This window comes from Heloderma suspectum, chromosome 3 (assembly GCF_057233095.1).
Source record: "Heloderma suspectum isolate Gila_16-S chromosome 3, 16-S_ref, whole genome shotgun sequence".
Taxonomy (NCBI): Eukaryota; Metazoa; Chordata; class Lepidosauria; order Squamata; family Helodermatidae; genus Heloderma; species Heloderma suspectum.
The window spans coordinates 143,724,677-143,796,765 of record NC_139460.1 but is presented as its reverse complement, the minus strand read 5'-3'; the positions used below and the strand labels follow the sequence as shown (position 1 = coordinate 143,796,765).

The 72,089-nt window shown below is 43.5% G+C and overlaps 1 long non-coding RNA gene across 1 annotated transcript; it reads right to left on the bottom strand.

Moving 5' to 3' along the window:
• Positions 1-21,138: 21,138 nt before the first annotated feature.
• On the bottom strand, positions 21,139-48,941 carry LOC146350314 (uncharacterized). Its single transcript, XR_014788832.1, has 3 exons — positions 48,862-48,941; positions 27,755-27,911; positions 21,139-23,309 (listed from the first exon to the last, which is right to left on the bottom strand). It is a non-coding gene; the product is annotated as an uncharacterized LOC146350314 (long non-coding RNA).
• Positions 48,942-72,089: the final 23,148 nt, after the last annotated feature.

The following is a 72,089-nucleotide window of genomic DNA, read 5'->3' as shown; positions in this document are numbered from 1 at the left end:
ATACTAAAACTACTACAAAAACACACACGACTTGAAAAATCATTCCGTGAATACTCTGAATATTGTGGAGGGTGAATTGGTTTCTCATCATAGTGTCACTCAAAGAGCTTGTTCCACTTCCCAGAGTGATGAGATGTTCGAGGCCTGGCCAGTTACTAGCTCTGTTTCCTTGTGCACTGGAGGAGACTTATGGTGTATTCGACTATTTGTAATATCTTACTTACAAATAAAAGCACAAACCATATTGGATTGGAAGCAAACAGACTCTTAGTCTTAGGGCACAATCCTATGCATGTTTCGATGGAAAAAGTCCTACAACTCCCAACATTCCCCAGGCAACCATGGTGGCTGAAGAATACTGGAAAGTGAAGAACTTCTTCCCATCATGCATAGGATTGTGCCTTAAAGCAGTTCTCCCAGCTGCTAATCCCTCATCAGATCTCTAAAGAACAAGAGCTTGGGGCCTGCACAGCTTCCCAAAGTTGCTTTCAGTTTAACTAGCTCTCTGCCTGCCTCTGGCCCCTAACAATTTATCTGCCTCTCCAGCTAAGACAACCGTGTGGCTGGCATTCCAAAGGCTGGAGAGAAGTTTCTGGGATTAAGGATCCTTGTTGTTTTGTCTACCATTATCAGGTTGGTTATGCAAAACTACAGTGATAGGCCCATTAAAAATAACGAAGGGATCCAAATTAAGAACAGTGGGAAAAGAAAACATGGTTGTACATGCAGGTTAAATGAGGGATTATTTCCAGGAATTATACCGCTGTCATACAATATTACTCAAAGTATAATAGTGCAATTACTAGTGCTAGGTTTTATCTGAGGTGTTTAAAAAACCAAAACCAAAATAATGCTGCATCTTTCAAACATTACAGCTTTTACTGTAAGTTAGTGTAATTAAATCAAAGTGCAATCAACTGTTGGGAAAAGCTGCTGATAGTCATCTGCATAGGGAGGGTTTATCAAAAGATCCATTCTGAAAATGATCAGCAAAGCTCAGATTGTCATGTCGAAAGTATTTGTGGAGTGCACTTTCATGTACCCCACAAAACTAAGAGAGAGTGACCTTGCACTACCCTCTTTCCTCTCAACCTCTCCAACTTCGCAGGGTTGTTATGAAGATAAAATGAGGGGACCATATATGCTGCCCAGAGCTGTTCTGGGAAATGGTGGGATAAAAAAATGTAGATAATAAATACCAGTTATATGCAGCATAGCCAAAAAGAAGTAGATGTGTATGTTTCTTTTAATAATGAATAACTATTCATTGCCCTATATAACTCTAACTGATGATTTAACCACATATTTTCCCACAGCTAAAACTTAGCTATCTAATATACCACAGCTCTTCATTTTATCATGCGTTCTTTACAAGGGGCACTGTATCTGTTAAGTGCTTTTAACAGATGAGATGTAAAATCTTTAATACAAGCTGTTAACATTTATTGGTCTGACTACAAAATTGCAGAAGTGGCTATGAAAATGTGATGAGGAAAACCACATTCGGAAAATGGAACAAGGGTAGCTTCACAGACAGTACAAAAGGAGAAACAAAACAATCAAGCAAAATGCGACTACAGGCACTAAGGGTATATGTAGCAGAGATGGGGATGCTATAAAGGCATCTGTAAAAGGACATTTTGGAACACACCTCTTAATTGTCCCTTTTTGAAAGGCCATTACTGTGATGGTTACTACAAAGAGTGTGTAATCTTATACATATCTACTAAAACAAACTGCTTTAAATTTGTATATTATAGCAGCGATGTAATTTTTTTTTTTTTTTTACTCTAAGGGCTCCAATCTGGATCTTAAAAGTAGGGATGGGGAAGAAATCAATCCACTTTGCATTTTAATGTAAGCTTACCTAATTTTGCATGTTCAAACCCAATACCCTTCAAAAGTCACACTGACTTCTTTGAATTTTGCAATGGAATTCACAAATCAAAAATTGTGCATAAAAATGTGTCTATTAGGGAAAATAATGTTCAAAAATACATTATGTTAGGAAGGATTATTGCAAAAAAAGTGTATATTAGGCGAAAGTACACAGAACAGTGCAATTATTAGGAAAATGTGGGAAAAATGATTATGGATTTTCATGTGAACTTCACAAATTTTGCAAACTGTGGGACAAAACAGACTTAAAACTGAAGAAATTTTTGAAATTTGAGACAAACTGAAGACTGAAATAACTGAGAAACTAAGGGCACAACCCTATGCGTGTTTAGACAGGGAAAAGTCCTAAAACTCCCAGCATGCCCAAGCCAGCAATGCTGGCTGGGGCATGCTGGGAGTTGCAGGCCTTTTCTCTGTCTAAACACGCATAGGATTGCACCCTAACAAAAGCAAAATTGATAGATCTACCCAACCCTACTTAACATTTATTTTATTTTATTTATTTCATTTCATTTCTATACCGCCCAATAGCCGAAGCTCTCTGGGTGGTTCACATTTCCCTTACCCACTCCCTCATTCTAGTGTCCTACATGCTAGGATCCCAATCCTGAAATTATTCATGGTCTCCCGAATCTTGTGAAGATGGTGGGGACGAAGCTAAATGATCTCCAGTGCTAGAAAACCCTGAACCTTACATGATGCTCATTTAAGATAAAGGGAAACCTGAGAACTCATTTGGCAAAGCTGGGTATCTATATGGTGCTCATGTTTGAAACAACAACACATGATTCTCACACTCATGAATTTATAATATTTTTTCCTCCTTTTTTCATGAACCGACCCTTAGCTATTGTGGCTAATAGCTGCTGATGAACCAGGCTTCTGTGTGTTTGTCTTATCCGTTTTGTAAAGCCATCTAAGTTGCTGGGCATCACTGCCTTGCGTAGTAATGAGTTCCCTAAGTTAATTGCACCTTGGCTGAAGAAGCACTAGGACTAATTTCCTCCCCTGTTGGCATTTGACATGAAACTGTGAACACTCAGGCCCTTTCATTAACCAGATTCATCCAATTCCCATGTATTAGACACTGCATTGGAAGCAAACTTTTGTACATTTTATGTTCTCCTCTGGACTTTTCACTTTTAGACTTCTAATTTCCTCTCCTAGAGATGATTACCCGCTGGAACACTTCCACAACAAATCTCTTTTTCCACATCCCCTATAATTTTATATGCATCAATCATAGCCCCCCTTTTTTAATTTCCCCCCTCCTGCTGCCATGATGAATATAAACCTATTTTTATCCATGTCTTCTCATCGTAATAGTTTCAGAGGCCCATTAGCTTTCCACTTTGCCCTATCTTGTATGTTTTCAATATTCCTTGTATAGCAGGATGTGCAAAATTACATGTAATTCACCTGTTGAGGCCTTGTTAGTCCTTGATACATATGCCTAGCAATGTGTCCCAATTTTCATCTTTTTCCAGTAACATACTGACAGCCTACGTGATACTGCTGATTAAAGTACACTTCATATGAGAGATGTACCCAATGATTCACGTTAACAAGCATCACTGCATCACCTGAAGTGTTCCTTTGCTATTTATTAGAAGAATGATAAAGAGTTATCACTTGGGGTTCTTTTTAAGAGACAAGGTTATTATTATTATTATTATTATTATTATTAAAGCTGCATTTTAAAAAGAACATTCACGTAGAACGCTAGTTATATTCCTGAGAAAATCTACTGAGATGTTAAAGGAGTAAATGTCAGATGTGTCAGATGTAAAAGTTTAACAGCACTTACATTTAATTTGTTTTTAATAACTCTACTCATCAAGTTTTTAATTAGTGAAGAAGTGTATTTGAGAAAAGGGTCCTCTTCAAGTGCATCCTGTCCTCCCACACAGTGCTACCCATTAAGTATTAATGTTTGCTGAAATGTGTGCTAACATCTTTACTTGTATGGTAGGCAGTGATGATGTCAGAAAGCAAGTGTTCAAAAAGTGGGTGATTTACTTCCCCTTCATAGGTCTTTGGACAATTTGTATGAAAATGGCATTTGTCCCAAGGCAAGAAAGAAACCTGCATGATTTCAGAAGGGTAGGTGAGTTATGATGAATGTAAAACAATTAAGACACCTTTGTTTTCTGCTGAATTGGCACCCAAATTACAGAAAGTGCAACAGGACAAGGCCGGGTGGATGATGGATGTGGAGCATACAGTGGCACAGCCAGAAAGACTTGAACATCCAGCATTTTCCAAGCAAGCAGCCAATGCTACATCCTACCAGGTTCCACAGATTCCACCAAACCTCTTTAGACATTCCTGTTCCAGGGAGAGAAAATGAGCAAAAACTAGCACTGAACACTGGATCAGTCCTGCGACATATTACTTCAACATCCCTCCCACAAAGAACTGGGATTGGAGAGTCTTGGTAAAACCATTTAAAGTGATTAAAAGCTTGAGCTGCCAGTCACAAAACTATGCACCCTCTTCTTCCTCCCCACCTTCTCCCCTTATATGGAGAGCTTGGGGAGAAATGTATCCATTTTGGGAGACACGCTGCCTGCATCTCTATGTTTCCAAATCTCAAATCTTCAGGAATGTTCAGATTCAGTCCACTTTGGAGGAGACCTCTTTTGATTTGAATATCTCCCCAAATATTTCCAAATTAGCCTGATTCAGTTCAGGAATTGTCCAAATCTGAATCAACCCCCTATTACACATTATGTCCTAATGAAGGAAAAAGAGAAAAAGCTGCAAGGGACAGTACAATTTTTTTCCCCTAGATGCCATTCATCTTCTTCAACATCCCCACTCCCCCGCCTTCACAAAGTGGATCTCAAAATGGGGTAAGATCTTCTTGATGGGGTAAGATCTCATCCACTTCAGCGATCTGAAGTGGATGAGAAAACAATTAAAGCATTTCTCTCCTGCTAATACTTCTCTGTTCCAGACTCCCCCCTCCCAAGGTGCTTTGCTTGTTATAAAAACATTCGGGCTCTAATAAGATGAATTTGCCCCCAAGTATGAATTTCAGCCCTAAAGTTTTCTGTTCAACACTCAATCACTGCACCAGATTGAATGTTTAGTAGTATCCTATGCAAGGCTGGGTACTTTATAGCCTCTTAGGACATGCCCCCCTCATCCATGATTTGATTGTGGATGAGGGGGCTGACCTGGCATGTATTACTGAGATCTGGGTGGGGGAACTGGGAGGGGTCACTCTCTCCCAGCTGTGCCCTCCTGGGTACTCGGTGCAGCACCAACACCGACTTGAGGGTCGGGGAGGGGGGGTTGCCGTGGTCTATAGGAATTCAATCTCCCTCTCCAGGCTTCCTGCTCATTCGAGTGCAGATCTTGAGTGTTTGTACCTTGTGTTGGGTACCCGGGACAGATTAGGGATTCTGTTGGTGTACCACCCACCCTGCTGCCCATCAGACTCCCTGCCTGAGCTGACGGAGGTGGTCTCGGACTTGGTGTTGAGGACCCCCAGGATGATGGTCCTGGGGGATCTCAACTTCCATGCCAAGGCTGCTGTATCCGGGGCGGCTCAGGACTTCATGGCCGCCATGACAACCATGGGGCTGTCCCAACATGTCATCGGCCCAACGCATACAAAAGGACACATGCTTGATCTGGTTTTCTCGACTGGGCAGGAGGATGGTGATCTGAAAGTGGAGGAATTAACATCTGTCCCTTTGTCATGGTCAGATCACTTCCTGCTGAGGTTTAGACTCCTGGCAGCCTTTCCCCTCTGCAAGGGTGGGGTACCTATTAAAATGGTCCGCCCCCGGAGATTAATAGATTCCGATGGATTCCAGAGGGCTCTGGGGGATTTTCCTGCTAGTATGGCTGGTGCTCCTGTCGAAGCCCAGATCACTCTGTGGAATGCAGAGATGACTCGGGCGGTTGACACAATCGTGCCCAAGCGCCCTCTCCCTCTGAGCAGAGCCCGGCCAGCTCCTTGGTATACACCTGAGCTGAGGGCAATGAAGCAAGAGGGGAGACGGCTAGAACGCAGGTGGAGGAAAACTCGTGCTGAGTCTGACCAAACACAGGTAAGAGCCCACTATCGAGCCTACTCTGTGGCGGTGAGGGTGGCAAAGAGACAGTTCTTTTCCACCAGCATTGCATCTTCTCAGTGTCGTCCAGCGGCGCTTTTCCGAGTGGTTCACGGCCTGTTACATTCTGGGCCAGGGAGAGAGATGGTGGAACCCTCGGTAGCACGCTGTGACAAGTTTGCACGGCACTTTGAGGATAAAATCGCTCAGATTTGTCATGAATTGGACACCACCATTAATGCAGTTCCATTGGTAGAGGCGTTCAGAGCACCGTCTGGTCCAGTTTTATTGGATGAGTTTCAGTTACTGAGGCCTGAGGATGCGGACAAGGTGCTTGGCCAAGTCCGATCGACCACTTGTGTGCTTGACTCTTGCCCTTCATGGCTTATTAAATCAAACAAGGAGGGGTTGTCCGGCTGGGTCCAGGAGGTTGTAAATTCCTCCTTGAGAGAGAGAGTGGTGCCTACCGCTTTAAAAGAGGCAGTAATTAGACCACTCTTGAAAAAGCCTAACCTGGACCCAGAGGATGTTAACAATTATAGGCCAGTGGCCAACATCCCCTTCCTGGGCAAGGTGCTTGAGCGGGTGGTTGTAGGACAGCTCCAGGCACTCTTGAATGAAACGGATTATCTAGATCCATTTCAATCGGGCTTCAGGCCTGGTTTTGAAACGGAAACTGCCTTGGTCTCCCTGTGGGATGACCTCTGCCGGGAGAGGGACAGGGGGAGTGCGACCCTGTTGATTCTCCTGGACCTCTCAGCGGCTTTCGATACCATCGACCATGGTATCCTTCTGGATAGGTTGTCTGGGTTAGGAGTTGGGGGCACTGCACTACAGTGGTTCCGCTCCTACTTGGATGGCTGATTCCAGAAGGTGGTGCTGGGGGATTATTGCTCTGTGCCATGGCAATGATGCCATGGGGTTCCACAGGGCTCTATTTTATCCCCCATGCTGTTTAACATCTACATGAAACCGCTGGGTAAGGTTATCCGGAGGTGTTGGCTGAGGTGCCATCAATATGCAGATGACACCCAGCTCTACCTCTCTTTCTCATCAAAACCAGGTGAGGCAGTGGCTGTTCTGAACCAGTGCCTGGGCACGGTAATGGACTGGATGAGGGCTAATAAACTGAAACTCAGTCCAGACAAGACAGAGGTACTGTTAGTGGGTGGTTCGTCTGCCCGGCTAGGTGATATTCAACCTGTTCTGGAGGGGGTTGCACTCCCCCTAAAGGATCAGGTTCGTAGTTTGGGGGTGCTCTTGGATCCAGAACTGTCACTTGAGGCATAGGTGAACTCAGTGGCATGGAGCACTTTTTATCAGCTTAGGCTGGTATACCAACTACACCCTTATCTGGACACAGATAGCCTAGCTACAGTTATCCATGCTCTGATAACTTCTCGTCTGGATTACTGCAATTCGTTATACGTGGGGCTGCCTTTGAAAACGGTCCGGAAACTTCAGCTGGTCCAAAATAGGGCAGCAAGATTGTTAACAGGGACTGGCCTGCGAGCTCATATTACGCCAGTACTTTTCCAGCTGCACTGGCTGCCAGTCCATTTCCGGGCCCGATTCAAAGTGCTGGTGTTAACATTCAAAGCCCTTAATGGCTTGGGGCCAGGTTACCTGAAGGATCGCCTCCTCCCATATGTGCCTGCCCAGACCTTAAGATCATCATCAGCGGCCCTTCTCTGTGAGCCCCTGCCAAAGGAAGTGAGGCGGGTGGCTACTAGGAGGAGGGCTTTTTCTGCTGTGGCACCCCGGCTCTGGAATGAGCTCCCTAGTGAGGTTCGCCTGGCACCTACATTGTATTCCTTTCGTCGCCAGGTGAAGACCTTTTTATTTTCCCAGGCATTTTAGCATTTTAGCTTTCTAAATTTTTAGCTTTGCTGTTTTAAATCTGTATTTTAAACTCTTGCACTTGCTGCTAGGTTTTATTGTGGTTGTATTGTTATATTGTGGTTTTAATGTTCTATATATTTTAAATTGTTTTATTGTGTGTTGTTTGGTTTTAATTTTTGTGAACCGCCCAGAGAGCTTCGGCTATTGGGCGGTATAGAAATGAAATAAATAAATAAATAAATACATGCCAAGGAAACGGCAATGAACATAAGAAGAGCTGTGCTGGATCAGACCAAAGGCCTCCCTCGTCCAGCATTCCATTCCCAGAGTGGCTAACCAGATGCCTAGGGGAAGGCTAGGAGCAGGGCATGAATGCAATAGCTCCCTCCTGCTCATGCTTTACTGATATATAGAGGCATGTCATAGCCATCATGCCTTTTGCCCATTGATGGTCTTATCTTTCAAGAATCCTTCCATTGCATCCCTGGATAACTTCCTTGGTACCAACACAGGGGCCCTACCTCTCCTGACTTTAAAGAAATGAACACATTTTCTCATGGGCAGTTGGGATCACTTCAAAGTGAGGTGAGAGCCTCCAGGCACCACCATCTTCATTTCCCATGAATGCCTCAGAACCACTGGGAGACATTCTTAGGAACTTAAGATGGAGGGCAGCTGCAGTACATCTTGTCACTTTGAGCTTCAGATATTGGGTGGTATAGAAGTGTTATTAACAACAACAACAACAACAACAACAACAAATGAAGTGTAAATTATTTACACTTCCTCTCTCACGACCTCCTTGGAATTTCTAGAGTGGCTCTTTGAAAAAACCTCAAGTTAACAGCAGTGTATTGGTCCTCATAATAATCTTTCTGTTAATGGTACCTTCAGGTCAGTCGTCTCTCTCCCCCCTGCCACACCCCAAGTTGGGTTAATAGTACGTTTGGAAGAAATTACGAGGAAATGGTATGGACAGCCCCCCCCAATCCCTCCCCTCCTGTATAACTGATTTTAATTTTACAAATTTTGTGGGGACATATCCAGTCCTGATTAGTGGCTGTTCCCTCAATATGAGTTACTGTGATGACAAGTTCCCACACAACACACACAGATGATCATCTTGTTTCTGCATTCACAGGAGCAACAGCAAGGGTGAGCTGGCAGGTTGCAGATATTCACCTGTAACAAGTTTCATGATCAGCAGTTGCTCAAACATGTATATCTGAGATCACAATGTTGGGGCAGCCAACATTCATAATCTCACATATTACATTGGAAAGATGGGGACAATTCCTATTTTTTTCAAAAGCAAATCCCAGCATAAGAAGAAGCAACATAAAATTCTAATACAATTCAGAAGGGTGTAGGGGCATCCTATAAAGGCACCAGTGTGTGTGTGTGGGGGGGGGAGAGGGGGGGTCTGATGGCAGCTTGCTTTGATTTATATAACATCTCACCTGCAGAACAATTAACCACATGATCGTAAGCATTTTTAATCAGAAGCTGAAAGTTAATGTGCTATAATGGCCAGAGAGTTGGACAGACTGGAGACACCCATGTTCAATCCCTGCTCACAAAGTTCAAATGTTGACCTTGGTCTATTTATTCTGTCTTAGCCTAAGCTGCCTCAGAGAGTTGTTGGAGTGAGGATAACATGGGGGGAGGGGGGAGAGAGAGAGCAATATACACAGTTCTAAACTCCTTACTGGAAGTATGAGATAAAAATAACACTATTAAACTATTTACTTGTGTTTAGAATTGCAACCTAAAATGATACGCAGGGCATTAGATTACAAGCCGCCCTTCCTTCCCCAACTTGGCACTCTCCAGATGTGTTGGACTGCAACTCCCATAATTGCCAGACAGTATTAGCCATGCTGGTTGGGAAGTATGGCAGTTGCAGTCCAACACATCTGGAGGACACCAGGTTGGGGAAGGTTGCTTTATAAGAATTGATCTATAGCACCATGTTTACTGAATTTCCCTTATTTTCCCCCTGGGTTTGAATGTGTACATTAATGAAATATTAAAGATGGAAGGACAACAAAACAACCATCTTTGTTTAGTATTTGGCTGCAGTTACCAAAACAAGGAGAAAATTTTTTTCTTAGGATAACCACAGTCCGATAGGGAGCTCTTGATGTGAGCAAAAGTATTTCTATTACCACATTTCTGAGATACTGTACTACACTGCCTCAGATCATGCTATGTCCTAATAGATCACTTAATACTGCCTTTCATTTGACACAAAATGATATGGTTTGATTGAATCCAACAGAGTGCAACCCATTGCTTAAGAAGCTAATTTCTCCTCTTCGGAAGTTTTTTATCAATCCTCATACAGATAGCATCAGTCCTTGTAACTAATTCCAGGCTAGCTTTATCATGGTAGCTCTATGCACCACCAGCTTACAATAAATTTGTTGCCAGCAAATAAATATTGCCTCTGTCCTTTAGCTATGTAAACTTTGGAAGTAAAAAAAAAAAACACTATCATTTATGGCTCTACACACATATATGAGGAAATATTCTCTCTCTCTCTCTCTCTCTCTCTCTCTCTCTCTCTTATTGGAGGCACAGTTGTGCCTCCAATAGATAAGGCAATCAGTCAAAAAAGGGTTCCACAATGTTAAATGAAAATCAGGGCGGTGGGTTATTATAACCTTAATAAAATTGAAAGGGTTTCACCAGTCTTCCTGAACATCCCACTTGCCAGACAGAAATGTCTGTTTTAAATAAGCTGAACATTTCAGGAATATTGGTTAAAGAATGAGAGAGAAAGGGAAGTTAACAGAAAAACTGAAATAAATACTTGGTCACACAGAGTTGGCACTGAAAACATTTGTTGGCAACCATTTGTGCCCATCATTTGCCAAAAAGATGAAGGCTATATATGAAAGCCATATATGTTTTCTTATTCCCTTTCTACTGTAGTTGGTGGGATCAAATTTCTTTTTAAAAATTCAATTTACTTATTTTAAAAATATTTGTATTGGTATAATGAATCCCTATGAGGTTTCATAACATGGCACTTGGAATGTTGAAGGTGGTGGTCGAGGGGAGGGGAAGAACTAGGGGTGGACGAAAGTCACTTACCTGTCCTCGAAGGACGTTCGCGGTGGGGGGGAGGCGCTTCGCTGGTCCCCCTGCGAAGTTCAGGCCAGGGGGGGAGGCTTCCCGCCTCGCCCCGGCTGAAATTCAGGCTGGGGGGGGGAGGCTTCCCGCCTCGCCCGGCCGCGAACGCGAAAGTTAAAAAAAAAAAAAAAGCGCGTACGCTAATGGCGGCCCCCATAGGGAGCCACCATTTGCGTTCCTTATTTAGTCGCTGTAGTCTACGTAAATGTTTACATAGACTACGGCGAAAATAAGGGCAACGCAAATAGCGTTGCCCTTATTTTCGCCGTAGTCTACGTAAATCTTTACGTAGACTACAGCGACCAAATAAGGAACGGGAATGGCGGCTCCCTATGGGGGCCGCCATTATCCATACACACTTTTTCTTTTTTTTTTAAGTCACCCGTAATAGTCTACATGACGATTGACATAGCCTATCACGGCTGACTTTGCAAATCTAGCCGTGATAGGCTACGTGAATCGTCACGTAGCCTATCAGGGGGCATTTTTTTTTTCTTTCATTGCAATGGCAGCGGCGGCAGCTGATCGAAAGACCGGCTGCTGCTCCCGCCTCGTTCAAACACCCGCCGAACTGCCGGCTGGACCAGCCACTGGGAGGGACATTTGGTGAAGGTAAGTCCTGTCCCGGGGGGGTGTGCAGGGGGCGGGGGGGGGGTTCGGAGGATTTCTCCCTGAAACTTGTTCGGGGGGCTGAACACCTTGGCGCTTGCCCCCCCAAAGTTTCGGGGAGAAATTCTCCGCCATCCCTAGGAATAACTGCCATGTAGAGAAAAAGCAGCAGCAGCTGACTAAGTTTCTGAGCCCCCTGTGTGTATGCAGACAAGCAATCCCCTCAGCGAGACCATACTGCACTGCTTCTGTTTACTGGTCTGCACTCCATGCTGTTCCCCCTCTTCCTCTGCTCCCCTCCTTCCCCTTAATAGTTTGTGTTACTAAGGTCCCTTTCTGGATTCAAGTGCTGGGAAGAGAGGCCTGAGAAAGATGCAGTGGCATGGAATGGGAGTGAAACTTTGCTTCATAAGCAGGCCTGTTCTTCCTTGAGGGCAGAAAGTTTTGCTGTCTGGAGTTTGAGAAGCAGGCAGTCATGCCGACAAAGCTGTGGTCAAGCCATGGAACAATCGAGCAGTATGAGAAAAGGTTACATTTGTTACTCCCTGCAGCTAGCAGCTCTGTGAGTCCGGAGTGTTCCCAAGTATCCGGATAAGGCCTAGAGTAACATCAGCTGCCTAAAACAATGATAAACTGTCCCTGCAGGTTTCTGCCCCCTCCCCCTTGTCATTCAGAACCAATTCAGAACCAAATTTTCCAGTTAGCAACTACAGAAAGGAGCTAATTCAAAAGCAAAAAATTGAGGGCTGTCAGGAGATTAAAGAAAGCAACAGTGCCCTTTGAAAAAGACAAGAACCATGGTTGTTGCAACCTGGCTTGCTTGATTTTTATGTTTTGTTTAACTCTGAACTTTATTAGCAGATTCTGATTTGTTTTGAGAGCTTTTTTGGTTCTTGCCTCCCTTTCGGGAGAATAAGAGTCCTCTTTTCTCTTTTTGAACATGCTGTCTCTTGGCTTTAAGATTATTTTAGGCTATCTTTCTGCAAGCCAGTTTCTCTGAGCCAGGTGCTAGGCACCTGAGCAGCTTGGTGTAGTTTTTGCTTGCTATTTTATTTTGCTCACTGGTGAAGCACAGGCTTCACAATACTTTTCAATTTAAAATATTATATTCACTGTCTACATGGATTAATTTTTCCTACCTGTACTTTGCTGAGTTCTATGCTCTGGATCCTAGGAGAGGTCTCTTTCAGCCTTCCTCTGGGTCCACAAAAGCCTGGCCTTCAGATCTCTGCTTGGGATCTGCTGCTGCAGAGGTAGCTATTTCCTTTAATCCCCACCCTCACTCTGTTACTTTTCTCTAAAAGTTTGGACCATACCTCTATATAGATGAAAGTAGGGATGTCAGAGAATTCCACAACGGATCTCGGTGAGGCTGAATGCCAGTGCATTCGGCCCCCCGAAATCCATCGCGGAACGAAGCCCCCACTCCCCCAACCCACAAAAGGTGTGCAGGACAAAGTCCCTGCCACCCCCACCCTATGAAAGGGGCATGAAATGGAGCACTTACCTGCTCCCATCCGCACTGCTTTGCGAATGGCAGCCGTCCTGCGGCCGCCATTCGCTTCCTCCTCTTCAAGCCGTGATAGGCTACGTAAATACGTAGCCTATCATGGCTAATGCAGGGATTCCATTTGCATCCCTGCAGAGGCCATGATAGGCTACATACGTATTTACATAGCCTATCATGGCGGGGGGGGGGGGAAACCCAGCATACGCAAATGGCGGCAGCTACCACCATTTGCATACACTGGGTTTTTCCCCCCTGCCGTGATCAGCTACGTAAGTATTTACGTAGCCTATTACGGAAGGGGGAAAAAAAACCCAGCATACGGAAATGGCGGTAGCCGCCACCATTTGCGTATGCTGGGGTTTTTCCCCCTGACGTGATAGGCTATGTAAATACTTACGTAGCCTATCATGGCTCTATACAGGGACGCAAATGGCGGCGGCTACGACAGCCACCATTTGTGTCCCTGCAGGGCTGCCCAGTGGCTGGATGTCTGGCTGGTCTGCTACGCCGGACGCCATTTGCGTCTGCTACGCCGGACGCCATTTGCGTCTGCAGACCAGCACCAGGCAGAAGTCCGGCACCGGATGGACCTGGTCGGCGGCTCCGCAGCTTGGCCATGGAACAGAGCTGGCTGGGCAGGATTCCGGGGGGAGGGATGGAGCGCCTCCCCCCCACTGCGGATGCCCCTGCACAGAGCCAGGTAAGGGATTCGTACATCCCTAGCTGAAAGCTTTGAACGCTGCATTTAACTGGTTTGGATTAGTGGAAGTTTAAGTACAGCTAGGGGTGTATGGACCCCACTCACGTGAGTCTGCTGGGGGGTCCGCAGGGGGGAGGTGATCCATTCCTCCCCCCAGAATCCTCCCCAGCAGGCTCCGCTCCATGGCGAGTTTGCGGAGCTGCCAGCCAGGTCCATCCGGTGCCGGACTTCTGCCTGGTGCTGGTCTGCAGACGCAAATGGCGTCCGGCGTAGCAGACGCCATTTGCGTCCCTGCTCTTTGCCGTGATAGGCTATGTAAATCTTTACATTGCCTATCATGGCAAAGAGCAGGGATGCAAACGGCATAGCGGATGCCATTTGCATCCCTGCTCTTTGCTGTGATGAGCTACGTAAATCTTTATGTTGCCTATCATGGCAAAGAGCAGGGATGCAAATGGCATCGGCTACGCTGGACACCATTTGCGTCTGCAGACCGGCAGCAGATGGCAGCGGACACCCTGGACTCAGCCGGTGGCAGGTAGGATCTGTCTGGTGCAAACTTCACGGGGTGGTGGAGGTGAGTGGTCCGTTCCGCCATGGACTCCGGGGGGCCGGATTCTTTAGAATCTAGCATTACTGGAGTCCATGGCAGAATTCTCCACCATCCCTAAGAACAGCTAAGTACAATTAAAACTACTGCTGGGCTTACTTGGGCCTACTAACATTGTTTGGGGCTTACTTGGGCATACTAACATTGTTTTTTGGGGGGTTTAGGTCTTAGCAAGAGTTAAACTGTAGTATATTTTGCATAGTGTACACATGTATTTTCCTTGTAATTATTGCATGTTTCACATTTTACTTCTGTATATGATGTTCTTTTGCATTTAATTTTCTTTATAAACCATTCATATCTTAAGACTTTTCGTGTGTCATGATTTCATTTAACAACTCAAAAGGGTATTCACTGTTTTCCTGCTTAAGTTTTAAAATGTATTTTCAAACATATTGAACTTTTAGATAGCTTTTTATCTAGCAGGGATCTGTATTGACCAAAACTTTTCAACTTGTTCATAAAGACAATGTGGTGTAGTGGTTAGAGGTTTGGACTGGAACCTCAGAGATCTGGGTTCTAGTCCCCACTTGGCCATGAAGCTCACTGGGTTCAGGTCAGGCAAATACTGTATAAGGACAGTAATTTCACATCTTCTCAGGACAATTTCTGTATTGAAACAAAAAGAAACATGCAAACTTCCCAGTTACGCAAGATTGTTTGTATGACAGAATCAGAAGTATGCTGTATAGAAATTTTCTTTCAGAAAATTTTCATTTTTTTTTATTACAGAAGCTTCCACACTGCCAGTCAATTTTTCAAAACCACTTTTGAATGAGAGATATAGATTAAAATTGCATGCAAGCCTATGTATTTATTTATTGCATTTTATTCTGCCTCTTAGTTCAAAAGGCTCCCAAGGTGACTTACAAAGATAGGAAATAAGACAGACCCTGTCCACAGACTTACATTCTAAAAGACATAACATGGAAGGAAAGGGGATTAGGAGGGAAGAGAAAACACAGAGCCAAGATGGAGTAGCCAAGTGGCGTAGGTAGCTGTTTCTCATTACACATTGCATGGTGCATACAAGAACACAATTCAAAAGGAGGATCATCAAATCAAACATGCTATAAAGGCTTTGGACAAGTCATGTTTACAACACAACAAACGATATGCACGTTGAACTCAAATAAACAGTAAGTGAAGACAATTCCTTCCTGCAGGCTTACAATCTAAGAAGACATGACACACAAGGAAAAAAGAATACAGAGGGGGATAGGATGCAATCCTAGGCACTTTTAGGCAGAAATAAGTTCTACAACTCCCAGCATTCCCCAGGCAGTCTTTCAGTAGAAGTGGTTCTGCTTTTCACTCTCATCTCCCCCAGCACAGCTTGCTGGAATGGGATTTTTAGGCTGCCTTTAAAGGTAGGAATTATAAGGGTAGAATTTACAGGATAAAAAAATACAAAACTGTACAAATGGACAATTTTTTTTAAAAAAGAAACATTTTATTTTTGAAATAGATCATCTTTTTCTACAAGGAAATGGTGCTGATTCTGAAGTAAATGTGTTCAGCATCAGGACAGCAGAAGCAAGCTCCATTTTATTTCTGAAGTCATAGTTGTCATATAATTTCAGTGAGTTTAAAGTATAAGACTACACATGCTCAGAGTACTATTATTTTTTAATCAGGGTTGGCAAACAATTGTATACCATGAATTGGTGAGACAGGTGTGTGAGCTTGTTTCTGTATTCCAAAGGCTGTTTTTCTGCTTGATTCTGAGAATATCACATGTTATTTTAATTATGAACATTATCATTGATGTTATGGTTTGGGGTATTTTTGTGTATGTGTGAAAGGGGTGTGTGTGTGTGTGGGGGGAGGCTGCAAAGGGTTCCCGTTGGCTTCCAAGGAATATAATCATCATTATCATCATTACATACAAAGGAATACCTAAACTTTCTCCTGAGCGATCCAGTCCTTACTTCTTATAAGTAAGATATGCATAATCTGGATAGCTTCAGGTATTTGGCAGTACAGAAATGAAATGAATAAATAAATACATACATACATACATACATACATACATTTGTACTGTCCTGTTTCTGAGTAGGCCTGCTCTGGTGGATGCTTAATTGTGATGGATTTTTGGATGCTTTCAGAACAAAAGCATGGATGTTGGAAGGTTTCAGAACTTGTCCAAAGGCTGATTTTCTATGTGGCTCTGAGAGTATCACACCATATTTTAATTATTATCATTGTTATTATGGCTATGTGGACTCTCTGCTCCCATTCATCATCTTAAAGTCACCTGATTATCTGTGTAATGGAAGTTATTGCTGGAACAAGAGAATGTGGATACAAAGGAGTACTTTTGTGTGGTTATGTAATCTTCTCTGCCCCCCCGCCCCCAGCAATACAGTAAGGCTGAGATGCTTCATGATAAGACAATACAGGACCAGGACAACGTGGCGCCTCTTTGCTGGTCCTAGGCAGTCTGTCCTCCCAATCTGGATTTGGGACTAAAACACCCAGGAAAAGTGTGGGTGAATGGAGGGTAAGTTGTAAGTAAGCACAATTTGTGGCATTGCACAACTTCATGACTAATCACAGGACATGTCAGACAAGGCATCAGCTTCCAGTTTCCTGGTTTTGTGGAGTTTGGACCAACATGAGATAGCCTTATCTTCTGGTCTTTTAAACCAGCAGGTTTTTTGATGATTGAATATATCTATCTATCTCTACCTGTTATATTCTGCCATTCCTCATCTTATAGAAATGCCAAAAGGAAAGGTTGGTAGAAATGTCAGAGTGTCAACTTCTTGGCTCTTTATAAATATAAGAGTATAAATGTTTCAACAGTAAATTTAGAAAGTTTCACTAATGCAATGAAGTCAGGTTTACAGTAACCCTCATGTAGCAAGAACGATCAAGAGGCCAGCAGGGAAGATGTTTTAAGGACCATAGAAGTAACACATGGGCTTGTTGGTAGCCTGCACTTCCTGGAGTTCAATGGGAAATACTCCCAGGTGAGTGTCTATATTGCAGTTTTAATTGTATTATGTTTACTATGCAAAGCCAATGCACACTTCCCAGGGAGTAAGCCCCATTTCCCCATTTCAGTCTACGGAACTTACTTTAGAGTGAAAAGAAAGCACAGGATTACAGTGTTAGTGATCAACTGAGTAGAATATGGCTTGTATGTTTTTCTCTATATTTCCACAAGTGCATTACTCTACTATTCTCCTGCATTGAGCAAGGAGTTGGACTTGATGGACTCTTGCCCATAAATATTAACTATTTAATGATAGTTGAGCATTCAGGGAGGGGCCTAGCTCCCCTATGACCACATAGCCCAGAGGCCTGTCACAACGGCAAAAACCAGTACAAAACTCAGCTGGCCTAAGGCAGGGGAGTGGAACCTCTTTCAGGCTGAGGGATGAATTCTGTTTTGGAGATGGTCGCAGAAGCTGCATTCCAGAGGTGAGTCCATCCATCCCTATTTGTATTTTTTTTTTGGGGGGGGAGACACAAGCAGCCCAATGAGGTCTGAACATGCTCATTAGTCATGGAATGCTTACTGACCTTTTTGGGTATGTGTGTGAGGGGACTGCAATGGAATATTGTGAAACAGAGTATGGGTGGCTGGAACAATCAGCAAGAACACTCCACACTACATCACTGTGTGTTGCATGCCTCTCTTGTGGAAATAATAATACTAATCAACCTAGAAAGATTGTCATGAACATTCCATGGATCATATATGTTAAGGGCTTTCCACAGATGAAAGTGCGATGTTAATGTCTATTATTATTACCTTAAAAAATGGAAACAGTGGACTGCCATTAGAGACAAAGGTCATTAAAATACAAGGCATGTGAGGTGGGACTGAAGGAAAATGCCAGGGGAAAGGCTATTGAAATAAAGGAAAACCACAATAGCTATAAGTTCTTTCTAAATTACTGCAAGAAAGGCAAGAGAGAATGGATTTATCAGAAACATTTTAGGCTATTAAGGACACAATCCTATGTATGTTTAGAGAGAGAAAAGTCCCATAAGTCCCAGTCCTAGAAGTCCTACCAGTAGTGTAGCGGCAAATTCAGAAGTGCAGGGTCACAGTCACGCCCCCTCATAGATATGCCCCCTTCTAAAATTATACAACTTTGTAAGATTATACAATAAAAAATTAGCTTCCAGTCATTTTGGAGTTCTATTGAGCTATGAATGCAGGATGAAAGTATGTCTTTTGGGGGTCCAGCAAGAAGGCAATAATAACTTCCAGAAGTTCCAATTGATCACCCACAGCGCCAGAAACACATCTTGTTATATTCTCCCTAGAGCAGCAGTCTGGATTGTTGATCACTGTTTCATTTTTTTTTCAAAATTCTGTGGCCTCTGTGACCACTGACTTCATGAGGGTTCCCCCCACCCCCATGAGTGCAGAATCCATAGTTCAGTCAACTCTTATGGTGTTTTAGTTGGATCCAGACTTAGTCATGCTTAGAGTAGACTCACTGAAATCAGAGGACCTTAAGATAGTCATCATCAGTCGTGACTAACTTTTCCCATTGATTTCAGTGAGTCTACTCTAAGCAAGACTAATGCTGGATCCAACCCTTTATGTGGCCTTCTGAGCAATGTCTCAACCTTGGGGAAATCACTACACAAAAGCACCCCTCTGGACCCATATTCTCTTGTTTGAGAAGCAACGGCTACTGCCACTGCTAATGATGATATCCTCAAAGCCACACAGCAAGGGCCAGGTCAAGCCCATGATGGGTCTCAGAGTAGCTGTCCCTAGTGAGCCTTCTACTCTGTCCCCAGTACTGAACTCCCACACAACATTCACACATATATACATACAAAGAGAGAGAGTGAGTCAACAATGTACAATAATAATGCAAAAACATTTTTCACTACATATATTAGTATATTTAGCATGTTTCATGCTTTCCTGGAAGCAAAAAAGCTTATATCTCTTCCATGGTAGAAAACTCATACAAACAAACACAGGCTTCTCCTTTTACAAAATGCAGTGCACAGAAGCAGAAAACATAAACACACCTTGATGCACTCTCTCATACTCTCTCTCTCTCTGTCTCTCTCAAGAGACATAAACTGATTCACTTCCTCTTTCAGATGCAATAGACAAACTTGCTGTTTTGTTATTATAAAGAAATCAAAGAAGCCTGTCAGGAATCTATGAGTGTTTATACCCCATTAACTCCTAGGGCCCTGCACCTGTCTTTTTTTTAATGTAACCTCCTCAAGAGCATGTACTGTGCAGTGGCACAACACAGACAGACTCCACCATTCCCAGTTTCCCTCCCACTAAGCACAAAGGGCAAAGCAGAAGGAAAAACACAGAAAGGCTACAGGAGCTTTCTTAGACCCAGCCTCTTCCTCCTCCTCCTCCTCTCTCTTCCCCCTTCCTTTCTTCCTCCTCAAGTCCTGGCTGGAGCTTTTGTGTTTCTTCCCAGGTCTCTATTTCCACATTGGGTGTGTGTCGGGGGGGAGAGAGAGCGAGAGAGGCATGATCAAGAGGAGGGGAAGGAAGGGAACAGAGGAAGGGGAGTGTACAAAGTTGGGCATGCTCCCCATGCAGACAGCAAAGACGAAGGAGGGAAACATACCACACAAGCCCCCTACTCCCTTTCTCCTTCCCACAGCGATGGCGGCTCCCTCACCTTGTAGCCTTCTGCTAACCGGGCACCCACGGCCGCAGGAAGCTGCTCTGACTGCCGTCACCAGCAGCAGCAGACAGCAGTGCCAGCTGACAACAGCATCTCAGGCTCTTCCAGACGCCTGCCCCACAGTGTTAGGCTGGGAGTGGGAAGGACCCAGCTGAGACCCAGCTCCAAAAAAGGTCCCAGGTTTTTCACCCTGTGAGATCCCCCCACTAATGCACCCCTGAGTCCTACAAGCCCCATGCTGGGACTTGTAGGACTCTTTTTCTGTCCTAATATGCATAGGATTGCACCGTAAGACACATATTTTTATTTAGTCAAGAACACTTTGATGTTTCCTAAGGAATTTGTAACATCCAGCACAAAGCAAAATTACAAAAAGGCCAGGGTAGATAGTTAAGAATTATGGGGTTGATGCTGCGTTATCCCAAGCAAATTCAAGGGGGATTTGGAATCAGAAATTGGACTAAATAAAAATAAGCTCATAATTCTTAATTACCTCATAATGTGGGAGTGGCTTTATGATTCGAACAACTCGAGTCAGTAACTCTGTAGCCCTCATCATTTAAATAATCACAGCTTACTATATGGACAAGAAGGATGTTCCCCTTATCGGCCAAGTCTGGTTATCTTTGCTGCTTTTTCTGCTCACCTCCAGTTTTTGTTTTTGTTTTTTTTTAACATACAAACAAAAAACTCTCAGCATTCTGAGAGAGAGATTGGGACTGGAGGAGGCAAATTTGCAAAGACTGCTAAATTTGTTGACTTCCAATATATATATATGGAGAATCCATACACCAAAACCAAAGCAATAAAAACATGGCTAAGCATCAAGCAGGGGAGGCCTGCATACTTTATGATCGACTGAGCTAAATTCTGCTCATCAGCTAGGTAGTGTGGTCTGCACTGCCAGGGACGTGTCAATGCCTTATTTTGGCAGCCCAAGACAGGCAACAAAAACAGGAAGTTTAACAAGCCACAAACAGGCCATAGTATGTGACTTTTGATGTAGTGGTATAGGCTAATAGAATACAAAGGGTAATAGAGTAATAGAATACAAAGGAGAAGGCAACGCCTTTCCTTTTGACAAATTTACAGAAAGAGGGGTGAGTGTTTTTGTATGTGTTTTTAAGGTGCTGCCTTTATTGATGGATGGATTGATGGATTTTAGGGGTTTATTTGATTATTTATTTTAAAGATTTATGCCTCACCATTCAATAAAATACCAGGGTTGCTAATAACATTTCCAAACACAGTACAACAAATTAAGAGCATACAGATTAAAAACCTATAAACTTGCCCTAGAACAGTAAAATCAATAGAAGAAATGTAAAAAGAAGAAACATAGATAAGATAAATCAGATCAAATTAAATTAAAGGTGCCAACAAAATTTAAAAAGGACATTTGCCTGATATTGACACCAGGAAGCACCAGCAAGTAGTGATGGGACAGAAATTCATCCAGTTTGCATTTTAATATGAACTTACCTAATTTTGAACCAATACCCCTATTAAACTCAATTAATTAACCCAAACTCAAATTAATTAACCAAAACTCAATTAATTATCCAAAACTTGTATATTCACACTTCTCTGAATTTTGCAATGGGGTTCTACAAATAAAAATATATACTGAACTTTGTATATTATGGGAAAGTGCACATAAACATAACATTAAAATGCACTTTGTTAGAAAAATTGCTTCCAGAAATGTGTGTATTAGGCAAACTTTTGTACAAAAATGCATGCATTATTAGGAGAAATGCACACAAAAATGTCTATGTGTTTTCATATGAGCTTTTTTGTTAGAATTCAGGATGAACTTAAGACAAGGAAAATTCTCAAAGTTTGGGATGAATTGAATTTAAGACTGGAAAAATAAGAAACTGGGAAAATCTGAAATTGTTCCATTCATCCATCCCAATAGGTACCCCACAATCAGGGAACCAACACTGAAAAGGCCCTTCCCCTCATAGCTAACCACCATTCCTGGGATGGTGGGGGAATACGGAGAAGGGCATTTGATTCAGAACTTAATGTACGGTCAGGCATTTGTGGAGGCAGGTAAGGAAGGTGCGGGAGTCCGAGGAGGGGGTGGAGTCTGATGGACTCCCCCCCCATCTAGCCTTCTGGACCCTGCTCACTGAGCCATGGAATGCTGGTGGACCTGGCCGCCGAGCTCTCCAGAGCTCTGGGAGCAGCTGGGAGCACCACCAAGGACTTGTCCTGCTGTGGGCAGGAAGGGCCTTGGCGGCACCCAAGAGCCATAGCCCTTGCCTCCTTGGGAGGAGGACAGGGTTAGAGTGCTTGGGGGAGGGGTGCCACACCAAGTACTCTGGCAGTCAAGGTCTTGTGCACATAAAGCACAAGGGTTTGACTGCTGGAATCCTTGGCACAGAGAGGAGGGATGCTCGTGTGGCTTGGCAGGCAGGGAGAGCAGGGAAGGTCACCAAGTGGGTCCAGGCTGCGTGAGCTGGGGGGGGTAGCTTGTCAAGCTCCCCTGCAGCCCAGACAGAGATGGGTGCAACCATCCCTACGGGCAGGTGATTCTCCATGTACCCTAATCTATCTTTGCATTTCAAACTGCACCCACCAACATTCTCTCTTCTATGTAACTATAAAAGGAACAGGAGTTTTTGTCTTCCTTTGTGCCTAGTCAACAGCTTCATCTGTTTATTTCTGGTTCTTCTGCAGCTCTTAAAGGCATGGATTCTCTTCCCATAAGAAAGTGACATTTCTATAAACACATGGTCAAGAAGACACAGTGTTACAAGCAAGGTTCGAGAAACATTTTAAATCCTGTTGTGAAAGGGTACTGGCCACATAATATCTCACAACCGAATGTTGTGTGTTTTACCTTTCCTTCTCCTGCCCATCATGCTGTGCACCCTGAAATAATTTAATAGGACTGTCAACTGCTGTTCATGATGGACCCAGGGTTGAAATATCACAGGTGCAGCAGGCCAGAACCCAAGGGCACAGACAGGGAACACAGTGGACAAGTTTCACTCTGCCTGCATGCAGAGCTGTCTCCAGAGCTCCTAATCTTTTGTTTTCCTGAGTGCTTTGTTCAATCAAAGAAAACAAACATTTTGAGTCTGCCAGAAAGTGCATCACAGCCCCAAAGTCATAATAAAAAATCTGAACCCATTTCATCATCATGAACAAAGTGATGCCAAAAAGTCCCAAGTTACTAATTCCAGCTGGTCTTAAGTCTGGTGGTATGTTGTTCATCACCGCTGTGATCCACACATGACTGGTTGAGTCGGGCTGGTTGTATTTCAGATAGTGCAGCTATAACCTGGAGACAAACAATAGGTTTTTTTTTTAACCCTGCATGAATAGAAAACTTGACTTTACACAGTAGCAATGTCCAAATGTCCCAAGAAAGCCATATAAATAAAAAACATGGTGGAAATTATTAAATAGGGCACCATTTGCAAGTGTCATGCCCCCCTAGAGGAATCATCCTCAGATGAAGAGCTGGAGCTCCCAGAAACAGAGCGTGCCCCAGATCTGTCACTGCCACCAGACCAGGAGGAGCCTGGGACCTCGGGGGAGATGGCTGCAGGAAGTGAAGGATGGTGGCTCCTATTTCAATGGGGCAGTGAATCTGTTGCGGGTGTCAGTCAGAACCAGTCAGAACTCTAAAGGAGCTATCCGAAATGCTGAACCCAATCCCCAAAATAGGTTCAGCAATTTGAATAGCTCCTTTAGAGTTCTGACTGAAAGCCAGATTGGATTCACCACTCCATTCAAATAGGAGCTCCCAGCCTCCACTGGTGGTTTCTCCCCCAACAGGGGGAGGCGACTCTCCCTCAGGCAGAGGCTGAGCAACCCCCTGCCCCTCAGGAGTGCCATCACCTCAAGCAGCAGGCCAGTAGGGCTCCAGTGAGAAGAAGCACTTGCTTGCAAAGAAGGACTCCACAGGAGGAAGTGTGGTATTGATTTATCAATCACTGTCTGGCCTAGATTTTGAGCTGCTAGCTGGGGCACTCTTATAAATATCAGCATCATAAATATATGATGATTTGGAAATACAACACAGCCAGAATAGTATGCCATCCTTAGTGGGCTTGGTTGGCATATAGTGCTTTACTGGGCATATCCCACTGAATGTTGCTAACTGTAACATACTTATACTGTATGAGGCACTTGTGGGAGACTCTGGCATTTAGGGCCATAATGACCCCAAAGCTGGCTTAATATGTTTTGCACAAAATGAAAGTTGTGATGAAAAAGAAAACACACAACAATTTTGCTGGTCCACAAAGGAGATATGGAAAGTGTGTGTGTGTGTGTGTGTGTGTGTGTGTAAAATCACATCTGTAAAGGTTTTTTGTAAACCTATTCTAAAAGCTGATTGTCACTTGTATGTACCACAGTGACATTTTTACTTGGACCTGACAGGCTTCCTATTTCTCCTTGAACTTTATTAAAAAGCCATCAGGCTCTGTTTTTAATCAGTTAGACTGAAAATGGTTGGATGGCTCCTTAATAAAGTGAGGTTGTGACCTGGGAAGGAATGGGAAGATTCACACAGTCTTGCACCAGTGAAGAAATGATGTTGTTTCTATGGGCGGGGGGAGAGAGGGGGGAGAGAGAGACACAGAGAGAGAGAGAGAGAGAGAGAGAGAGACTGATTTTTAAACTTGGAGGCAGGAAGACCTCGATCACTCAGTGCATTCTGCAAGGCATTCAGCTAGTGAAAATAACAGGTAGCAGAGAAGAGTAACGGCGAAGCCACATGTTACACATGTATTAAAATTAGAGCTGTGTGCAAATGGACGCTTGAAATTCTCCATCGTACTTGTGGGCAGAAAAAAAATGGGGGGACAATTTCACCGGATTTCTCCAAAGGGCGGGGAAATTCCCCAACACGTTCTCGCAGGTAGGGGCCACCAGTGGCGAAGGCTGTAGCACAGCTTCTTTCTTTTTTCCCTAAGGGCTTTGTCTGTGTGTGCTGCCGTGGCAAGTGGCAACAGCAGCGACTGTGTCAGCAGCTTGGCCCTCATTCTGCATCCTCTGCACTGCCCAATATCTAGCATCGTTCCAGGGATAGAGAAGGTCACCACTACCACCATGCAGAGAAGTGAAGACAATTTGGAGAGAATTCTGCAAAGTGGCCTTTTACTCCTAGCGTGGATGCTTATAATACTGCTGCTTCCCTGAAAGTGCTGTAGCAGGTGTGAGGAGACAGTGCTGTGCCAAAATCTGTCCTCCAATTTCCTGAAAGTTTTCTTTCCCCATGGAAGAGACCTCCATTTTTGTGCCTCTTTCTCTGGGTGTTTTCTAGGGGTGTATGAAACCCTGCTTACCTGGCTCTGCTGAGGTCCACAGGTGGGGGGAGGTGATCCATTCCTCCCCCTGGAATCCTTGATGGGGGGGAGGCGATCCGTTCCTCCCCCCTGGAATCCTGCCCAGCCGGCTCTGCTCCGCGGCCAGGCCGCAGAGCTGCCGGCCGGGCCAACCCTCAGCGGGGTCTCGAGCTGCTGCCAGGCTGCTGCGGACACAAATGGCGTCCTGTGTAGGGGACGCCATTTGATTTGAGTCCCTACGCTGGCCCTTGATAGGCTACGTAAATATTTATGTAGCCTATCACGGCTAAAGCAGGGACACAAATGGCGTCCCCTACACCATTTGCATTCCCGCTTTAGCCATGATAATGTTATAGAAATTTTGGTTGTAATATGTCTGTTATCCCACAATTTTATAAGCTAGGCTATGTCTATTCTACATTTGTGTGAAATTGTCATGCCAGACAAAGACATAGTGCCTTATCAGAGACTCAGGAATGCCAGGAATGTATTTACATTACAGTACAAGACTACCTCTCTGCGCAAGCCTAGATATGTAAAAGGTGCTGCCTGTTTTCTGTTTCCCTCTCAGCTAGACAAAGAGATTAATACAGCACAAGCATAAGACAGCCCCCAAAGGTCTTGCCTATATAAACTTTTGGATCACATCACTTGATTGTGACCTTTGTTGGAGTGTTGGCCCCAAGGGTTGCCTTATTCTGCAGAATAAAATTGTGTTGGACCAGATCTCTGCCTCCTCTCATTCTTGGTAAACAAATTGGAAAGTCTACCAGGGAAAAGAACACAATTTTTGTAACAATAGGCTATGTAAATATATATGTAGCCTATCACAGGTAGCGTAGGGATGCAAATGGCGGCCGGTATGATGGCCGTCATGTGCAACCGCAGAGGTCCGGCAGCGGCCAGAGCCGCCACCGCTGCTTCATTCGCCACCAGAGCTGCCGCCAGAGCCACATCTGCCACCAGGTAGGTCTGTCCTGGGGGGATTCTGTGGGGGGGAGGGGGGAGGTCATTCTGCCATGGACTCTGGGGGGACGGATTCTAAGGAATCCAGCCTCACTGGAATCCATGGCGGAATTTTCCGCCATCCCTAGTGTTTTATAATTTCTTTGTGTGGTCTTTTTGACCTTAGCTAATCACTGCAAGGGTGCTGAGGGTGCTGTGTGTCTGTTTCTTACTACTGCATATCTCTCCGGTGCTCTGCAGCTTCCTAGATTGCCTGCACTTCCTGATCTGAAAATACCCAATGGGAAAAAAACTACCTCATGATGTCTTCCCCCTGGGCTTTAATTGAAGTGCAGGAAGCCGAGGAGGCTACAGGCTGCCAGAGAGATGACTGTACAGGATACTTGCACACACTCCTTGGCCCCCTCATGAGTAAGGTAAGCACAAGAAGTGCAAGCCCAACCCAGGAGAATTTCTCCAAAATTTTCTTCTTCTTTGAATTTATTTTTGAAAGGAATTTTTTCTATCAAATTGAATGAGAATGGTTGAAAATAATGTGGGAGAAATAAGCTTCAAAGAGAGAGCAACACAAAAATGGGAGAATGATCCACAGTTCCAATTAATGCAGCCCCCACCCTCCTTGACTGCCACCTCTTTAGCCTTACAAACACATGGTTAGAATTAGAACCCTGTGGATGGAAGGAGGAGCAGTTTTGGGTGGAGAGGGTTACATTGGAAAAGTAGCTGGAGGGGCATGAGTGGAGAAGCACCTCCACTGCTTCTTCACAACCATCACCCTCATTCTGTAGTGCTTTTCCATAAACAAAGAGGCCACTGGGATTTAAAATCACATGTTTGTATTTGTGGTGTTGTGATTATTTGGCTCATTGGCTGAAACTAGGGATGATGTCAGAGGAATCCGTAATGGAACCAAATGAGTGCAGATTTGTAAGAATCTGACCTGCAGATTCCACAGCTTCTCTCCTGTCAGGTGGATTCTGAGGACTTTGCAGACCATTTCCCCAACTTTCCCAAATTTTGTGTAAATTTCGTCCATAGAAAAATACACAAAATAAAAACCCAGCAAAAATGTGATTTCCCCCATAAACTAAAGCGCGAAAATGCACATGGGGAAATCTGTGCATTTTTGCACATCAGAATGTGTGCAAATGTGTATTCACACAATTGAAAATTTGTGCAAATTTAGAAATTAAAAAACCTGATTCCATCGATGGTCAATGGAAAGGTGCCTGACACTCTGTGAAGGATGACAGAACAGATTTTACAGAATCCATCCATCCCTACTTGAAACTCGTTCATTCATTATGCTCACCTTTGTAGCGAGCCTGGATCGATGTACCAGAAATTTGCTATTAAGTTCAGAATTGATTGTGAACTTTGCAACATGTACAGTGAAGTAGTACACAGATTCTTCCTTCAGTATTTCCAGTCATCCTGCCACCTAGACCACCTCACAACTTACCTGAAGCAGTTTCTTTAGCTATCTCCCTCGTTGTTGTTGTCACCGCTGCTGCAATGGCTCTGGCTCTTCAAGGAGGAGGAGGGCTCTATGGGTCCATTTTCATACTGGCATTTGGTGGCAGCAAGTAAACATCACATGTCATCATCATGCAGGCAGGCTATGTGAAAACAACCAATCAGAAAGGGGGCACATAATGTGGTGATGCAGGACGTCATGCTGTGTTACATGATTCCAAACTACAGCTCCCAAGATGCATGCTGATACTGCGCATGTGTGAAAACTCATATACATGGAATTACATGTTATATTAAAGGAGAATTCTTGTCTGAGCTCACATGGACAAATGAGTTACTTTCTGAGTAAATAACAAATTCACTCAGGGTAAGTTTGCCCATCACTAATTTGTATGCTATATCTAACTTGGCTGTAATGTCCAGTGAGAGACACACATTTGGTTGTGTGTGTTATTTTCAAAGAAATGAATTTACTTCTGGCCTAACTCATTGCCCTTTCTATGTTTTTTATGTCTTTTAGATTTTGGTAGAAAGACATCTGATTTTCTCTTTCACTGTCATTTAAAAAGTGATTATGATGAATCAACTGAAACAGCGTTGTTATAGCCATTTACAGCTGCTGTTAATGATAAATTAATAGGCCCACTGACGGTTTTATTAACTTCAGATAATAATAGTACTGAAGGATAGCCTATCATATTTCAATATTTTACACAAACATCAAGAAAATATAAGGCAGGAAATATTCTTGTCAAAGCTTGGAAAAAAGAACCCAATACATTTGAAATACAGCAATTAAAACAAATGATAGGCATCAATTTAAAGGTAGATGACAGGAAGTAGAAGATAAATGCACCAAAATAATTTTCATCACTGTTGGTTTATAGCTCTTTTGTTTATCTATAATAGCAAACAAGAAATTTCCATGTATGTTATTCCTGAGAAACAGCTTAGGCAAAACTCCAAGATCTGAAGTTCAGCAGATTTTAATGAGTTGTAAAACAGGACCCCTGCTGTAATTAATTTGTAGTTAAGACTCCTTTTACACAGCAATCTGTTTTGTCATTTACCAAGAAATTTCTGGAGCAAAAACAAGTCAACGATAAAGCAAATTTTACAAAACATTGAGAAAAAAGTCACATTACTAATAGTGGAGGATCCAGACATTGAATCAACCATTTATTTTGCTCTTTGAGTGCCAAGCACATTTTCTTCATACTGCTTTCCAAAATGTTGATTGGCGTTATGCCTAAAAATGTGAAGCGTAAATGCAACAGACAGGTGTTTGAAAGTGCATGTATCATAAAGGAACCCACAAAGAACTGGAATGACTGCAGTTCATTGCTGAGTGTGCACTCAGTAGTGAAACCCGGTTTGCTGTTGCTAAGGAATGGGTGTAGTGGGCCTTAAATCATCCAACACGTTCTAATTTTCTTGTAAGTCATAGTCATTATTAGCATTCCTTTCCTAGCTTTCTACATTCTCAGCACCCAATCGTAAATATTATCAGAATGTTGTCCTATTGAGTTGAAATAGGATTTCCATCCTAATGAACCTTCTTTGGATTGCACTTGTATGGTCAAACTGAGAATCATAACAACTTTCTTTCTTAGGCTCAAAAAAGATGTGACGTGACATTACCTGCATGAATGCATTTTGATTTTGCAGAGAGGGATTCACTTGGAGGAGAGAAAGTTGAGGCAGTGACTGAATGGGTGGAAGCAGGTTCAGGACTGGGGTGTGTGGCCACTCTCTATTTTCACACAGTTGCATGGGTGAGCAGTGCCCACCTTCCTTTCTCCATCTTACCAATGATGCAATGTGTGAACTGGATCTTTCATATGAGTGGGTAATATCAATGAGGCCTCAGATATGAAGTGGAGGGAGGCATTATGTGCAATGGACCTCTACATCAAGGGTGAGGACAAGCTGAATCAGGATCAACTGCAAGTTATCTGGGTGAATTTCAATAAATTGGTAAGTATTTCTGACTCCCATTTAGTTAACAATGGCAGTGACAAAGAGGCTCTCCCTGCTTCTACATTAGGCTGCTGAGGTAGAAGAAAGAACTAAAGTGTGGATTTTGATATGAAAGGACTATGAGTTCAGTTCTGGTACTGAAAACAAATTCCTGGCTGAGCATTTATTTATTTATTTATTACATTTCTATACTGCCCAATAGCCAAAGCTCAGAGGCAACCCATTTCTTAATGCCAAGAGTATGTTGCTCCACTCCAGCCACCATTTTGTACCTGGTACCTCATGGTTGTATATGACAAAGTATATGAAGTGAGCCCTGATGTCTGCCTGTCCCTGTTCTACATGATCAGGAATTCAGTTGATGGGTCCAGTTCATACGTTGCACTTTCTTTATATAGAAGGAACAGTATACACTGCTGCTTCACCATGCCCCCAGGTAATGTTTTACACAAGGACACACAGTGAAGATTTACCATTCAATTGGAAGGGTACACTTTAAGGTTTGCCATGTTTATATTGATTAGGGATGGGTGAGAAATTCATTTCAAATAATTTTTTTGACCAGAATTTAGTAATTTACCCAGTTCATAACTCCTGGAACTGAACATGGACCTGAAAGCAATCTGCAGCCTGAAGTCCATATATTTCTGAGCTGGCAAGGTGCTTTGCACAATAGCAAAGATGTGTTTGAAAAATGCATGTGTCTGAAAAATGTGCATAGAAAAATTTGTACATTTGAAAAATGTGCACAAACTTCAATCAGCAAGAGAAAAATGCATGTATTTTAAAAAATGTGCACACTTGATTCATACAATTGGAAAAATGTGCACAAAAATACTAAACCCTGCGAGGCTTATAATTCTGTACAGACACTAGTCAGAACAAACTTCAAGGTGGAAATTAGAGAACCTTGACAAGCTGGAGTTTTGCTGGTTCACATATTCCTAATATTTCTTGCATCTGTGTTATGGGGTTCTGATTGGGTTAATTTATTTGTGTGTTTGTTTGATAATATGTCTTTTGTGAATGTTAAAAGTGTAATATTTTTTGTGTTTCAAATGGGACACCAGGATGGCATTTATCCTAAAACATTAAAACACACTTGCTATGACCAAGTGTGGAAAATAGATGTGCGATGGGTAAGGAGAATAATAGGGCAAATTTTCCTTTAGATTAACTTCGTTAAATAAATTATGAAACTGCAATATTCTGAATACTATTAGCAGAATTAATTTTTATTTTTATTTATTTTTATTTTATTGCATTTATACCCCGCCTTTTTTCCTCTTGCAAGGAACCCAAGGCGGCTTACATCATCCACCTCCTCTCCATTTTATCCTCACAACATCAACCCTGTGAGGTGGGTTGGGCTGAGAGTCTGTGACTGGCCCAAAGTCACCCAGTGAGCTTCCATGGCCGAATGGGGACTAGAACCCGGATCTCCCAGCTCCTAGTCCAGCACTCTTGCCACTACACCACACTGGCTCTTTGTGTAATACAAATACACACATGGCTTAGGTAATCCCCTACATGGTCCACCTGTCTCTGATCTGAGTCAAGATAAATTGCTGAACCCCTTATGAGAACATAAAGATGGAGACACCTTTGGGGGATCTCACTGGATGAGCCCTGGCATATTTCCTTTCACTCACAGCCAGATATTATACTTTGTAGGGGAAATGAGCTATGGGTAATGTCACATAGGCAATTAGCTCAAAGTCCAAGTTTGATCGATGAATACCTTTTTACAAAGTCAGATACCTATGTAGAGTTGCCACTAAATTTCAGGTGAAGAGGTTTCTGCTTTGGCAAAACTTCTGAACAATTTAAAGAGAAGCCAGTAAAACTGGAAAAGTTTTAAGAGTAGATAGATGGCAAAGACTCCTTATTCTGAGATCTGTAAAACTGGAGAGGGATTAAGAGTTACTAGGGATGTCAGAGGAAACTGTCCAGAGGGTAGAACTCACTGAACTTTCACCAGCTCCCCACCCTCACCCAGGGGTTTGGCTTGTTCCCCCACAAGCTGGCCAGACTTGATCTGCATTGAGCCAGGCCAGTTTGTGGATTTTTCAGGGTTTTAAATTTTTTTGCATACATATAAATTTGTGAAATTTGTAGCTGAAATCTGCATAATTGGCACAAGTTTTGGTTGTAACTTGCATAATATGTGGCTACAATTTGCAGAACTTACAAAAATCGGAGCTGCAATTTGCACACATTTCTATTTGTGCATATTTTTTTAAAATAGCAAATGCTCCCAGATTATGGGAAAAACCTACAGCTCAGCTCACAAATGCAAGCCAAGTCGGGGGCACTGTGGAAATCCAGCAAGCCCAATAAGGGCCATATTTCCTAGTAACAGACATCCCTAAGAGTTACTTGGATGGCAAAAGCTCTGAGGAATGTGAAAGCAAGCAATTTTTAAAAGTGTAATTCTCTTTTAGGGTTGAGGCTGTGTGTCATACATCCCTATTAATATGTAGAAGGACAAGATGGGACAGGAGATGGATCAGATGGAGGTGAATATATTGATTTCCTTCCAAAGAAGGGCAAAGCTGAGTTTGGAAGTGTACAATGCAATCCTATGCATGTTTACTCAGAAGTAAGTCATAGTGAGTTCAGAGGGTCCCTTTCCCAGGTAAGGGGGTATAAGATTGAAGTCTTAACTGCCTACTTTCAATAAGGTTTATTTTCCACACTAATAAGATGTGTCACTTTTCAGCAGTCAGAGTTGTATTACCACTCATCCTAACCTTTCTGTGTCTAATTTTGGAGCTGCTTGTTCCACACCATTCTTCTGATTGATTGGCGTGGTCCTGGGTGGTAGGGATGGAACATTTAAATTAACCTCTTCAACCATCCTTAAATAGAAGGCTTAAAGCTGTTTAGTTGAGTATGAAAAATGTGAAACTCTACTTCACAGTTCTCCAGATTACTTTTGTATAAATTCCCAAAGTGAGTGCCTCAATAGATTTATCATAATAATCTGAATTGCTTAGGACAGACTGTGTGCTAGAAAAAAACAAAAACAAAAAAATAGGAGATGGCAGAAAGTACTCTTGTGTTTTCATTATTTACTACTGTATCTTTCTTCCTACTCAGCCCTCTTCCAGGAAGAGGGATGGAAAATAGTTCCTGCCCCTTCATTTCCATGTGACATGGGGACCCTTCCTGAGTCACCCTGTCTCAGTGCCCCACAACTCCAGACAGGTGAGCCAGGTTACCCCAAAGGCAATCCATATCTTTTCTACTGGTTCCACTACCCTGAGTGGTAACTATTTCACTGAATACTAGCAAGCTAAAGTCTCTCTTCTTTCTAACATGTAATTTATACCCCACCCCACAAAAGGTTATACTTTTAATTTGTATCCCATCCTTCCTCCAGGGAGGTTAGGGTGGCATAAATGAAGACTGGCCATTTTATCCTCACACAACAAGCCTGCAAGGAAGGTTAAGCTGAAGGAACATGACTGGTCCAGGGTCATCCAATGAGTGGCATGGCTAGACATAGATATCAGCCTTTCCCCCCCACATATATTGTGTTTATGAACGTGACCATGCTCTGGGAGAGAGCGGAGGAGAGGAAGGCCTGGCGTGCTGTGGTCCATGGGGTCACGAAGAGTCGGACACGACTTAATGACTGAACAACAACAACATATTGCATTTACTTATATATAATATGTGGACGTTCAAACTCCTATCTATAATGCATAGTTTTCATGCTGGAGAATAAAAAAACAACAGATTTTTAAAGATCTATGTTTGTTCACATTTAATGGAACGAAAATCAGGCAAAAGCTGGATTGGAGAGTAGGTTATTATAGCCTGAAGTGTTTTGAAATTACTGTGTCAGACAATCATTATAGAATGTTAACAAAACATATCTTGATGTCTGAAACCTCCCTACATAGCTGTGTAGTGAACCTACATGCTTGAGTATGTGGAGGACAAAATAGCCACTGTACAGAACATTGCTATTATTCAAAAGTAGAACACATCAGCTTAAGAACATAAGAAGAGCCCTGGATCAAACCAAGGTCCATCTAGTCCAGCATCCTGTTCACATAGTGGCCAACCAGCTGACCATGGGAAACTCACAAGCAGGGCATGAGTGCAACAGCACCCCCCTTCCATGTTCCCCAGCAACTGGTGTACATAGGCATACTGCTTAAGATATTGAGAGTCTGCAACTCTCAGTTCATCTTTTGATGCAGATTTCTTTTTCATTCTATACAGTATAGGATGCATAAGGGCAGATCTAAAGTACTGAACAATTTTAGCACAATAAAGAAGGGCAGTACTGTTCTGGCAAGAGGTGAGTCACAAGAGACCATTTGCTACTATTTTGTCATAGCAAAACAGATATTACAATGGGCATGTGATGGTTGCTGAAAAAGAAATGAGAAATGTCATGACCTGAGGACACAGGTAACTTATACTAGACATTACAGAGGAGGATCTGGGAATTAGGGATGGGAGAAGCTGTCAAGCTTGATCTTGTCAAGGTTCCCATTTTTCCACCAACAATCTCATTCTGACTCAGGTCCATATCAGATTGTGAGCCTTGCTTTTCCCGCATAGAAATGTGTATGTACACCCATGCACATGGTTATTCTACACATTTCTTAAATGTCCACATTTTTCAAAAGAATTTTCCATTAAGAAATGCCACACCTCGTGTCTGGCTTGCCTGGCCTCGGGGTGGGCCATTGTGGGAGGGTGGGGTGAGGAGATGTCGATGGCTGCTATTGGCGGAATGTGGTGGTCTCACCACAGGTGGGAGGGGTCAAAGAGGCGCCTTAAGCTCTCCATGCCCCTCCTCAGTGCCTCTTCAATGCTCGGCTCCCTCCCACCCTCCCTTACAGTGTGGGATCTGTCTGGTCACCCATTTTGGGGGGGCAAGTAGGAATTTTTGGCTCACAGTCTTGCTGGCTGGGGCTGTATGTTTTTGTTTTGTTTTGTTTTGTTTTGCCTACTTCACACTGCAAATGAGGTTGGTGAGTCCTTAGGCAAATCTGGTTTATTTTAAGTTTAGGTTATTGGTCACATTTAGGTGCTACTAGGACAGGCACTGGGGATGAGAATAGGGGTGGTGAGCCTTCAGAGGCACAGTTATGGTGACATGTGATGCCTGAGGCCTCCCACTCTGGGTTTCGCAGCCCATCGGGGGAATAAGGGTTACCTTTGAGGCCAACTCACCTCACCCACCCGGTGTTTTGTGGCCCAGGTGGGAGTGACAGGGGAAGGCCTACCTCTCCCAAAAAGGGTAGCCCTGTGGGGTGGTGAGATGACACACCACTCCACAGGCTTTGAATGTTTTCACCCATGTCAGGGTCAGCTAGTGGCTGGTCTAGTTCAGTTGCCTGTCCTGGGTTTCCCCTAGGGATGTTAGAGAATTCCGCCATGGTTCCCAGGGGGGCCGAATTCCAGTGAATTAGGCCCCCCGGAATCTGTGGTGGAACAGAACCCCCTGCCCCTCTACCCTGCAAAAGCCTAGCAAAATGGAGCCTACCTGGCTGCGGCTCCGGCTCCAGCGGTGGTGGCGGCGGCAGCTCCGGCTGCTGCCGGGCTGGTGCAGAAGCAAATGGCGTCCTGAGTAGGGGACGCCACTTGCGTCCCTATGGTAGCCCGTGATAGGCTACATAAATATTTATGTAGCCTATCACGAATAAAATGGGAATGCAAATGGCATAGGGGATGCCATTTGCGTCCCTATTTTAGCTGTGATAGGCTACGTAAATATTTATGTAGCCTATCACAGGCTACCATAGGGACACAAATGGTGTCCCCTACTCAGGACGCCATTTGCGTCCTCAGTCTCCGCACCAGCCTGGCAACAGCTAGAGGCCCCACTGTGGGTTGGCCTGGCCAGCGGCTCCACGGCCTGGCCATGGAGCAGAGCTGGCCAGGCAGGATTCCGGGGGGAGGAATGGATTGCCTCCCCTCCATCGAGGATTCTGGGGGAAGGAACGGATCACCTCCCCCCACCTGCGGAACCCAGCAGAGCCAGGTAAGTGGGGTTTTGTACACCCCTAGTTTCCCCTTTGCAGATTTATCAATAAATGTGGCCCAATTTGAACCCAAGAATTTGTGTCAGTCTCTTTATTTCCCCATCTCCACTTGCAAAAGCAGTTTTGGATGCATTTTTCAAATGCATGCATTATTTATGCAGACATTTCAAATGTATTAATTTATTTGTAGTATCCCCACCCCCAACTCATCATCGGCCTCAAAAAAGTACAGATTTAATCCTTGAGATGCATTCCAGTCCATGTTTAATCTGAGGAGGTGCAAATTGGGGATTCTGGCATTAAAACACAAACCCAACATATTTCTCATGAATCCCTACTTCAGTCCCTAAAACTGGCATTTTGGTGGCAGATGTGTTTCTTTTAATTTCTTCTTTGGCCCTTGCCCTGGTTCTGAAGTCTACTGTTGTAGCTTATTACCTTTGGATCTTTTGATAGTGTTCTCATTTTCTAAGATTTGAACAAACATACCAAAAAATTATGTGTGAACTAACCCACAGTCTGTCAATCCTAGCAAGACAACACAATACCTCTTCCTAATGGCCAGTCACCACTTAGGTGTGGTTATCTGTTAACAATGGCTTTAAAAGACCACTTTTACCTGTTTTCTATATTTGCACTACTGGATTTCTTAAAGACATTTGCTGTATACAGCTGTCAAAATATGAGTAAATGATCCAGATGCACTGAAGCAGAATAAAGTCATCCGTGATTTATTTGCAAGACACAAAACATTCATTAATCACATCTTAATGCATAATTTAACAAGGATCCCTTTTGCACAGCCCAGCAAGTACAGTCATTAATGAGGAAAAAGGAGAGTATTTTGAGGGATGTATATAACACACCACCATAACATGAGATGTTGTGTGTGTGTTTTTAAAAAAGGGTTGTTGAAACCTCTTGTTTTCAAGATGTGTTTTCTGGTGAATAGCACTTTCTATGGTAAATCTGTCCATTCAGTATTAATTATGTTCCTGGAACTTTCTGACTATTAGATTAAATACACCAGTACATACTTGCTCTTCGTGGCTGTTACTTTGACACTGAGATGTGATGTTAACAATGGGATTAGCAGACATGTCAATAATAATAATAATAATAATAATAATAATAATAATAATACCATTTGTGGGAGGGGGTAATAGCCATCTGCATCAAAGCACATAGGAAGGGGTGGCTCAAACCTTCCCTTCTGAATCTGATCTGCAGTCTCAGTAATGCCCCCCCCCCCCCCCCGTGCATCAACTAGTGTCAATGTATAAGATTCAAGAGACCATGTGGTGGTCACAGAGATGCATGCATCTTGTCCACATCCTCAAACATCAAAAACTGAAAATGATCCCACAAAACAGGACAGGCACTGGTCACCTCAACAAACACTGTATCAATAGCAGCATTCAAATCAGCCTGAAAGTGAGCAAATGTGGGCTTGAAGTGTTCTGCAAACTTGTCACAATGACTCTCGGAGAGCTCCAATATATTGGATTCAGTGGGGTAGATGAAAGTAATCCCTGAACCACTCAGAAAAGCTCAGCTGGATGGCTACTCTAGGACATGACAGAGGTGTCAAAGTAAGTAAGCCTTCTTCACCACCATGCTGTAGGTGAGATTTTGCGTTCCTATGCACATTAGATCACCCTCATTACGAGACTTATGCCACTTGTGTTCCAGTTGTCTTCTGACCTATGTCACTGTCTGGAGCTCTGCAGTGAACTGGGGGTGGGAGAGAACCTGAACTCCATGGTACTGAAGAGGACACTCAAGAGCACCTGTGCCACAGTGCCTCTAATATTGCATTGATTAAGCTTTCCCAGCCCAAATGTGAACATATTTAAATATGTACAGGTTTTTTAGCTCCCTTTTTTTCATAAAAAAACAAGTCAGAAAAATGGTGGGTGGTCACTGGACAGGGCCTGGGTGAGCGTGGGGAGCATCCAGGAAGGCACCCGTGACATCCCTAGTGCTGCCTGAGGCTCCGTCCCACCTGGTTGGATGTCAAGGACAACTGACCAGGCAGGAAGAGGAAGAGGCATGGTGCACGCCCCAGCTCACAAGCAGGAGACTATAGGCAAGGTGCCAGCCAAAGCCCTGTCCTGCCTGGTCGGCTGTCAAGGACAGCTGACAGGGCAGGAGGAGGAGGCATGCATGTCCCAGCTGCTATTGCCATTGGGGTGCACACGGCAACAATTCCAAGTTGACCCTGGCCGCTCGCTAAGCTCCAGGGCACTCGTAGGCTGGGCCCTTTAGTTCAGTGAGTGGGGTCTGGGGGGCCAAGCGCGGAGGATTTCACCAGCCTCCTGGACTAAGTCAGGCACTCGCCACATCCCTACACCCACCCAGGTCTTAATAATGCATGCCAGATCAGCTCCCTCATCCACAATCATATGAATGTGATGACTCATTATAAACTAACCTGGCATTCAAAATAGCACTAACAAGCCAGAGGGTGTAGTAGCCAGTCCACCAGGAACCTGCAGGATGGGGATGATATCAGAGAGGGGAATGGCTTGTAAACCATCTAGCCTCCCCATCCACTCCAATGGCACCTCCTCTGCATCATATTGTACAACTTCCATTATGTGGGCACTTTTCTGCATTTCACTCTTCCTGCCTATCCAGATAACATGCTGGCTTGCAAGCGCTTATTTTCCAGCAGTTAACTTTTTGTTTTGTTTTTTAAGTGCGACAGTGCAAGCAGCAATAATTCTGCAAGCCAATAATTCTGCAAACTGGACTGGGTGAAATGTAGTAACAAAGGCCAATGATGGTAAATTAAAGTCAATAAAATAAACAAGTGCCAATAAAAGTGAGCACATCCCCCACCTGTTGGTCAGAAGACGTTACCTTAGGAAATATATCCCCCTGCCCCCGCTGGCTACCACTCAGGGGGAACCCTACAACCCACAACTTCCCTTTCCACTCTCTCAGTTCTTCCAGAGTTCCTTTCTCTCCCAGGAACTCTGGGAGAAGTGGAGACATATGCTTGCATGTTTGGTTGGTCTACTGCACTGGGATCATCCCTTAAGTCAAAGCAATGTAGGGATGGGGGAGAAATTCATTCAGTTCTCATTTTTAATGTGAACATAATTTCACAATTTCAACCCACTATGTGAACTGAAACTAAGTCATCCTTCAAAATGCACACTTCTCCAAATTTGCAAGGGAGTTCTTCAATCAAAACATGTGTACAAAAAATGCGTATAATAGGAGAAAATAACATTGAAAAGTGCATTATATTAGGAAGTGTGCTTGCAAAAAATGTGCATATTTGGTTAAAAAAACATACAGGAATGCATCTGTGAGGAGAAATGTGCACAAAAAATGCTTAAGACTTTTTGTGCAAAAAAAAAAAAAAAAGATTTTTAAAGTTCAGTATAAACCAAACTAAAGTATTGGAAAAATGAAAAACTGAGAGAAAATGAAATTTCCAGATTAATCCATTACTACAGAGATGTGACTGATAGCCAACTAGATTTGAGTAGAAATAGTCCTCTCCTATAGGCTATATCACATGGGCAAGCATCCCTGGACAGAATGCTTTCTCCCCACCGAGGGGCTAAGCTGAACATATACACCTCCTGCCCATATAAAGCGGTGGGGGGCAGCTAACAGGAGTATGTTTATTGTTGTGCAATACAAGTTCAATATAGCATTGTTCCACTTTGAACAGACAGTGATAATCGTTGATCATAGTGATCATGGGTCTATAAATCTAAATGTAATCCCTTCCCCTCCCCACCAAAAGTAAGACTGAGGAGAACTGGAGAGGATGTTGAATAGCAATAGTGATTCAGATTCTGCTTTCTAGTTTAAGCATTTTGTTGAACAATGGTGGGAGTGTAATAACCATTATTCATGTTCTTTAGTGATTGCCAGAGAGCATTTTCCTCTGTTTGTCACATGTAAATGTGGGTGGCAATATTTTTGCCTTTAGCTAGAGCAGTGTATGTTTATGTGGCAATGATCTCTTGTTCTACAAATGCCACCCTCAGTAAGGGTGTTGAGATCACCAATAAAGATTCAGACAGCCCCCATAAATTTGCAAAGAAAGGTATGCCAGATATGTATGAATCTGTGTATTTTTGCAGGGCCAATAAAATTTGACATAAGCAAGACCTAAGCTTATTGCCTGATGAACGTTAATATCAGGGAAGCATATTAAAATGCCATATAAAAGTAATATGCTTCCTGCTTTTTAGATTTGAGTTTAGGAAATTCCATACTGAATTATTTACTGGTTTAACTATTCTAACATCAGGGACAGTTTAAGCACATTTTTCTTAGTGTTTTCCCAATACTACTATATACCCCACCCCCAATATATGTTACTTGTGATGATGAATGAGCATGGCTAATATATTTAATACACAGCAATAGTCTAGAACTTCACTCCTTAGATTTCACCATCAGGAGATGGAATATGATTCACAGATGTTTCTTTATGGAGGCCAAAACATTAATATTGCTGTTGGTAATAAAACATTAAAGATGTGATGTTTGATGTACATGACCCTACATATGCATTTCAGAACAGCGGTCACAGAGAATCTCCTTGGCTCAAGGAAGAAAACACACCCCAAAATTCTTTGAACCTCACCACATGTAACTAAGGTTATTTATGTATCCTCTACTCAGTATGTGTTTGAGGTGATGTGACATTCTGGTTCAGAACTTTCACCTACTCCACAGGGCATTCTATGCCACACACAGTGCAATCCAATACATGTCTATTCAAAGGGACTTACTCCCAGGTAAAACTATATAGGATAGCAGCCTTAAAGTGGTTTAATAGTCATTACCTTTTTTCCAGGGAATTGGGTAATGGCATGGTTTGAAGGCACATGCTGAAGCTAAGCGGGTTTGGGGCCAGTCAGTGCCTGGTTGGGAGACCAACCACTTGGGAACCTTACACATGCCATCTTGAGTTCCATGCTGGAAGAAAGATGGGATATAAATGTAACAAATAACAAAATAAATAATAGGTCTGTGAGGAGATCTAGGGCTCTGCAACAGAGAATATTATTGGGCAATCACAGCACACTATAGTTGTAATTTCTTTGTGGGAACCATGACACTCTTGGTGGTACAAAACCCAGCACGGGCTGAAAGAGCTGCCCCCAATGCTCCTCCCTATTAGCAGTAAGGCCAACCAAGGGCAGCTGTTTCAGTGTTATTTTGGAGGGCATGATTTGACCCAATGGTTTTGAGGGAGGGGAATCACAATAGTAGAGGTGGGTTCTTCCTCCCTCTCTCCCCTTTAACACTAAAATGTTCTGTCTGCAGCTGCCATCCTTCCCAGAGGGGTTTCCCTCCCAAAAAAACTGATTACTATGACTATTACAGGTTAGCATATTTTCATGTGTGATAAAGAAAATCCAAATGGCATCCCTCTTTCACAAACCAACAAGAGGCAAAGACATCTCTTTTGCAAGTGGAAAATTGTTGTCTTCTTGTATGGCTCCGATTCATTTCAGCAGAGACCTATTTTCTACAATTTCTCACTGTTGTGTATGCGCTTGCATATCTAATCACTGGCACTGCTTATTTATTTTTTTTCACACAACTAGTGTTCTAATACTTATCTCCAACACTTTCCCACAAAAGTAGGCACTCAGCATTCACATCGAAATCTGTAAATTGCAGATAACTGCAGCATCCCCATTTTTTTTCTGGCTATATACTTCCAAACACAGTGGGGATCCTGGAGATTTTAGATGTTGCAACAATTACTCTGGGTAAGATACATATCCACTGTTTGCTCAGTCTTTGAGGAGGCCTGCAAGAATTGATGCAAGTGGGTTTGCTTTCAAGAGTTGTGTACCTCCTGTATATTTAGCATACACATGTATTCATTCATTCATTTAATTATTTATTTACAACATGTATATTCATTTAAAATAGTTTTGTGTCCGTGTTGAATCACTAGAATCCCTGGGCATAAATATTGAAGTCTCATCTCCATTTTATCATGTGCACCTCTCTTTTTTAAAATGCATTTTTCTTTGTAGCTTTGCCCCAAGCTTAGGCACAATAATAAGTGCAGTCTACAGTTGACATCTTGCATGATATGTCTCACTATCGTGTCTGCAAAATGGCTCACAAAACCTGGTGTTTTAGATTAATGCAGTTTTCATATGAAATGAACAGGTTGTTTGTAAACCAAAGACACACTGGATTGAACATCAGTTGGCAACAGATTGGTCCATCATGAGGACTCTCAGGACTGAACTTCATTCCATTACCAAACCTCACTAGATCACAACACTAGTACAAAAGATCACTGGAAAAGTTTTTTGTTGTTTGGCCTATTTTTTATTGTTTGTTTGCTATGGGACTTTTCACATAGTACATGGCTGAAAACTGGGATTTGCTACCAAGTGATCTACAGGCAGATATAGGTAATTCAGGCTCATTGATAGGCGTACCTGTAGATGTTTGTACACAGAGCCTATGGGTACTTGATGGCAAGGATTTGGGACAGCAGGAGCAATCCCACTCTCCCTCCACATGGAAAGGTCTTAAAGTCAACATGAACCCCTGGCCCCGCATAAAACACATGGATTGTAACATGGTTTCCACAAAGCATAAGCCAGTCTAGACTAGAACCCATGCCATACACTGTGCCAACACTGACTGCCACAAGCAGCTTCTAGCAGATATGGATGGCCACACAAAATGACGATGCTATGCCACATGCTGACACAACTAGGCTTAACATCACCACCTTTCATAGATCTGAAAGGCCACGGGCAGATAAAGGAAAGGGAGTGAGAAACAGAAGGAGCTGTACATCAAATGTCAGGCATTGTAGATTATAAAATGCCCAACTAGCTTTCAATGATCCACTTTCACAGCTGCAATCTTTTTGAGGCTTCCTGTCATACATATCTCCTTCAACAAAAGGCAGTGATCAAAATCTTGTTTCACAATGGGATCATCATAATAGATACAAAGTGTACCTCTCATACTTGACCATTGCTTTTCAGTCTTGGGTAGTATGTATGAGAAATTGGTTTCAGTTTGGTTTTGATCAGGATTTACCCAGCTTGCACCTTCCGGATCGAACCCGGACGCAGACACAATCTGTGGTCAAAGCCCATACTAGGGAAGTATGAATCCCTTACCTTGTTCCGTTCCAGGAATCTGCGGTGGGGGGGGGAGGTGATCTGTCCCTCCCCCCGGAATCCTCCCCAGGTGGCTCCGCTCCAGGGCAAGGCCGCAGAGCCACCGATTGGGGCCATCCGCAGCCGGACTTCCGGCCACTGCCGGGCTGCTGTGGCCACAAATGGCGGCTGTAGTAGTGGCAGCCATTTGCCTTCTTGCATTAAGCCATGATAGGCTACGTAAGTATTTACATAGCCTATCACGGCAAAGAGCAGGGGCGCAAATGGCGTAGCAGCCGCCATTTGCGCCCCTGCTCTTTTCTGTGATAGGCTACGTAAGTATTTACGTAGCCTATCACGGCCTAATGCAGGCACGCAAATGGCGGCCGTTATGACAGCCTCCATTTGCGGCCACAGCAGCCTGGCAGCAGCCAGAAGTTGAGCCAGAGCCGCCGTCGCCGCATCCGCCGCATCCGCCGCTGCCGCATCCGCCGCTGCTGCCACCGCATCTGCTGCCGCCGCATCTGCCGCCAGGTAGGTCCATTCTGGGGGGGGGAATTTGGGGGAGTGGCAGGGGGGAGGCCGTTCTGCCATGGACTCCGGAGGGGCAGATTCGAAAGAATCCAGCCTCACTGCAGTCTGTGGCGGATTTCTCCAACATCCCTAGTCCATATATTTGCAAGCTTGCAATCTGATTCACAGAATTAGTTATGAAAAATTGACCTGAGTGGCACACACTGAAACAATTCCCAGTGGTTCTGTCCTTTACCACACTCCAAACAGTGAAGCAAAATAGGTATAAATAAATTTTTAAGAATTTTAAGAAGCATCCAAGCCTTATGTAGGAGTTGGCTGATGTGTCAGGATGGCAAAAAACAGCTTGAAACAACATATATGATACACGTTTGTGGTATGGGATACAGCTGCTCTAGACAGAAGCAACCTACCTTCTTTGGTGAGGATTCTCTGCTTTTTATTGCTTCTGGATTGTTTAACTGTGGTAAAAGTACTTGCTGGAAATTAATACTGGATGGTTCTTTATCTCTCTACCCACTTTAGGGTGCAGGAGGGAATGGTTGCACTTCCCTTCACCCTTTGTGCATCTAGACACTAACTGCAAGATGAGGAATATAGAATTTACATAGTTAAGATTTACTGCTAGAAAGAATTCTTATTAGCTTACATCTCTTTGTTTATTTTAGCAAGCAAACATTACCTCAGGTATTTTGTGCATTTTTGCTTTGCAGGTTCTATTTTGAACATCTAATCTTATGAAGGTATTGTTGCACTAAGGGCTATAATCATGGTACACACACACACACGCACACACACAGGCACACACACATATATATTCCCCACTGCTGAAGACCAGTCAGGTCAAAACGCGTTTGGTTTTTGGATATTAGTATACCCTTTTTTGGAAAGCAATATTTTTACTATGTATGTATGAAAATTGTTGGACTGCCAATCAATTGATTGTTGTGGTTTAAAAAAAAAAAATTGTGCGGTATATTAGTTACTGTATTAAAATGTGTAGTATCGTTGTTATATTTTTATTCTTAAAATTTTCCTTCTACCTGTTTTGCTTCACTGGCACATGGAAACAAATATCAAACCAGAAATGTCCTAATGTTCCACGCCCAAACATATTGCTAAAATTAAGCAAATGTTGGCCAACACTGTAGGTGGGTTTGTCCCCTTCAAATATGGTGGACATTGCCTGTTTAGATGCCTATAGAAGTTGAACAACCCATGATGGCATGAAGATCTCAAAAGATGTGTCTTCCTGGACATCCAGTAGATCTGGATTGATCTCTAGGTTAAATCAAGGGACCATGCCAGCTTGCCTGGGACATCAAAAAAGGCAGCCTCAAAACTGGTGTCAGGAGCACCCTTGCTGCCTTCTGTAATTCTCAAGTAGCTAGAATCAACATGCAGACAAAAGGGCTCTTTTCCAAGGTTTTATTTCCATTCAACCTAATGACACTTACAGATGCTAATTGCCTGAGCCTAAGTGGAAAACTCAAAGGAGCAGCCTACCAGGGGATTCTAGCCTTAGGGAATCAGTTGGTCTCCATTTGGAGGAAAAAGCATGGCAACCCTCTGAACTTAAGGAGTAGGAGGGGAGAGTCCACCCATTTCCCGTGGGGCATTGGGGCACAGCTGTTGTCATTGCTCCCGCCTCTCCTCTCCTCAGAGAGCTTTGGCTATTGAGTAGTATAGAAATAAATAAATAAATAAATAAATGGCGCCAAGTGGGCTGAGCGCCTTCTCTCGGTGCCCACAACCTCCTGCTTGTCTCTGCGCCTGTGCCTCACATCTAGAAGCTCAAGTTGTCCCTCCCTCTCCCTGCCAGGGTCACTGTTGCTCTCAGGAATGTGAGCAGGGGGTCGCTCTCCCTCCAGCTGCACCTCTGAAAAATGAGTGGGTTTGTCTCCCATGGATTGTATTTCTTCCTCAGAATCAGAACTGCTTTGGGACTCCATGGGCTCAGATCCAACCCTGATAACTGGTAGGACTTCCACCTGCCCACAACAAGAGGAGGGACAAGTGTCATCCCTGCATTCAACAGAATGACAGAAAAATCTCAGCAACAATGTGGCTCATGTAGCTGTTTTGTCTGTCCTACTCCTGCAATTGTAAAATCTGGTAATAGTTCATAGGCTGCTCAGGTAGCATGTGTTATGGTTTCAAGGACTGTGAAATTTGTTGTGGTTGATACTGGGGCCAATCTATGTGGAAACAGGTTTTGAGTAGGGTGGGTGAATCCCCCAATGTCTGGTCTGGGGGTAGGGGGTCTGCCGTGGGGCAATTCAGGCCACTTGGGGCCCCACGGATTCCTCCGGAGCCCTGCCACATCTGCTGGAGTTGGTAGAGTGGCTCTCCCACTCCATGATGACTGCTATTAGCCTACTGCAGGAAAATTAATGCTGTAAACAGCATATTTTACGCCATTTGCGGCCATAAAGCACTTACCTTTACATAAACTGCAGCTGTTTATGGCTGTATTTATGTAAAAGTAAGTGCTTCACAGCCACAAATGGTGTACAATATGCCATTTATGGCTGTAATTTTCCTGCGGTAAACTAATGGCAGCCACCATTAGTGTATCGCATTGTTTAGAAAGCTGGAGAGCCACCCATGGGATCTGAAACTAATTCCTCATACCCATATTCTAGACCATTTCATCCTAATCTTGCCTTGCTAGGCTCCTGACAGTACTGGATCCATGTATCTGGGGGCAGGGGGAGGCTTTCAAGTGGTTCCCACCCACCCCCTATGCCTATGTACCTCCTCCTCACTGCTGTTGCTATTAAAACATTGGCTTGCCTCTTTCTCTGGGGCCAATTGCCAGTTTTCCCCAGAGATATGACAAGGTGTATGGAGTTTACTGCTCTCTCCCCTGGCTGTTCTCCCTGTCCAGCCTGAGGAAGTGTCCTGGAGAACCTGAAAGCTTGCTCACTATGCTGTGACATTGTGATTGATCATCATAAAGGGATTGCCCAACTGTGAACTTTGAATGGTTTCTAACATGGCTGCCTTTGCTTTTTGAGTACAGAAAGCAACAACAAGGAAGAGAAAAAGCAGGACCAAGAGACTCCAGGAATTAGCAGTGAGTGACCCTCCCTTCTGCTACTGGGCATGGGCCTTGGCAGGTACCCAACAATACCAACCCCTGAGGCCAGCTCTGGCCCCTAATATTTTGCATCCTTCCTTTCTGACTTGCCCCTGTGTAGGATCAGAACAGTTAATCCTATGCCATAAACCCTTCTGACTCTGTGATTCACAAGCAGTTGAGGCAACACCCACCAATGGCTTCATGATCACCACTACCACCATCCCACAGTCTCTTACTGCACTGCTGAAATATAAACATGCCAGTCATTGTGACTTAGTCCTGCAACAGCACACAACAATTTGTACTCAAGAGATATCCTTTCAGTTCTCCTTGTCCCTACTTTCTATATTCTCCTTTAACCAAACAGGGAAGTGTTACACTAAGTCAGAGTCACAGACTCTCAGCCCAACCTACCTCACAGGGTTGTTGTGAGGATAAAATGGAGAGGAGGAAGATTATGTATGCCACCTTGGGTTCCTTGCAAGAGGAAAAAAGGCAGGATAGAAATGCAATAAATAAATCAATAATAAATAAGTATATTCTAAAGTGGATTTATAAAAGGAACCACCTATTGCCTCATTATGATTCCCATAGTGTCTAAAACAGGAAAAGTAGGAGGGAAAAATCAGAAAAAGAAAAGGAATGGTTTTAAAGCCAGAGAGATAGTTTCAAAGTCGAGGGGGATAAAAGAAGTGGAATGCTTAGGCCAGATTCAATTATGTCTGCCTGAAAAGAAAGAAAGTGTCCATTTTATTCAATCAAGATCAAGCCATGAGAAAGATGCAATAGTAGTTAAACCTGCTTTAAGTCAGTGTGGTGTACTGGGAGCCAGGAGATCCGTACTCTAGTACCCACTCGGCCATGAAAGCTCACTGGGTGACTTTTGCCCAGTCACAGACTCTCAGCCCAACCTACCTCACAGGGTTGTTGTTGTGAGGATAAAATGGAGAGGAGGAGGATTATGTAAACTGCCTTGGGTTCCTTGCAAGAGGAAAAAAGGCAGGAGATAAATGCAAGAAATAAATAAATAATAAATAATTTAGACCCCAAGGTAGTAAGTTTATAGGGACCAATGTAATTGCTGAATATTAACTATGAATGAAAATCATTATTATGCTTCTGGTCTAATGTTTGAATAAGATCTCAAATAAAAGTACTGATACAGATCAAGCTCAACTTCTAACTAAAAGGAAAATGAAAGATAGTATATGGAAGAGTATAACTATATTATGGAGCTAAATGTGTTAAGAACAGCTTTTCTATGTTACGGAAACTTGAACAGAAGTTCCAAATCAGACAATTCTGCAACTGAACAATTATCCATCCATCCATCTATCTTATTATCTTATTTTAATTCACCCAATAAGTTATCTGGGCAGTCATTACAAACAATTAAAATAATAAGTCTATGCCCTAGACTTTTCAATGAAGTTTGCAGTCTCACATGTAATCGTGCTGAGAAGTAAGTCCCATTGAGTACATGATTACAATCTAAGCAAGCTATATTGTGTTGAAATCAATTTCTGTGTTGAGTAGCTTTCCCTATGTAAGAACACTTGTGTTTGAAACATGATGGGTAGTTCAGAAACCAGCACATTAAGGGTGCAATCCTATGTATGTTTAGACAGAAAAAAAGTCCTGCAAAAGCATGACTATCAAAGTATGCATAGGATTGTACCCCAAGAAACTTAAAAGCACAACATGATATCACCATGTCTGCTGAAGGCAGCATGTAAAGGTTATATAAGCATTTTTCTTCTTCTTTTTTCTTCCCTTGCTAGAACAACATCCCAGAAATTAGGACTTGAACATTGACTTATCTTGACGTTAGACCTTTCTCTTCACTGGCATATTTATAATATGATAACATCATGGATAAAGATCCCAGTTCTAAACACTCCTAGGGCCAATCTCTAACTTGCTCTGCAGGGTAAATAGAAGCTTGGGTTTTGTGTGGTTGAGGGTGCACAATTTTCACTGACAAAATGCTGCCAGTGTGGGAGGGATTAACCTCTCCTTTCCCCAGAACCATGGCCCCAATTAGGTCATCCCCCCTCCAAGCTGCTATTACTAAAACAACAACAACAACAACAACAACAACAACAACAACAACAACAACAGTGGGAGATCCTAGCTTCATGTTTCTTATAAGCTTTATACTCTAGGGCTATGCAGGGACCCCCACCCGATCTGCTTCAGAGGCCAATCTGGGGCTTCTGAGTCAGGCCTGCTTTACTTCAGGCTGCTTTGCAGGGAGAGGGCCTAAGTTAACCCAGTTTGGCCTCCAGAGCTGAAGTGGGATTCGGATTGCTGAATCCTGCTTTCCCCCCATGCACTGTGTGAACCCCCAGCTCCTTACCTTGGCCCTCAGGATGTGCACTGGCAGCTGCCTTCCAACTCTAGGGAGTTGTCACTGCTGCTGCTGCCACAACAAGCTCCTGGACCCTCGGGACATGCACCAACAGCCCTCTTCCTGTTCCAGGGAGTTGCCATTGTTACTCCAGGACTCCCTGGAACAGGGAGAGGGCTGCCGGCACACGTCCTGAGGGCCCAAGTAAAGAGCTGGGGGCTGGGCAGGGCTTGGCTTTTGGATCACCCCAAAGCACTGCCAAAGTGCTTCAGAGTGACCCAACCCACTTCGTGCCACTTCAGCCCCCTCTGCCTCACCTCAGAAGTGGCCCGAAGCAGCCCAAAGTACCGTGTTTTGGCTTGGAACTCGGCCTTCAGGCTGAAACCGTGCACAGCCCTATTGTACACATTATGTCTACCAAGATTCTTTTTACAGCATAACCCTATTCATGTCTACCCAGAAGTAAGTCCCATTGTTTTCAGTACAGGACTGCAGCCTCAGGCAGAAATCCTGAGCCTATTTGGCCAGTGCCCAGACATAAATTTCACTGGACATACAACTGAATAAATGGAAGTTAACATTGGCATCCAAGCTTCATCCATGCTCTTTCACTTAAAGCAGTGGTTCCTTAACTCTATTCTAGGTCGGGCAGTCAAATTTGAACTAGCTATTGCTCCTGTACCTTTAACAGAAGCTTGAACTGCAGACATTAGATGGTGATAATACTCATGCCATTTAAAGCTCTAGTTACTTATGCAAGGCAACCAAACTGCTGCTAATGGTATAGGAGAAGTTCAGGCAGGTGTGTGTGTGTATGTGTAAAAGCAACCCTAATTCCTGGGAACCTTGGTTTATAATGAGAAGATCAATACTGGTGGATGAGCTTCTCTGAAAGACAGACATTACCAACCCTTCTCTGCAATGTACAGTCAGAGGTGTATGCATTTTGTAGAGTTTGTTTGGGCCAACCTCAGTGTGCACCTTAGAAAATGCCTATGGTCCTTTGTAATGAACATAGTAGCCACATAAGGGGTTCGATAGGAGACCAGTATTTGCTGAGGGCAGATGAAAGCTACTGACTAAGTGCTTTCTGATTTAAGTCCCACTGATTTTGATTTATGCCTGCGCCAGTGCCCATCAGAGTCCCTATCTGAGCTGATGGAGGTGGTCTCGGACTCGGTGTTGAGGACCCCTAGGATGAGGGTTCTGGGGGATCTCAATTTCCATGCTGATGCTGCTGTATCTGAGGCAGCTCAGGACTTCATGGCTGAAATAACAACTATGGGACTGTCTCAACATGTAATCAGCCCAACACATGTAAAAGGACACATGCTTGATCTGTTTTTTTCAACTGGGCAGGAGGATGGTGATCTGAAAGTGCAGGAATTAACATCTGTCCCCTTGTCATGGTTGGATCACTTCCTACTGAGGTTGAGACTCCTTGGCAGCCTTTCCCCTCTGCAAGGGTGCAGGAGCTATTAAAATGGTCCACCCCGGGAGGCTAATGGATTCTGAGGGATTCCAGGTGGCTCTGCAGGATTTTCCTGCTGATATGGCTGGTGCTCCTGTCAAAGCCCAGTTTGCTCTGTGGAATGCAAAGATGACTCGGGTGGTTGACAAGATTGCATCCAAGCACTCTCTCCCCCTGAGCAGAGCCTAGGGATGTCAGAGAATTCCGCCACGGATCTCGGTGAGGCCGAATGCCAGTGCATTCGGCCCCCTGAAATCCGTGGCGGAACGAAGCCCCCGCCCCCCCTCTATGAAAGGCGCGCGAAATGGAGCACTTACCTGCTGCCGTCTGCGCTGACTTGCAAATGGCGGCTTCCTCATCATAGCTGTGATAGGCTACGTAAATAATTACGTAGCCTATCACGGCTAACACAGGGATGCCATTTGCATCCCTGCAGAGGCCATGATAGGCTACGTAAGTATTTACGTAGCCTATCACGGCAAGCTAAAAAACACACACCAGCGTAAGCAAATGGCAGCAGCTACGGCAGCCGCCATTTGTGTTCCCTTTTTTTCGCTGTTTTAGCCTACGTAAATATTTACGTAGGCTAAAACAGCGGGGGGGGGGGAAGCAATGCAAATAGCGGCCACTACGCTATTTGCGTTCCCCTTTTTTTCACCATAATAGCTTACATAAATATTTATGTAGACTAAAACAGCGAAAAAAAGGGAACGCAAATGGCGGCTGCCGTAGCAGCCGCCATTTGCGTACGCTGTTTTTTTTTTTTTTGCTGCAGGCGGCCCCGGCTGGCGGCTCCGCAGAATCTCAGCAGAGCGGAGCTGGCCAGAGAGAATTTCGGGGGGAGGGACAGAGTGCCTCCCCCCCACCGCAAATGTCACCCTTCGAAAAGGTAAGTGACTTTCGTACATCCCTATCCTTGAGAGAGGGAGTGGTGCTGGCCTCTTTAAAAGAGGCGGTGATCAGACCACTCCTGAAAAAGCCTAGACCCTGAGGACATTAACAATTATAGGTCGGTGGCCAACCTCTAGGGATGTACTCACTTTCCTTTTTGCAGAATCTTTCACGGTGGGGGAGGAGGCGCTCCGTCCCTCCCCACGCAATCCTCGATGGGGGGGAGGCGATCCGCTCTGTGCTGTCCACAACCGGATTTCCTGCTGCAGACGGGCTGCTGCCGTAGCGGCCGCCATTTGCGTCCAGCCAGGGAGCCATGATAGGCTACGTAAGAATTTAGCGTAGTGGGCGCTATTTGCATTCCTTTATTTTTCACCGTTGTAGCCTACATAAATATTTACATAGGCTAGAATGGCGAAATATAAAGGAACGCAAATAGCGAATACTATGCTATTTGAGTTCCCCTATTTTTTGCCATTTTATCTTACGTAAATATTTACGTAAGAATAAGATACATCGGCGAAAAATAGGGAATGCAAATGGCGTATGCTGGTTTTTTTGGGGGGGGGGTTAGCCGTGATAGGCTACGTAAATTCTTACATAGCCTATCACAGCTGCAAGGATGGCAATGGCGGCGGCAGCAGCCCAGCCTCGGCCAGCCAGGAGACCAGCCACCGCCGCTGCCTCTGCCGCCGCTGCTGGTGGAACCGCCACCGAATCCGCTGCATCCGCCTCATCCGCCTCAGGTAAGTGCCGTCCCGGGGGATTCCGTGGGTAGGGCGGGGGGGGGGGGCAGAAGGCCGTTCTGCCACAGATTCCGCCCGGAAGGGGATGTTGGTAGGGATGGCAGAGAATTCCGCCACGGATTCCAGTGAGGCCAGATTTTTTAGAATCACTGGAATCACTGGAATCCGTGGAATCACTGGAATCCGTGGCAGAATTCTCTGCCATCCCTACCAACATCCCCTTCCTGAGCAAGGTGCTTGAGTGGGTGGTTGCAGGAGAACTCCAAGCACTCTTGAATGAAATGGATTATCTAGATCCAGTTCAATCAGGCTTCAGGCCTCGTTTTGGAATGGAAATTGCCTTGGTTGCCCTGTGGGATGATCTGTGCTGGGAGAGGGACAGGGGGAGTGTGACCCTGTTGAGTTTCAGCGGCTTTCGATACCATCGACCATGGTATCCTTCTGGATAGGTTGTCTGGGTTGGGCATTGGAGGCGCTACACTGCAGTGGTTCCGTTCCTGCTTGGATGGCCAATTTCAGAAGGTGGTGCTAGTGGATTGTTGCTCTCTGCCTTAGCAATTATGCCTTGGGGTTCCACAGGGCTCTATTTTACCCTCTTGCTGTTCAACATCTACATGAAACCACAGAGGGAGGTTATCTGGAGGTGTGGGCTGTCCTGCCAACACTATGCGGATGACACTCAGCTCTACCTCTCTTTTTCATCAAACCCAGGTGAGGCAGTGGCTATTCTGAATCAGTGCCTGGACATGATAATGGATGGGATGAGGGGCAATGAACTGAAACTTAATCCAGACAAGACAGAGGTACTGTTAATGGGTGGTTTGTCTGCTCAGCTAGGTGATATTCAACCTGTTCTGGAGGGGGTTGCACGCCCCCTAAAGTATCAGGTTCATAGTTTGGGGGTGCTCTTGGATCCAGAACTGTGTCAGGTTTCCTTTAGTCCCCACTTTATTTCAATGCCGAAAGCAAACACAGACAAGTGGCTTCAGTCTGCAGCTTTTAATCCATTACTTCACAGGGTCATACAGATGCAAATTCTCAGTGACTCTCAGTCTACAAATGAATGCTTTCAGGGGAATTCAAAAGGAAGTTGTGAGAGTTGCCCGCCATTTGAAGAGAAAGGTGGTCTCGCTAGCCTAATTTAAGCAGGGGAGGTCCCTCTCTCCCGTGAGGCTTCTGAGCGCAGCTTTTCATGCAAGGACAATCGGGTAGACTGTCTAAGTTCCGCCCCTGCCTTCTCTCTCTTTGCTCTGTGCCTGCGCCTGGTGTCTATTAGATCAGACTCCTCAAACCCCGCCTCCTTCTGTTCACTGTGTCTCACAGGGCTGTGTGAAGAAGGACCCTCATCCTCAGCCAGCTGGGTGTTTGTAACCTGAGAAGCCAACCCAGTCATGTCTTCCTTCAGAATCTGAACTGCTATCCCACTTCCTGCGCTCAGAAACACCCCTGACAAACTGTCACTTGAGCTGAACTCAGTGGCACAGAACACCTTTTTTCAGCTTAGGCTGATATACCAACTATGCCCTTATCTGGACAGAGATAGCCTAGCTATACTTATCCATGCTCTGATAACTTCACGTTTGGATTACTGCAATGCGTTATACGTGGCGCTGCCTTTGGGAACAGTCCAGAAACTTCAACTAGTCCAAAATAGGGCAGCAAGATTGTTAACAGGGACTGGTGAATGAGATCACATTATGCCAGTACTTTTCCAGCTGCATTGGCTGCCAGTCCATTTCCGGGACCAAATCAAAGTGCTGGTGTTAACATTCAAAGCCCTAAATGGCTTGGGGCCAGGTTATCTGAAGGATCGCCTCCTCCCATATGTGCTTTCCTGGACCCTAAGATCATCCTCAGGGGTCCTTCTCCAGGAGCCCCCACCAAAGGAGGTTAGGTGGATGGCTACCAGGAAGATGGCCTTTTCTTCTGGGGCCCCCTGGCTGTGGAAGGAGCTCGTTAGAGAGGTTTGCCTGGTGCCTACGTTGTTCTCCTTCTGCCGCCAGTTGAAGACCCTTTTATTCTCCCAGTATTTTAGCATTTTAGCTTCCTAATCTTTTAGCTCTGGTGTTTTAAATCTGTAATTTAAATTTCTGCATTGCTGCTAGGTTATGTTATGGTTGTACTGTTATATTGTGGTTTTAAGTTTTCATGTTTTATATTGTTTGATGCTGCGCTTTGTGATTTTAATTTTTGTGAACTGCCCAGAGAGCTTCGGCTATTGGGTGGTATAGAAATGAAAAGAATGAATAAATAAATAAATAAAATTTTGATGGGAACTAAATTCAACTAACTTAATCTGGATCTAATAATCTCCTGCACTGCTGGCTGCTAGGTTTTATTGTGGTTATATTGTTATATTGTGGTTTTAATGTTCTATATATTTTAAATTGTTTTAATGTGTGCTGTTTGGTTTTAATTTTTGTGAACTGCCCAGAGAGCTTCAGCTATTGGGCAGTATAGAAATGAAATAATAATAATAATAATAATAATAATAATAATAATGAAATAAAAATAATCCTAAACATCTTTATGAAGATGTAAGTCCCACTGAATTCAGTTGGACTGATAGCTCCCTATTAAATGGGCTTAGCATTGCAGCTCTAATACAGGGGTGGGCAGAAGGTAGTTCTCTAAATGTTTTGGAATTCCAACATTCTTGATCATTGGCCATGCCCTCAGGGATTTATGGAAGTTGAAGTCCAAAACATCAGGAGGTCTGCGTTCTGCCCACCCCTACTCTACAGTCCAAAGTTGGCATGGTCCAGAAACATTAAATTCCCCCCAAGAATACTCTGAGAACTTAACTTTAACTGAAAGTTAGCTCCCCCATCTGTTAAAATTGTTAACCTCTGCCAAGGTCATGAAGAAAGAGGAAGTGGGAGAAGTAGCATTTCATAAGGAAAAAATGAAAGATAATCTTATGTTCTGAAAGATATAATCTTCAAAGAACATGACCTACTGATCCCCTTCCAAAATTTACCTCTTTAATATACGCTGCGTGAACTCCCATCAGTCAAAGGACAAAACAAAGAGAGGCTTCAGTTTTTATTACATATGCATATAAATGATATAAATTACAGATAAGGCCAGCTAGTCAGACTGCTTAAATTGTGTGGGTGGTAGTGGAAGCAGAAATGCCAATGATGTGTAATAAGTAAGGACTTGAATGCTCACCTGCAGTACAGGGACTAATTTAAACAGCCCCAGGCCTAGTGTGTAACGTGTATTTCACAATCCAATTTCAATATAGTTATGATTTGTTCCAGGCACTCAGCATGCACACTTCATAAAATATCATGGAAGACTATCTACCACACCGCCTAGATCCAGAATGGATTAGTTAATAGTACACTTTCAACATAGCTGGTTTGATTCATGTATGTATGTAGCTGTATTGCAATATCTGCAAATACAGTCAGATTCATAGCAATGGAAGGACCCCCACCATCTATATAGATATCAGCAAGTGGGACTGGCAACAAAATGTTGCAGTATGGAGTCAGGATGGGCATAGATGGGCACCTGTCCAAAGCCCACACTCCAGCAGGGATCCACTGACATGAGCCCCCTGGATTTCTCCTTTTATCACTGCGACCTGCTTCTTTACCTGCCTTTTAACCCCAGCAGCTGATTTCATAACTAATGGAATCATGCACTGTTTCTCCCTCCCCAGCTCCCCCCCCATCTTTTCTATACTTTTGCAAACTTTGGGATTGACCCAAGTCTGCCTGAGCAGACTTGTGTGTGTGGAGCTAATTTGGCTACATTATTAGCAATGGCACTCATAAGAACTGACCTTTGAATAAGCTTCATTGAGTGCAATGAGACTTCCAAGAAAACTTTCATAGGATTGTGCTGTAAAAGTGCTCTCTACATTGCAAAGAGGAAAAGGTACCAATAATTGTATAACTTTATAATTGTATATGGGGTTAGACATTTTGCTTAGGGAAAGCTGATTAGCATTTGATTGAATGCTAATATGATCTCAAAAATGACTTGCAGACTTGCATGACGGTATCAACAAACATATATTATTGTGTGACACTTATTTACCTATAGATGTGAATTCAATCATTTCTATCTAAGCATCTCATAAAGTTCCTTATTCCCCTAACTATTCCTGATGGATTATATTTGTGTATTTTGGGAGAAAATGTTATTTTAAGCATGTATTTTAAGTGGGTAATTTCAGAGGGTTGAGAAATATCCTCCTTTTATACCTGTCTAGTAAAGGATGATTGAACATCATGTTAGGTTGTGATATCTTTTCAGGTAGCTCTTGGAGCTTCACTGTAAACCTTGTGAATATCAGTCAAATCAGTCTTCTGAGAAGGATAACAGATATATCCTATAGTTTGGGGGGGGGGAATGGTTTGCTGTGCCATAGCACTGAAAAGGATTGATGTTTTGTCATGACAACTTTGACAGTGATATAGGAACTTTCTCAACAAAGAAACCTCTCCAATTCTACATTTCTCACCTTGGTTGTTTTGAGTTTTAAGAACAGCATTATGTTGGAAGACAAAATGGTAGATTTTTTTTTTAAAAAAAACCCAAAACAAATATGTGGCCATATAAATGCTTGCACAAGCAATAAAAATAAATAGTGAAGGTAACCTTGAAAGACACTGCCTGCATTCCTTGTGGAAGTTTAATGTATCTAGCATTATGGAACTATAATGGAAGGGCTTTGGCTTGATTAACCAGAATGTGTTTTCCTCTCTAGCTTTGTCTTATTATAGCTGCTTTGATTATTACATTTTTTTAAAGAATATCAAACAGGGCTAACACAATGGAGATGACTCAGTCAAAGCTGAGGAATTTTAAATCCTACTAATTTCAATGGAGCAATTCAGCAACTTCCTTACACAGACAAAATGTATGGAATTCACTACCACAATAGCCCTGTTTGAGTGTTATTCCTGAACAGGAAACATCCGTGTGTGTGTGTGTGTGTGTAGGGGATGTGCATTCCCAAACTAAGTGAATCCTATTTTATTTACCAGGGATGGGCAACTTGTGTCTCTCCAGATGTTGTTGAACTACATCTCCCATCTTCCTTCTCCACTGGTTATGATGGCTGATGGGAGTTTTAATCCAACAACATCTGGAGGGCAACAAGTTGCCCACCCCTGCCATATACTAATGGTGAATGCATTCTCCAAGACTGGATACTTATTATAGCAGCCAATATAATGGCTACTATATTTAAGGTGGTGAGTAAAGTACACATTTTACAATATAGTGTGTGTGTGTTGTTCTAAGCTTCACAAAACCAGAATGGTTCCATCTTTCTGAAATTTACATGTGCCAGAAAGAAGTGTTGGTTCTACATAACCTGAAGATTTCAGGAACATCGATGAAAGGCTGAGGGAGAAAGAGTAGTTTAAATAGTAAAAGAAAAGAAAACCTCACTCAGTCAAAATGAATATTGAAAACTTGATTACCTATATTTGTGCACTATTTCTAAAGAAAATATAGCCCAGTCACTTAAAACATTGATGGATTCCCATTCCTTTTCTTTTGTAGTTTGTGGACTGCTTTTTCTTTTTTAAAAATACAATAAACTGTTCATTTGTTTTTAATAGTTTTTAGCATGTAATGAGAGTCTATGGGGACTACATGTCTCTCAGCAACACCTCCAACACTGATTGTTTCTGCTGGTTGCAGCATGGACATTCTAGCTGATCAGAGTTCAGATGTCGTCAGGAAGAAAATATTCACAGTTTCGCTTCTATAGAAAGTGACAGTTGTTGTCAGGCAGTAATTAAAACCTTACACAAGCCCCGCGGTGGGAACAGGATGTTCCACCAAGCCAGGCTTGCCTTGGTGCAGGGAGAAATTTGTGCATGGGGTAGAGAGGAGTCAAGGCATTCCCCAATGTGGATGGATACTGGTCTGGGTCAGGTTTGGGGGAAGATGTAAGCCCATGGAGCCTCACCCTAGGCCTCTTTGGATTCCTGCCCTGAGTGCCCTCCCTCCCTTACTGCAGTGTGGACTCTGCTGGTTGCCTTTTGGGGGCCGAGTAGGAATTTTTGGCCTGCCACTGAATTAGCTGTTTGTAGCAAGTCATTTTGCTTACTCTGCATTTAGGGGTGTACTAAATACTCACCCTGTTCCAGTTTGGGCGTCCGCGGGGTGGGGGGAGGCGATCCGTCCCTCCCCCCAGAATCCTCCCCGTCCGGCTCCACTCTGCAGCGAGTCCATGGAGCCGCCAGCAGGGACCATCCACAGCCGGACTTCCGTCCGCTGCCAGACTGCAGAAGCAAATGGCGTCTGGCACAGCCAATGCCATTTGCATCCCTGCTCTTTTCGGTGATAGGCTATGTAAATGTTTATGTAGCCTATCACCAACACCAAAAAGAGTAGGGACGCAAATGGCATCTGCTACGCCAGATGCCATTTGCTAGGGATGGCAGAGAATTCCGCCACGGATTCCAGTGAGGCTGGATTCTGTAGAATCCAGCTTCCCCAGAATCCATGGCGGAACGGCTTCTTGCTCCCTGCCCCCCCCCCATGGAATCCCCTGAGACGGCACTTAAATGGGGAAGATGCGGCGGATTCAGCAGAGGCGGCGGTGGCTCCAGCGGTGGCAGCAGCGGATTCGGCAGTGGCGGGTGCGGCGGCGGCAGGTGCGGTGGCGGCGGGTGTGGCGGCGGGTGCGGCGGTGGTGGCTGGTCTCCTGGCCATCCGTGGCCAGGCACAGCGTACGCAAATGGTAGGCGGCTATGGCGGCTGCCATTTGTGTTTGCTATTTTTCGCCGTTCTAGCCTACGTAAATATTTACGTAGGCTAGAACAGCGAAAAATAGTGAACGCAAATGGCGTCCGCCATAGCTGCCGCCATTTGCATACGTGTTTTTTGTTTACTTTGCCTTAAATATTTACATAGCCTATCACGGTTAAGTACAGGGACGCAAACGGCAGCGGCTACGGCCACTGCCATTTGCGTCCCTGCTGCCCAGCAGCCGGATGTCCGGCTGCGGGCGAAGCTGGCTGGCGGCTCCCAGGGTTGGCGGATAATTTCTCCACGAGTCTTCAGGAGGCCAAGTGCCGACGCATTCGGCCCCCCGAAATTGGTGGGGAAATTCTCTGCTGGCCCCCGCCCCCCCGGGATGGGACTTACCTTTGGCGAATGTCCCTCTCGGCGGCGGGTCCCGGTGGCATTTCGGCGGTGTTTCGGTGGGGGCGGGGGTGGCGGCCGGTCTCCCGACTGGCTGCCACCGCCGCCATTACAAAATAAAAAAGAAAAGTTAAAAAAAAACACCCGTGATAGGCTACGTGACGATTTACGTAGCCTATCATGGCTAGATTTCCAAAGTCAGCCATGATAGGCTACGTAAATCATCATGTAGCCTATCACGGGTGACTTTGGAAAAAAAAAAAAGCACGTACGCAAATGGTGGCGCCCCATGGGTGCCGCCATTTGCGTTCCTTATTTGGACAGGGGTAGTCTACGTAAAGATTTACGTAGACTACGGCAAAAATAAGGGAACACCGCCACCATTACAAAATAAAAAAGTAAAGTTAAAAAATAAAAATACCCGTGATAGGCTACGTGACGATTTACATAGCCTATCATGGCTGACTTTGGAAATCTAGCCGTGATAGGCTACGTAAATCGTTATGTAGCCTATCACGGGTGTGAGTGTGTGTTTTTTTTACTGTACTTTTTTTTTCGCGGCCGGGGAGACGGGCGCTCCTCCCCGGCCTGAATTTCGCCGGCGAGGGATGGGGCGCCTCCCCCCCGGCCTGAATTTCGGCCAGGCGAGGCGGGGCGCCTCTCCCCCTTGCCTAAACTTCGGGGGGAGAAGCGAAGCGCCTCCCCCCCACCACGAAGCAAGCTGTGGGACAAGGTAAGTCCCTTTCGTTCATCCCTAGCGGCTCCGCGGAATCGCCGCGGAGCAGAGCTGGCTGGGCAGGACTCCGAGTGGAGGGACGGAGCATCTCCCCCCCCCACCGCGAAGCAGATCTGCAAAACAGTACGTGAGTTTCGTACATCCCTCCCATTTGCGTCCGCAGGCCGGGGAGAATTTTGGGGTTGGTGGTGGGGGAGTAATCTGTTCCACCACGGACTCCGGGGGGCCAGATTCTGAAGAATCCAGCCCCATTGGAGTCCGTGGCGGATTTCTCCGCCATCCCTATCTGCATTAGATGAATGTGGATGGTTGTTTCAAGGGGTTGGTGTGTTCTAGGTTGATATGGTCACATTTGATGTTAGGTTGGTAGGTAGGTTCTGGGGAAATTCAGGTGTGGTTAAGGGACTGATGAGTGCCAAAAGTCACCTTTATGGTGATAGGTGAAGCTGGAGACCCAGTGCTATCTATAGATATTGATATCAATATCGATACAATTCTAGTGGATAATTTTTTGACTAGCCAAAATTATTGTGGCAAAGAAAGAATTTGAAAAATAAAGAGAAGACCTCAAAACAGAAGTCGGTGAGTAAGATATACAATGATGACTGATGAAATAACAGTTTAAACTGATGTGGGGATAAAGAACTATTAGAGCCTCCTGGAATATAACTAAGCCCATTCAAATAGTACAATCTCAGGTATTACTGATGCTATAATTTAGTAGGTAAGCCTATGAACACAGTATATACAGGATTAGTCTCTTGTATTCTGTGTTCGTATTTTAAGAATATTTTGTCTCATTGTTTGTGCTGTTCTGAGTCTGTGCATTGCTGTATAGTATTTTGTGTCCTATTTTCATAGAATACATTTTAAAAGAAATACATCTGGAGTTCGATGGCTGCAGCTCGCTCAGTGAGTTTTTATAATGTTTTAAAGGAGGAGAGCAAGGGCAGCCTATGTGTTTTATGATTGTGCTATTCTTCACAATGTCCTTTGTGAAATTTCCTGAAAAAGATAAACTATTTCTAAAGTGTTTTATAGATCATTAACTGAAAAATGAACAAATCTGTGCTCCAAAACTTAGGATAGGTGTAGGGTGCTGAAACCTCAGGAAATGATTGAGCTCAAATGGCAGGAATTATCAAGGACTCTTGTACATTTAAATAAAATAAATGTGTATTTTATCATTCAATGCAACAAAGCAATAGATTCACTTTGTTGCATGACATGAAAATACACTGCATCTGATAAATTTATTTTAGTTTATCTTTGTGGTCTTAGTGGTATTTTTGGACTCACGCGCCTTATGTTTTTTCAGATTCCACTGACTATCAAGCATGTGAGAGGAAGCCTTGCTTGTCTTAAAAAATCTTACAATAACCTAAAGAGGTCAAGGAAACATAGAGTAGGAGCAGCAGTTAGGGATGTGTGAGAATTTCATTTTATTCCTTTTTTTAAAAAAAATAACTTACCAAAATTTGCAAATTCCTTCATAAATGGGATAGAATGTAGAAGAAAGTGAAATGGATAGATTCACCATCCAGCCAGAGGGCTTTCAGAGTGTTGCTTTTAAAGGTCTGGCTTTGAATTGCTGTGTGTTTGTGATGCTGAATTAGGGTTGTCATCTCTTTTTTTCTTTTTGACACGTTACATGGCTGGCATGTATAACATGATCTTTTCCATGCTGGGAATACTTGTCATCATTGAGTTTGGCCAGTGAAGATTGACCAGAATAGTGTTCAGTTCATTTTTAACAAGGAATTGCCACATTTTATAAATTTCTCCATAAGCAAAATAGAAAGAACTTGAGATTTTTAAAAAAAGAATGTTGGAGAAAGTAAAAGTGACAGATTCATCCATCCCTGGTAGGAGAAGAGCTAGCAGAATCTATAATAGTCTTTACCTCTGTCTGGGCTAGATGAAGAAGCTTCCTGAGAAATTTGTTAGGCTAACTCTGGCACTGCACAGTTTCTTTTCCCCAAGTCTTGGGAGTATCACTGGGCCTGCCCACTGGTCTCTAAAAAAAAAAAAAATCAAAAATTTCTTGGGGTTTTTAATACTCTGTTCACTACTTTGACTATAAATACAATAACAGTTTAAATAACAGGCTATGTCTGTGTTCTTTTAAAAAAAAGACTGGGGAGAGTAATCCTGTGGCCCCTAGACAGAGTCTGGGGGGCCACAGGATACTTCAGATCCCTGGATCCAGGAGTCTGAGCTCCCCGCCCCCTCCTTCTCAGAGGTGGTGTGGAGAGAACCATGCTGGCTGCCTCTCTGAGGTTGCAAAGGTGACCTCGGAGAGAAGAGAAAGGGGGGCTGTTTGTGGGAGGGGAGGAGACAGCTTATGCCATATCCCCAGGCCTCCCCAACCTCCTTCCTTCCCCCTCCCCAATGCCTCAGTTAGATGGGCAGAACACCCATCCAGCGAAATTGCAAAACAGGAGGCTCAGCGGAGGTGAAGATCGCCTCTACCATGCCTTCCACTCTGCAATGAATACTTGAAAGCCTCCACGTTTAGAGGCTTATGAGTATCAAGGGCAGAGCCAATAGGATTGTGCCCTTTAAAAAATGGTGCATATCTTTTTCTCTGATTGTCTTAAATTTGGCAGGTGATGCAATGAAAATGATAATGAAAAACCCTGGATGGAAAACACTGAAGTTGCATGTAGCAGAAGAATACCTGGGTTTCCTATTGAAAGCAATTGCAAATGAATTGAAATAAAACGAGTGTGAAACAAATCTATTTTTTTAATGAATAATTAAATGACTGAAGTTTCTAATAATGAAAATCAGTTGAAAAATGAAACAAACAAAACTCTTCAACACCTATACTATGGAACAAGTGTCATCTATAGCATTTACCCAAATAATGAGATTTGTACCACTCCACTACCTAATTACTGAATTCTTACTGAATATTCTTAATGAATATAGATCTTGGTAATGTGGTTCACCCTAGTAAGTAACTACATTTACCTCATGAGAACCAACAAGGAATGACCTCAAATTAAAGACCATATGATACTGAATCCTAATGTTTTAAACATGGACAAAAAACCTGCTTTATGTGTTGCTCTAGTCTGTCCACTTATGATTAAGCACCTTCTGTAAACACATGTAATTTTGCTCAGGTTTTGTGGACCACAAAAATCCAAAACCTATGATTGGAATAAATGGTGCACATTTGGCATCATTAAAATAAGTTAAATGGAATATTAACAGAGAAGGTGAAACGGAGTGGGCAGCAAGGTGATGTGGGATGATGAGGTGGTTTGTGGAGTGAACCTCACACCTCTTAACTCTCAGATCCCCAGTATAGACTTCAGAAGCCCGAATTATGTCTGTTTTTCATGTATTTGAACAACTGCAGGATTCTACCAAAACTATAAAATTCTGTATAATATTATTCACTTCTAGAGCTCCTAGCTATAATGTGCTTTGTGAGAGTGTAGCATTATCCAGATATACAACCAAGCCAAGTCCTCTTTTCCTGTAATGTTGTATTTTTAACCGTATACATGACGTGTTGATTAACAATGATCCCATCTCCCAATCTCTCTCTCCCTCCCTCTCCCCCATCTCCCCCTCTCACTTTCTCTTTTTGTATGTACAGTTCTAGAATGAATCATCTACCTATTTTTATCCATTGTGTCTATTATCTACATAATACTTATCCCTTCTATTCCAGTTTCAAAAATCTAGCTATGCCATTTCCTTTGTTCTAATAGAACAGAAATAGTGAAGAGGCACTCACCAACATGAAATAAAATGCCCCAACCACCACCCTGTCTCTGTAAACTCTTGTAGAACAACAAGCTATTTTCCTTGCAAGTATTCTCTGTATTCTAAGCACATTTGAAGTGCACAGCCCTACGAAGTAATGCACCTTCCATGGCTCATGTGACGGCAAGGAGATTGGCAGGTTGAAACACAGACATCTGAAATGAAAGGTTCTGGTGCTGCCACAAATACTGATGTGGACTCTGACACTGACATTGATGGCTGCTACCCATTGACAGCAAGAGATGGGAGAGGAAAATAAGTAACTCTCTGGACAAAGAATCCCATGGCAACACCATGTTTGACAGCCATAATTATCTTGCCTGGGAGATGAATGACTAAATGCTTATGTGGGAGTTTTGCATTTCTTGTACTATGGTTTGTCAAAACTGTTATGTCTTGTTAAAGTGGTGGCTTTGCCTTTAATTTCTTCAGGAACAAAAAAGGTTGGCATTACCATTTCTGACAAGCCCAGGAGGGGAAAAATGTAAGAAATGCGTCCTTTAATCATGGAAGAATTTTTCTGACTGTGATGTCCTGTGGAAGCAGGTAGATGAATTTCACTTTGGCAAAAACATTTCCAGTGGGGAAATTTAAAATATATTACAGGTGTATAGTCTGGTAGTCCCTACATGAAATGTGCAGTTTGTTCAGCTTTTTTTACTGGTATGTTGTCTCCTAGATTTGGGAAAGGGATGGACAGGCATATTAGACTGACACCCAACAGCATTTTGAGGAACGAGCATCTGATCTTTCTTTGAATCTATGTAGGATGTGGATAGTAATTTCTAAGGATATCCTAATTCTCTAAATATTCCTTGATGGGATGCTGAAGTCAATGGCAAGTAATTCATCCATAAAGTGACCTGCTGCTGTTCTAAAAGACCACCATCTCATTTTACCTTCATGGTGCATATGGCACAGCAGTGCATCAGCTCCCCACCTCCCCTTACCCTGAACATAATATCAGAAGCCCCCTGCAATATGGGAGGACCTCATGCTATGGTTCCAGCAAATACTATGGCTCTTCCTGTGCCAGCATTGCTCCAGTCTGCTCCAGTCTGCAGTATCTACCGGTGGCACTGATATGGTAGGAAACCAAAGGTTACGCTTCTGCTATGTGTAACTTCTGCTGTTATGTTTGTAGTGCAGGAAGTAGCTTGGCTGCAGCAGCTCCCATAACATGAAGGTTAGAAGTTGCATTGAATGAAGGAGATGTCTGAAATGGTAGAAATCTAGAATTTGCCCATGGGAGAGACCATATTTTTGCATTCTCCCTCTTGCAATAAGTAAAAATGAGCTGAAGTATCACTGTTTGCAAATCCTAAACATCCCTACTTGGAAGCAGATTTCATTAAGATCAAGGCGGCTTTGTCCAAGAAAACATGGCTAGGACTGGAAGTACTAAAGTTCCATCTAAGGGAGGGGTGATAAAAAAGGCTCACTTCATCAGCTACACTGGGACCAATTGTTGTTAGGGATGTTGGAGGAATCTATCCAGGGGGTGAAGTTCGCTGAGCTTTCAGCAGCTCAGCCTCCGGGACTTCAGCTTGCTTCCTTGTGAGCTGGCCTGACTTGATCTACATCGAGTTGGGCCACCTCACAGGGTTTTTTCCCCTCATCAATAAAAAGTTGCGCCAATAGCACTGCAATTTGCATCACATGCACAGGTTCCAGTTCTAATTTGCTTAATTTGTGCAGATTGTGGCTGCAATTTGTGCAAATTAAGCCAATCCCAGTTGTGATTTGCACAAATTATGCAAATCCTGGATGCAATTTGTATAAATTATGCAAACTGAAGCTGTAATTTGCACGACTTTCTATTGCTGGGAAACACATGCACACAAGGTTCCCAGATTTGGGGGAAATCCTGCAGCTCAGCTCACGAATGCAAGCCAAGCTGGGCAGGCAGTGAGGATCCGTCAGGCCCAAAGGCAGCCAGATTTGTAAAGAACAGACATCCCTAGTTGCTCTTTGGCTCCTCCCCTCTCAGAATTGTTTTCTCTCATGACTGTTCAGTATAAAAATTATGTAATGTTATGTAAGAATTAATATCAAATATGCTTATTTTTCTTTCTCCTGCCTGTCTCTGTCCCCCTCTAATGGCCTTTCCCTTTTGCAGCATATCTATTCATTTATTACATTTCTGTACTGCCCAACAGCTGAAGCTCTCTGGGCAGTTCAAAACAATTAAAATCATAAAGTAAAACATGATAAAATACAACATAAAAGTTTAAAACTGCAGACTAAAATAATAATAAAATAAATAAATAAATAAAACCTAGCAGCAGTGCAGCCAGATGTACAAGCTGGGTTTAGAAAAGGCAGAGGAACTAGAGACCAAATTGCCAATATCCGCTGGATAATGGAGAAAGCCAGGGAGTTTCAGAGAAACATCTATTTCTGTTTTATTGACTATTCTCTGAAGCCTTTGACTGTGTGGATCATAACAAATTGGGGCAAGTTCTTGGTGGTATGGGGATACAAGTCATCTTGTCTGCCTCCTGAGGAAGCTGTATAACGACCAAGTAGCAACAGTAAGAACAGACCATGGAACAACGGACTGGTTTAAGATTGGGAAAGGAGTATGGCAGGGTTGTATATTCTCACCCTACCTATTCAACCTGTACGCAGAACACATCATCGACGTGCTGGGCTTGATGAATCCGAGGCTGGAGTTAAAATTGCTGGAAGAAACATCAACCATCTCCGATATGCAGATGATACCACTTTGATGGCTGAAAGCAAGGAGGAGCTGAGGAACCTTATGACAAAAGTGAAAGAAGAAAGTGCAAAAGCTGGGTTGCAGTTCAACCTAAAAAAAACCCCAAGATTATGGCAACCAGCTTGATTGAGAACTGGCAAATAGAGGGAGAAAATGTGGAGGCAGTGACAGACTTTGTCTTTCTAGGCGCAAAGATTACTGCAGACGTTGACTGCAGCCAGGAAATCAGAAGACATTTATTTCTTGGGAGGACAGCAATGACAAATCTTGATAAAATAGTGAAGAGCAGAGACATCACACTGACAACAAAGGTCCGCATAGTTAAAGCAGTGGTATTCCCCGTAGTAACCTATGGCTGCGAGAGCTGGACCATAAGGAAGGCTGAGCGAAGGAAGATAGATGCTTTTGAACTGTGGTGCTGGAGGAAAATTCTGAGAGTGCCTTGGACTGCAAGAAGATCAAACCAGTCCATACTCCAGGAAATAAAGCCAGACTGCTCACTTGAGGGAAGGATATTAAAGGCAAAACTGAAGTACTTTGTCCACATCATGAGAAGACAGAAGACCCTGGAGAAGATGCTGATACTAGGGAAAGTGGAAGGCCAAAGGAAGAGGGGCTGACCAAGGGCAAGACGGATGGATGATATTCTGGAGGTGACGGACTCGACCTTGAGGGAGCTGGGGGTGGCGACGGCTGACAGGAAGCTCTGGCATGGGCTGGTCCATAAAGTCATGAAGAGTTGGAAGTGACTGACTGAATAAGCAACAACAAGCAGCAGTGCAAAGATTTAAAATACAGTAACAGACTGAAAACAACAGAAACAGACAGACTAAAATACCTAGGAAAATAAGAAGGCCTTCACCTGGTGCCAAAAAGAGCACAAAATAGGTGCCAGGGTAGCCCCTGTGGAGAAGTGCATTCCATAACTGCAGTACCACATCAGGAAAGGCCCTCTTCTGAGTGGCCACCCACCATACTTCCTTTGGTGGGAACTCTTAGAGAAGGACCGCTGAGGGCTTAGTGTCCAGGCAGGTATTCATGGGAGGAGGCAGTCCTTCTGGTAACCTGGCCCCATGCTGTTTAAGGTTTTGAATGTTAAAGTTTCCAGACCATTTTCAAAGGTAGTCACATGTATCACCCATTGCAGTAATCCAGATGAGAGGTTACTAGAACATGAATAACTGTAGCTAGGCTATCTCTGCCCAGATGAGGAAGTAAGTAGTTGGTATATCATCCTAAACTGATAAAAGGGGCTCTGTGCCACTGAGTCTACCTGTGCCTCTAGTGGCTATGTTGGGTCCAACAGCAAATCCCCAAACTATAAACCTGATCCTTCAGGGGGAATGTGACCCCCCTCCAGTCCCTCTCCAATACCCTTTCTCTTTTGCATCATGTCTATTGGATTGTATGCCATTATTTTAAAAGGTAATAAATTTTGACATGGGGAGAAAGGTGGTAAATCAATAAAGATATTTTTGGAGATGCTAAAGGTTACTGTCAGGAGCTGCTGGATTTGTGGACAGCTGCCCCATGTGATGAACTGCTGAACTACAGGCATCAACTTCTCTGTGAAGTACCATCAGGCCTTGGACTTACTGCACCATGGAAGCTGACCACTGCATAGGAAGGAGTATAAGAGACCTTCCACTTCCAGTTGAGCCTTGCTCAAGCGACAAAGTATTCCTGAGCTATGGTGTCTTCCTGTATCCTTTATTTGGGGTGGGGGGCTGCCTCTGGTTTATCCTTTGGTCCTGACTTGCACTTCAGTCCTGACTCCTGGCTTTGTCCCATGGCTCCTGGCTCCCAGCTCCTGGTTCACCTCAGACTCCTGCCCACAGTCCAGCCCTGATAACTACTGAAGGCAAGTAACTCTGTTTCATCTCTGTATTGGGAGTGATTGAGTGATGTTGCTACCATTGATGGAGAGACATGGCAGAATTATCCTCCCACAAATGAAGCTGAATGGAAAGAGGCAAGGCCAGAGCAGTGAACCATCCAAAAATACAGTGGGAAGCCACCACTGTGGCTTGGGTTCAGACAGGGTTTTTAAAATTCTTTTAAATTAATTTATTTCATAGGCACACAGAATGGGAACTGCTGCTCTAATTGCATCACAGCAGCTTATTTTATTCTATCTCCTATACACATTGTTTTTTGTTTTTTTAAAAGCCTCTCAGTCTGTTGGGGAAAACATCATCTTCTGTTCATACTTTATATATTGACTGGCTATACTGTCTCTGCTCCATCCCTGATATACTGACAAAATGAAAGGTCAGTAAAACTAATAGCATGAAATGTTACCTACTTTAATTTCAGTACTCAGAATGAGGTGCCCTGAACATTAAGCAGTGTTACCATACATTCAATCACAGACTCTTTATTAATGCGGAGTAAACAAGCAAAGGGAGCCAACAAAGAGTGGCTTGTTTATGCAGAAAGACAGATGATCTCATTTTACAAATTAATTTAATTTATGGATAAGTTTAAGCAGAAAGAGGTATTGCACAATCAGAAAAGCATCAGTTACATGTCTGAGTCTTAGACCATTTGTCACAAAAATGCCTGTGCAAAAATAAAATAAAAATTGCAGTCATGTTTATTGTTTTATATCACAATTACAACATACATAAATCAGATGCTACACTCATTACCTAGAAGCTTGCCTGTTGTCCCTCTCTCAGCAGGCAAAGATTTTTTGGTGTTGTTTTGTTCTGGCAGGTCTTTGGCATATAATTTGATCAGTTGCTGGTTTGAATTGGTTGGGTGCTGTTTATTCCTTTTATTGTTCTGTTTTTATTGTGGTTTTAATTTGCTTCTTTTTATGTTGCATTTTAATTAAGATTTTGTTCTGAGTCTGGATTTTATGATTAGCCGCCTTGGGTGTCATTGTTTGGTGGAAAGGTGGGACAATTAATAAATAAATAAATAAATAAATAAATAAATATAAATAAATAAATATATCCCATTGCTGTATCCTGAATTCACAGAGAGCTGGATGAAAAGCAGCTGCCATAGGGCGCCAGTGTAACTCTTGTCTCCGTATCATGTCATCTTTGTATTTGGTGCACCATCTAGTGCCCAGTGTACTGTTGCTGTGCTGGGTGTGCCATGATGTGGCATGCCAGTTGATTCAAGCCAAGGCTCTCCCTTGCTCAACTTAGAGAATCAAGCAATTGAGTTCTTCACCAAGCTACTCTCAGCACAAGGAGTAGAGTTCTGTGTTAAAGCTAGGGCAAGACTTTGTTGCTGGTTGCTCTGAGGCCCAAAGCTGGAGACCCAGCATGGTACAATGGTTGGAGTATCAGACAAGGCCTGGGAAACCCATGTTCAACTTCAAATCCTCACTCAGCCAAGAAGCTTGCTGAGTATGAGCTTGGCCCATGACCATGAGCTCCTTGGAATTGGAATACAAATGAAATAATCATCTGTATTTTGAGGGGCACTTAGGTCTCCAGGCAGTGGTTGGGAGGTACAGAAATGGATTTTACTTCTCAAATTGACACTCTCCAAAGGAAAGACGTACATAAGAAGAGCCATGGTGGATCAGACACAGTGGCCAACCAGCTGCCTGTGGGAAACCCACAAGTAGGGATGTCCAGACTTTGTGAAATCCATCCCATGTGTGTTTTGTGGATTGTGTGGTATTGTTTGCTCCAGCATCCATTCACAGACAGATTCAATTTTTCCCATTATGCAGAAAAATACACAAATAATTCCATAAGAGGGTTCACAACAATTTACATAATTTATGTTAGTACGTAACATTTACCTATTGTCCCCCATTCCATTTAACTTTTCCCCCATGTATATTTTTCAGGATGGCGTATGTTTCAGCAGAAACTCACATATTTTCCTACTAATAAATTTGTGTAAATTTCAGAAAAGTTAAAAAAAAATCTGAAAGTCTGCGGACTCTGTGTGGCCTGAGGAGGCCAGTCCGCAATGGATTCCACAGGTTGGATTCTTAGAAATCTGAACTCATTTTAGTCTACCTGGAATTTCTCCAGTATCCCTACCCACAAGTAGGGCATGAATGCAAAAGCATCTGCCCATTCATGTTCCCCAGCAACTGGTATACATAGGCATACTGCCTCTGATACTGATGCCTCTGATACTGTAGGTAGCATATAGCCATCAGGGCTAGTAGCCATTGATAGCCTCAAATAACATTTTTATGTAACAATAGTTACATAGGTAACTATAGTTACTTTTCATGTACATATTTTCATTTCATTTTTTATTATTATTTTTAAACCTTGAAAAACATTTTCCCCCTTTTCCTATAAGTGAAACTGTGGGGCACACCTTGATTCAAACTTGGCAATGTTACCAGGTGCTAGATAAAAGTGGGTGCGATGCCAGAAGGAATCCAAAGGTCACTAGTGGTTATTCCTGTTCTAAGTGAGGCACAGGAAAATCTTTTCTTGAAATGAATGGGTTGCAGTATACCCAGCAGCAATGCACAAGTATGGAGGCTGCTTGGTGGGGTAGGGTGGGTTATAATGGTGCCTGATCATTTCATTTCATTTATTACATTTCTATACTACTGCCCAATCGCCGAAGCTCTCTGGGTCGTTTACAAAGATTAAAAATCTTTAAAATGTACATACATACAAGCATATAAGCAGACAGCACACATCTAAACAATTTTAAACAATCAATAATAAGGAAATCCAGGATCTGATTAAAAACTTATCATATGCTGCCAGATGTCTGACAGTAGAGGAAGGTACTACCCTGACACCAAAAAGATAACACTGTTGGGGCCAGGCAGGCCTCAACAGGGAGTTTGTTCCATAATGGGGGGGCACCACTGAGACAGCCCTCTGCCTTGTTGCCACCTTCCAAGCCTCCCTTGGTAGAGCCACCTGAGGAGGGCCTTAGATGATGAGCATAGTAATTGCATTAGGTTCATACTGGGAAAGATGCTCCATCAGATATTGTGGTCCTGAGCAGTGTAAGGCTTTAAAAACGGGGTCTGAAACATACAGGCAAACAGTGCAAGTGGTCCAGAAGTGGTGTTATATGTTCAGAAGTTGCTTTTCACCCTACTCTCTGCATACACAGGGTACAGGATTGTGAAATCATATTTTACAGGTCCCTATTAATAGATTGCTATATCGCTGTTTTCCTTTACAATTCAATACATTTCCCATGAATAAGGTATGCAAGCTGAGTCAGCAGAGGTAGAATCACTAATCTTTTCATCACACCTAAGACATGGCAATCCTGTTTCTGATTTGGCTGGCTTATCTATGCAAACACATGTGAATGAGAGGGGTTCGTTGTCTTATTTGAACAATCAAAGCCCGGGGATCATGGGAATATCCCAACTCATTTTATCTTGGCACATCTCCAGCTACATAGACATTCCCTCTATGGCTAATCAAATTCCTTTGATGAAGATGTTATTTCCTTTGACCCCTGTCAAAGGAAATAAATGACACTGAAACTGTCTTCAAATGAATTTTAAAAAAGAAAAAAAAGAAGGCTGCTTAGCAAAAGGCTTTCAATAAAGGAGACATCAAAGGGTATTCTTTGACTTTTAGAAATATACCTGTAAAAAGCAAGTAATCTAACCACTGATGTTATGATATGTAAATCTTATGAATAGAGGGATAAATGGCATAGAGAGAAGGGAGATGACTCCATTTTCACAGGGGGTGGGGAGGGGTTCCCAGAGAAAGAGTTAACTTAAACTGTCCTATGCAATGTTGTGACAGGATCCACCAGATCCACCAGCTTCACAGCCAACATGCTTCAAGG